Genomic DNA, 72089 nt, shown 5'->3' on the forward strand with positions numbered 1-72089 from the left:
GTGCTGGGAAAACTGGAAATCCATATGCAACAAAATGAAATTAAACCCCTATCACCATGCACAAAACTTAATTCAAGTTTGTATTTCATACTCACTTTCAAATAAAACTGCCAGAGGTTACAAAGTCATTTCCCAGGTGCAGTGTGCTCTTTTCTAATAAAATGTGCCCCCAGTATACCAAGCTTTCCTGTCACAAATTTACTCACAAGGCTTCCTATCCTTTCAAGTGAAAAAAGACTCCTGCCATGGGACACATGTACTCAGAGGCAACGCGTTAACATTCTGAATAAACGTTGAGAAGAGTCAGCTGGAGCTTGCAAACATGCACAGAAGCCACAACTTCCCTTGGATAAGGACATCATGAAAATCCTGAAAGGCTTTTCCCAGCTCCCCAGGCTCCTTTCCCTTCTCCTCCTTCCACCCACCATTCCCTCCTCAGTGGAGGACAGAATGCCTCCCCTTTCCTCCTGATCTTTTGGAATTTGGTCTCTGCAGACCCAGGACACGTTGGCAGCCACAGCAGAGACCTTCCCTAGGACAAAACACACAACTCGGGCACCCGCCTGTCCAGAAGCTGGGGAGCCAGCAGTGAGGAGGTGGCACCAGCGGTACAAATGTGGCTGGGACAAGCAGGGTTTAGCAGCAGTCCTCCTAGTGGTCACTCCAGTGCGGCTTGCTCCCATTGATGTGGGAGAGGTGAGGAAAGGAGAAGACCCAGGCAGCTTGCCAGGCAACCTTAAGCACCTAAGCCTGGGCACCTGAGACCAATTAAGAAATACCTTCTTTGGTTGTTAAGTTCACAGGTAGCTAAGTCCTGCCAAATAGAGTACAATGGGAAAAATTATTAGGGGCTGGTAATCAGTCTGGAGTGTGTCAGATAGTACAGTAGAGAATGTAATAACAGTGTTCCCTGAATAGTAGGCAGAAAGGTTACATGGTAAGAGTCCGCCACACTGAATTTCAATACCCATAGCAATCTTTTAAGTCCACTTTTTTCATTGAACTATAATGTAGACTTTTAAAATTCCAAGAAATAAAATTAGCTTTTTAAAATTTACAACATGAATACACCTGTACATCTGCCACCCAGATATTTGAAAAGAGCTTTAACAATTTGCCCAAAACTTCTCTCCCGCTCCTTCCTAGTTCTTATCCCATCCAAGCGGTGCCACCATTCTGAAATATATATTAGTTTTTGTGTTTTTAATTAGTTATTTATATAATTACTAACTTATGCATGTGAGGGATCACCATTGAGTTATATCTCCAACCTGTGGGAATTTTAATAAATCTTCTCTTTATTCTGAACTCTGTCCTTGGTTTCCCACGAAGCTCCCACCAAATCCCTGGGGATCTTTTCATTGCCATATTCTCCTTTTTTTAAAATATATGACTGAGCTTCCTGATGAGATATTTTACATACATCTCATCTCTGTCTTAAAACTGCTTCATGATCCCACCTGCCCAAACATGTTTTAGTCATAGTCTTTATATGGGTGAATATTGCCATCACCTGCAAGAACATCTCACCCAAAGCTTGAGTGGCATCTGAAACACCTTCCCTTCCCTTTCTTACAACATTGTTCTACCTCTTTAGCACCTATCAAAAGTATCTTTTTTCATATAGCACTTGTTCTCATTTAAGCCCTCATCATTTTTTCCATGAATTATGCATTGTTTTTATTCATGTGACTCTTCAGTATCTTAACTGAAAACATATTTAGGGCCTAAACTTGTGAGGTAAGTGATGTAAAAGAATACAATTGGGGAACAGGGTTACCCTATAGAGAAGACCTGTCAGAAGCCTTAAACAATAAAGGGAAATGTTCTGATGAGTGAGAACTGCATAAATGAGCATCCTGAGGCAGGAAAACATTCAGAACATTCCAGAAGTTGAATTATCAGTTACTGGAAACTGCCATCCAATGAGAATGGAAAGGTAGTCATGGGTCAGATCCTAGATCAGATGGGCTTTCTACAGTGATTACAGAGGGAAGTAGAACTTTAAAGTAGGAGAATGACACAACTTTAAATGTTAAGATGACCACTGAATTCCATGTGGACCACATTGGATAGAAGCCTCTCTCCCTATGCCCAGACTTTTTGGATTGCCAGGAATTACCTCTAGGTGCTCCTGATTCTGAAACCAGAAGAATTAAGATTTATCTCCCATACCACTTCCAAAATAAACTTTAAAATCTTAAGATAATGGACTAGTATTTCACTACATAGCCTTTGCCTACTTGATCAAAACTAACACTCTTGGTCTGGGGTTGTAGTGTTCGCCTAGCAAGTGCAAGGCCCTGGGTTCGATCCTCAGCACCATATAAAAATTAATAAATAAATATTGAGTCCAACTACAACTAAAAATAAATATTAAAAATAAATTTAAAAACGGACGCTCTCTAAAAACATCTGGTACTTTAACCATATCAAACCATTTGTAATTTTTTTTATTTTTTTTTTCTTTTTAGATATACATGACAGCAGAGTGAATTTTGACATATTATACATACATGGAGTAATGAAGCATAACTTATTCTAATTAGGATCCATTCTTATAGTTGAACATGATGTGAAGTTACACCATTCATGTATTCATATATGAACATAGGAAAATTATGTCTAATTTATTCAACTCTCTATCCTATTCCCATTCCTCTTCCCCTCCCTGCATTCCCTTTTCCCCAATACAATGAACTTCTAATCTTCCCTCCCCATTCTACTTATTGTATAATAGCATGGAATGTAAGAGAGAAAATTTGGCCTTTGGTCTTTGGGGACTGACTTATTTCACTTACCATGATAGTCTCCAGTTCCATCCATTTACCAGCAAATGCCATCATCTCATTCTTCTTGTGGCTCAGCAATTTTCCCAGTGTGTGTGTGTGTATTATATTTTCTTTATTCATTCATCTGTTGAACAGCACCTAGGTTGGTTCCATACCTTAACTATTGTGATTTGTGTTGCTATAAACATTAATGTGGCTGTATCAGGGTAGTATGCTGGTAATATACTGATTTTAAGTGCTTTGGGTGTATGCAGAGGAAAGAGATAACTGGGTCAAATGGTGGTCTCTTTCCAAATTTTCTGAGGAATCTCCATACTGCTTTCTAGAGCAGGTGAAACAATTTGAAGTCCCACCAGCACTATATGAGTGTATTTTTCCCCACATCCTCACCAACATTTTTTATTACTCATATTCTTGATAATTGCCATTCTGACTAGAGTGACATATCTCGGTGTAGTTTTAATTTGCATTTGTCTAATTGTTATAGATGTTGAATATATATTTTTATATATTCCTTGACTGGTCATATTTATTCTTTTGCAAAGTGTCTGTTCAGTTCCTTTGCCCATTTATTGACTGGGTTATTTGTTATTTCGTGTTGCTTTATGAGTTATTTACAAATCCTGGAGATTAATTCTCTGAGACTTTTCCCATTCTGTAGTCTCCTCTTCACATTCTTAATTTCTTTATTTGCTGTGAAAAAGCCTTTTAGTTTGATGCCATCCCATTTATTGATTCTTGATTTTACTTCTGGTACTTTAAGAGTCTTGTTCAGGAATTCTGTTCCTAAGCAGACATGATGAAGAGTTGGGCCCATATTTTCTTCTAGTAGGCACAGGGTCTCTGGTCTAATGTCTAGGTCCTTGATTGAGTTTTGTGTGGGGTGAGAGAAAGTGGTTAAATTTCATTCTGCTACATTTGAGTTTCCACATTTCCTGTATGTTTTTTTGAAGAAGCTATGTTTTTCCAATGTATGTTTATGCTGCTTTTGGCTAGTATGAGATACCTGTATCTCTGTGTCTTCTATTCTGTTCCATTAGTCTTCATGTCTGTTTTGGTGCAAATACCATGCCATTTTTGTAACTATGGCTCTTTAAGTTCTGATATTGTGATGCCTCCTGCTTCACTTTTTTCACTGAGAATTGCTTTGGTTATTCTGGGTCTCTTATTTTTCCAAATGAATTTCATAACCACTTTTTCTATTTCTATGAAGAGTGTGATTGGAATTTTAATAGGAATTGCATTAAGTTTATGCAGCACTTTTGGTAGTATGGTCATTTTGACAATATTAATTATCTCTATCCAAGAACATGGGAGATCTTTGCATCTTCTAAGGGCTTATTTAGTTTCTTTCTTTAGTGTTTCATAATTTTCATTGTAGAGATATTTCACTTCTTTCTTTTGTTAGATTGATTCTCAAAGATTTTTTGTTTGTTTTTTAAGGCTGTTGTGAGGGATAGTTTTCTTAATTTCTCTTTTAGTTGATTCATTATTGGTGTATAGACACATGATTGATTTATAGGTGTTAATTTTATATCCTGCTACTTCGCTGAATTTGTTTATGGTGGTGTCCTTTGGGCCTTCTAAATATAGATTTATTTCTTTTGCAAATAGAAATAATTTGAGAGCTTTTATTCCTATTCATATCCCTTTCTTTCTTCTGTATAATTGTTTTGGCTAGAGTTTCTAGGACTATGTTGGACAGAAGTGGTGAAAGAGGATCTTCCTGTCTTTTTCCAGTTTTTAGAGGATATACTTTCAATTTTTCTCTATTTAGAATGATGTTGGCCTTGGGTTTAACATATATAGCTTTTACGATGTTAAGGAATCTTTCTACTATTCCTCGTTTTTATAGTGTTTTGAATGTGAATGAATTCTATATTTTGTCAAATTCATTTTCTTAATCTATTAAGATAATCATGAGATTATTTTCCTTAACTCTACTGATGTGGTGAATTATTGATTTCCACATGCCGAAACAACCTTACATTCCTGGGATGAACTCAACTAGATAAAGGTGCACTACCTTTTAAATATGTTTTTGTATGCAATTTTCCATTATTTTATTAAGACTCTTGCATCTATGTTCATCAGGGATATTGTTCTCAAGTTTTCTTTCCTTGATGCATCTTTGTCTGGTTTTGAATCAGGGATCACCCTGATTCAAAACCAGACAGATACTGGCTTCATAAAATATGTTTGGAAGGGTTCCCTTCTTTTCTATGGAATAATTTGAGGAACATAGGTGTTTGTTCTTCTTTGAAAGTCTGGTAGAACTTGGCTGAGAATCCTTCTGGTCCTGGGCTTTTCTTCCTTGCTAGGTTTTTGATGGCATCTTCAATTTCATTGCTTGAAATTGATCTGTGTAAATTTTCTATGTCCTCCTGATTCAGTTTGGACTCATTCATTTCTATGTCCTCCTGATTCAGTTTAGATCATACAATCTAGAAATTTGACAGTCTTCAAAATTTTTTATTTTATTGGACCATAAATTTTCAAAATTGTTTCTGATTATCATCTATATTTCAGTAGCGTTATGTCTTGTTGATGTAAAATTCCCTAAAGCAGTATGAAATGACCTTCTGGGTCCTTTCTCATTAACTTTGGCTTAAAGTCCATTTTATGTGATATGAGGCTAGAATCTCCTGCTTATTTGTGAGATCCAGATAAATGATATATTTTTTTCCCATCCTTTTAGCTTCAGTTTGTGGATGTCTTTTTTTATAAGGCGAGTCTCTGGAAGACAGCATATTGTTTTGTCTTGTTTTTAATCCATCTGTCAGTCTATGTCTTTTGATTGATGAGTTTAGGCCACTTATATTCAATGTTATTATTGAAAAATTATTTTTATTGCTAGTCATTTTGATTTCTTTCTGGTTTTCACTTTGAATTTGTTTTTCTTTGATTGTCTATTCTTCTAGTGTAGTCCCTCCATTTTCTGATTTTAACTTTTATTTCTCATTTCTTCTTCATGAAATATTTTATTGGGTATGTTTTGTAATGCAGGCTTTATAGTTTTGAATTCTTTTAACTTTTGTTTATCATGGAAGGTTTTTATTTCATCTTCAAATCTGAAGCTTAATTTTTCTGGGTATAGTATTCTTGGCTGGTAAGCATTTTCTATCAGAGTTTGATATATATTATTCCAAGACCTCTTAGCTTTGAGGGTTTTGATTGAGAAATCAGCAGAGGTGCATATTGGTTTCCCTGTACATGTAAACTGTTACTTTTATCTGGCAATATTTAAAAGTCTATCCTTATTCTATATGTTAGACATTATCATAATACTGTAACTTAGTGTGGGTCTGCTTGAATTTTGTATATTTGGGGTCCTATAAGCCTCCTGTATTTGATTTTCTATTTAATTACTAAGGTTTGGAAAATTTTCTGATATTATTTCATTAAATAGATTGTGCATTCCTTTGGTTTGTATCTCCAAGCCTTAATCTATCCTGATAAACCCTATATTTGTTCTTTTCATGTTATCCCATATTTCTTGGAAGTTCTGTTCATGGTCTTTTAAATATTTTCTCCATGATCTACTCTATTTTAAAGATCATTATTTTGTCTCCATTATGTAAAAGTTGGTCTTCCAAGTGGTGTAGTCTGTTCATGATGCTTTTCATTGAATTTTCAATTTGGTTTATTGTTTCATTTTGGGTATCTCTGCTTGGTTTTTAAGAATCTCTGTTTATTAAAATGTTCTTTCACTTCATCTGTGTTATTTCACTCCTATGTCAACCTATACCTTGCAAATCAGTTTAATTATGAACATTCTAAACTATTCTCTGAGATTTCTTCCACCATGGTATTGGAGGACTCTGTTATTGAAGTATCTTGGTTTTTGGAGGGTGATTTTTTTCCCTTGATTTTTCATGTTATTTGTGTTTCTATCCATCTAAAATTATGATTTTAAGGCAGTAGAATTTCTACATTGTGGAATTACAGTGTCCTTTAAGGTTTCCAGTACATCACAATTTAGTGGGAGAAAAATTAAAACACACAATACAAACAATATATAGCATTAAATCAAATAGTTCCTATTATGACATCTACAATATTAATTGTCACAATAAATAGAAATCATGTGGTCAGTTATTGCCCATAGTAATCAGGGTAAGTTTGCAAAAGATTTTATAATTTTAAATGATGGACAGGGAGAAAGCAGACGTGACATAGAATGTGATAATTATGAGGAAGGAAGAGAGAACCTAGAAGTAAAAATTAAAGGAAGAGTGAAAGAGAGAACAATAAAAATTGGTTGTTAGGAGAAGAAAAGGGATAAAGAGAATCAAGGGTAACAGATAAGTGAGAGAAATAATATATAAAATTTTTAAAATAAAAATAAAAGAATACAAAATAAATCAAAATATATTACTCATCCTAGTCCTGAAAAACAGATTCATGAAAAAATCTGGCTTCAAAAATGCTAGAAATGAGAAAAAAATATGAATATGTATATGTGTGTCCATGAACCATTCAGGTCACAATTAAACAGAAAAGAAAAAATAATAAGAATTTAAAATTAAGAAAAAAAACATCTTAATGAAAATTTATAGAATTTTTTCCACTGGAGTTTAAAAGATTCTCAGCTTCCCTACTCCACAGTGTTAGATGGGATGGGCTGCAGTGTGATATCTGCTCCACTCTCAGATTGGGATTGCTGGAGTGTGAGAGGATATCCTGTAGGTAGAGCTTTCAGTGGTGGGGTTTAGGCTTTGGTAGGCTTCAGGTTCTTCATTGAATAGTGATTAGTCTAAAGATTTTAAATCAGCATACTGGCAGGGCCAAGTCCGTACTGGAAGACTACACCCCAGAGATCTCCCCTAGGTTCTACTCATGTGGTGGAAGAGCCAATTTTTAGCCCCCTCCATCACCTGTGGACCCTATGTTTCCTTGTCTATCAGGCTCAGTCTTCAATTCTTCCACCCTTGTGAATTCCTGGCTATGCACATCTCTCTCAGCAAGTAATGCAAGTGGCAGGATTGAAGGGGAAGGGAGAAGTTGGGTGGATTTCCACAATCAGTATACCTGTGTGCAAACCTCTCTCCATTTTTTACTTTCTCCTGGTCACTTACATACACTCTATGTCATGCAGTATAAGTTTGCCAGGAACAAGTTCCCTCAGCTGCCAGCCCCTGCACAATGGCTGCAAAATCATTCCTTCCTCTGGCCTCCAGAAGCAGCAGGAGAGATTCATCTTCTTCCCACAGAAGGAAATTATGTAGCATGCCTTTCAATTTAGTTGGGCAATACCTTTGATCTCTGATCTCTCCATATCAAAACATGCCTCAGGCCTTCTAAAAATAAAATAATTCCCTTATCCCTCCAAGTTGCTCTTGGAGGGACATCTCTGGCTATTGCCTCTGATGTCAGTCACTACAACCCCAGCAATGGCACTGGGGATTTATATCTCATTTTATTATATCCAAACTTCTGAGTCCCTAACCTGTTTTGAATGTCCAATATTAAATCTCAGTAAAGCCCTCCCGCCCCCTTTTTTTTCACTCACCTTGCTGAGAAGCTGCCTATCTGCTTTCTTGATTTCACACCATGGAGCAGTCAGGAAAATGACCTCATGTGTTCTGCTATCTTGAGAAACCTCTACATAAGGTTTTGGAGTTTTTCATACCATATGTATATATACGTGTGTGTGTGTGTGTGTGTGTGTGTGTGTGTGTGTGTGTATTTTATGAAAAAAATAGATGTTTTATGAAAATTAATATATACATATATTTATTTTATGAAATGTTGATTATGGTATTGACTATAGAAAATATTTAATACTATTGGAGAAAAACTAAACCCAAGACTTAGTTAAAAAAATTAACTTTTAATATACAGAACACTATGAAGAAAATGGCATCTCATTGAAATGATAGTATTAGCCAGTGAATCTTTACTTCACCCACAGGATGGAAAAATTGACTATAAGCCTGCTTTCACTATGAATCTGTCAAACAGAATAACCATTGGGAATTCGGGTCACCCAAGAAAATGGAAGGATCCTGCTAAAAGCTGTCTTGAAAGAATGAGCTCAGTGGTAGACCATCACTTGATTCAATCTCCAGTATAACCAAAAATAAAACAAAACAAAATATAAGTAAAAAGATAAATATAATACAAAAGTTGGATAAACATACTAGTATATATTCTTATTAAATTCATATTTTGAAAGTTGGTATTATAATTTTGATAATTTGCCTTGTTCTGATTGGTCTAGTGTGAGGGTAAGTTATAGATGTATGTAATATGAAAGCACGTACACAGTGAGGTAGGAATGGCCAGAACTGTACAAAACACAGTAAAAATTTATTCACCTGATATTCACATAATAACCAGGAAAACTGTATAAGTTTTGAGATGATGCCTTAGTCAAATCATAAGAAGAAAAATATTTTCCTTAAAGTTCAAATATAAAAATACAAACCTTTGTCCAGACACATGTTGTAACAACATTGCAGGCAGCTCTGAAGGGCTAAAATGATATACAAGATCACCATTAACTGGGGATCTCTGTTGGCTCGCCCCCAAATTGCTTGATTCCTGTAAGTATTTTGCTTTTAGGAAGGGTAGCTGGATGGACTGTGACCTCCTGAACTGTAGCCCAGAACAGTGAAACAATGATGGTAGAAAAGTGGTGAAATCTGGACAGAGTGTGCAGTTGAATTAACAGCAATGCATTGATGTAAATTTTTAGCCTCATCACTATACCTTGTTTTATATGAATCATATAAAATATTAATATTAAGTGAATCTGGGTAAAGGGCACATGAGAGCTTCCTACACTATCTTTTCAACTTTTCTATAAATCTTAGATTACTTGAAAATTAAAAGTTTACCAAAAAATGTGGGAAGGAGACTTAACTATGTACCGGTGCACACAAAAACAAACCTGAGCTGTAGTGATGTTCTGATAACAGTAACAGAGATGAATACACAAGTGTCATTTCCAAAACAACCCATGGAGAAAAGAGGAAGTAGTGGTTGGGAAAAGGGCACATGGGCCTCCTGAGTGCTGGCCATGTTTTACCTTCTTGACCTGAACTGGGGTTACACACATCTTAATTTTTGGTAATTCATTGAACTGTACTTTTTATTACATACCCTTCAATCAAAGAAAGGATTAAAAATATTTCAGTATTACTGGCAAATACTTTCCCATTTCTGGTAAAGGTGAGGATGAACACAGAGTATAGAAATAAACGAGGTGTACAAGTGGGGGGGGGGATCCTGTGTGGGCCCAGATACAACAGTCATTAGACTATAAGTTTAAAGTTTTTAAACTTGGAAGGACCTTGGAAATGACCAAATTTAGCCCTGGCAAATTCTTCATGGAGGCAGGTTCATAGGTGCTGCTGTGTTGAGACAGGCAGGGCCAGACATGGGTGTCTTAACAGAGCTCTCAGGAGATTCTGAAGCAACCACATATATGCCACCGAGACATCTGGGGAGTGAAGTGATTTCAGAGCCAGAATATCCCAGAAATTCACAAGAACCATATCCTCGGCCTGGCTTTCTGTATAACTAAATCTCAAACCCATAGTAAAGACTACTAAGATTTGAGACCCCCACTAGAAGTATGTAATATGAAAGCATGTACACAGTGAGGTAGGAATGGCCAGAATCATAGACATGTTTCATTATCATCATGAATTTTTTACCCTAGAAATATCACTGTTTTTTCAATCTAATTTAGATTTCATTCTTCCAATATAGCATTAATATTTTAACATATTTGTTATTTATTAAGTAATGGCAGGTCATAGTTTATAAACTATTAAAATAGAAGGGCTACTAACCTATGTATTGAGGTTGAAAAATGAGAAAACTAATCAGTCGGAGATATTATAACTAGTCAAGAGTTTCTAGAATTCATTTCTCTTTTTTCAGACTGATAAATTCAACTGAATTTCTCCCCATAATTATTGTCTAATAAGAGGAACTTATATATACTAGTTTTGGGCTTGGATTCTTTCATTTATAGTTCTGTTAGCTGTGATTTTTCTGAAAATTTTTTCTATTGAAAACACTTCAACAGTATGTTGGCAATCATACACAACAAAAAAGTCTTCACTGGATACTTAAAATAAATTAAGGTGCTTCTTATTAATGCAAGAGTAACTCATAGTATATTAAGGGTGATTTTAATTACTTCTTTTAAGAAATAACAATTTTAGGTAGGCAATTGTGAGGAAAATTATCATCATAAAAGCCAAAGCCACATGATTCTTCCATAAACTCCAAGGTGAGAGATCGATGCCCTGGTTTGTCAAGAATTCTTCACCAGTACATCTGAAATTCAACACAAAAATATATGATTATATTCCTAACATCTTTCAAATTGTACTAAATATAGTTGCTATTCCTGTTAAAGAAGTCTACAGGTCATCTAAATATTCAGTATCTGTCATTTCATAAGTAATAGCTGACAGTCACTGAGTACTTCAAATTTTGCTAGATATATTAAGCAACCTGTGCCTGACAGCTTAGTTAATTCGTAAAACAATCTAAGGGAATATAAATATTATGCATATTTCAAAAAGGAGATGATGCAGGCTTAACTTACTTGGCCAAGTTTACAGATTCACACTATGAACCAATTTCCTAGGCTTCTCAGATTCATCTGTTTTCAAATCTATAATGCTGCTCTCTTCAAAGGAAATACTGATCAAGTAAATTCATTTTCTCCTCGTGGGAAAACCTCAGTTTTTATGATGACAACTCTGTCCCCTGTTTATATGATCAAAGCTCCTTAAATTCTGCTTACATCACAAGATAGTCATCCAAAAAATAGGCTAAGAATTCTAAAACCAGAACCAGGGGGGAAAAGGGCTTGTGAACAGAATTCTGTTCTGTCAGCTCTCACACCAATACTATAATGAGTATTGCAGATAGTCAGCAATGAGAAGATACCAGCAGGTCTAGGATCAGGCTCAAACCTTAAGTAGCAGCTAGAGGAGAGCAGGATGGAGTGCCTCTGTCAGAGGTGAGAAAAGCACCTGGGCAGGGCTTACCAGTAGCCAATCCAGAGGTTCACAGACTATAAGCCCTTAGTAAACCATGAAAATAGTCTATTACAAATTCAAATGTTCTGAAAAAGAACTCATTTTTTCACATTCGATAATATTTTACTGTTAAGAGAACAAGAGTTACACAACATGTTCACATACATTAGTGCCCAACAACTCACTTTACGAGTTAAAAAACTTAGGCTTAGAAAGTCTTATTGACCTTGAAAGAATCCTTACCAGCTCTAAGGCCAGGGACCTTTCCATATCATACTATGATAGTAAGCAAACCCAACGTGACACTGAATGCAAACTTACATTACATAATTGGAACAGCTACTGATTTCTGTTGTATTGAGTTCTGGACAGTAGTTTCGTCCCAAAAATTCATTGTGTTGCAAAGCCTAAAACACAAGGGGGAGAAGGGTAAGATAAATAGTTTCAAGGGATTATCACAAGGGGGCAGGGTAAATAGTGTCAAGGGATTATCACAATTATGCCCTCAAGTTTAATGTTTATGATTATTTCTAAAAAATATTCTCTTTCTTGCCATGTCTTTGCCACAGCAAAGTACCTAATTTTCCCTGGAAATAAAGTAGGCTAGGGTTGAGATGCTGGCTCCCATTGGATAAGAAAGGAGAACTCTGGTTAGATTAGACTGTGGTTACTTCCTTCTCTCCCAATTTTATAGTTTGAACACTATATTTAAAATGATATAACAGTAAAATGGTTCTGTGATTTGGTTTGGAATCTTTGATGGCTTCATAACTGTGGCATGCTTGGTGGCTAGGAAGTTTCTGTGCAAAGACACAGAATGCCTGGCTGCTAGGAAAATTTCTGTGCAAAGACATAGGATGCCTATCTGCTGTAGGAATGCTCTGCATAAGGAGGATCTGTGCTAGAGTCTTATCAGCCTCAACCTTGACCTCAGGCTCACAGCTCCTGAGAATAAACAAAACTCTCTTGTTAGACAACTACAATGTTTCACAAAGCTCCACTGCAGCTGAACCTGTCCATATAACAGTAAATTTAAACAACGGACACTTGAGAGCTACACAAACCTCTTAACATTACATATTGCAACTGTAGCATGTAAGTGAAGAATAAGCTGCATAATGTTACTTACTCTGTAAGCTGCCTAATGACACAATGAGCGATAATGTACTACTGATGCCAATGATCTAATGAAACTTATTGATATAAATAAATAAAGCTGACAGCTTGGCTATTCTGTTAGTCTGCCTCTGTATCTTGTCTCTGTGTCTCTTTTTATTTTCCTTACATAATAGAGCTCAAAGAATATTGCTGATTTATAATAGCAATCTTCTCTTATTTATTTTTTCCAATCCATTTTAATTATGATAGTCAAAAACGTAATCATTCTATTTTGACACAGGTTATTTTGGAGTTGAATAGCTCATGAAAGACAATATGGTTTTGAGTATTATATGATTTTTGTTCTGTTCTAGTTTTCCTTTTGATATAAACTATAAATTCTAGTCTCTCATCCTCTCATTTACTTCCTTATTTAACTAAAACACTACATGTTTATCATCAACTTTTATTTTCACATTTTACTATGAGATTTATCTATGACTTTCCTCTTCCTCAAACAATGGGGTGACTGGGAAAAACCCCATGTGACTCCAGGGACTTGTGCTAACTGAGGCTAACAGGATAGTCTCATTAATTGCTCTTGAAAGGAGACTCCAAAATCACAGACATTCACAGCTCATGGCTGGGGAAATGAGCTGGTGAGGCTTTATTTTGCTTTTCTCATAGCTTGGAAACACATGTATTGTAAGAGAATAAGACAACTTACCAAATAGCCATAGTGAGGGATACTGAAGTACTCAAGCCATGATAGCCAAGGTGGAAGAGGAGTGAAAGTCAGCAATATACCCAATAAACCCTATAAAAAGCAAAGACCATGAATCAGAACCCAACTTGTGATTTTATGAAGAATTCTAGATAATACCCTTTTCAACTTTCAACTCTACAACTTTCCAAACATTTCCACTAGGATCATCTCTCTTCATATTCCTTCCAGTTACTCTAAAAAAAATCTTCATCGTTTGAATGTGTATACACCTCTGTGTATCTAAGGTTGTTTATTATTTTAAAGGAAGGACCATTTCCTATAATCTGCATAATATATACTATTTGGATGATCTAAAATTATTAAGACTATGTCCTCAACATTCTCTGTAACTGCACACAATGGAAGTTTAAGAAATAGTCATTCCTTGGTACCTGAGGGGGATTGGTTCCAGAACCTCAGTTCACAGATACCAAAATCTTCAGGTATTCAAATACCTTATTTTTAAAATGGTGTAGTATTTGCATGTAAATCATGTACTTCCTTTTTTACTTTAATATTACTTCCTATATATTTCAAATCCTTTCCATATTCCTTAATGATACTATAACACAAATGCTATATAAGTAGTTGACAATACATATTTTATGGCATAATGACTAAAAAATGACATTAAGAATAATTTGAGGTTCAGAATGCAGGATTCAGATTACCCAAAGCCTAGAACTGATAAACACAATAATATGATGAAGTACAGCAGAAAATATGGTCAATACTTCCATTTAAAGCTATCAGAAATTAATATTACAATAGAGATACTAGGAACAACTTCTCAAAATACAAGGAACAGCTATGAGGTTCACATAACACTTGTCCTAAATGGTACAATTTAGGTGGTACTTGGTACCACTAGGATAACAACATAATGACAACGTTGTATGTCTGCCCACATTTAGATTTGACCTAACCAAGTGCTTCATATAACACATACCATCTCTGAGTAATATGTGGTTTCATGACTATGGTTTTAAGGTTCTACCAAGATCCTTTACATAATATTCAGTCAAAATATCCCATAAATCAAACAATTCATCTGTATTTATTAAAGGATATTTTATTTATTACATGAAATATAAACAAGACATCACTTTCTGAATGAGATACATTGTAGTTGACAAATTCAGAAATTCAGAAATGAAAGATTTACACTTTGACAAGAACTTATGCTGATTATGTATCACTGAAAGACATCTATTGTAGCAGAGATGACAAGTGCATTAATTGGTTAAGCACTCCTATTTAGTCCATGTCATGGAACAAAAATGTGAGAACTATGTTGGGGATATAGCTCAGTGGGTAGGGTGTTTGCTTCATGTGCACAAAGCCTTGAGTTCAATCCCCAGCAGCACACATACACACACACAAAAAAAAACAAAACAAAACAGGGGAACTTGTTCTGTTTATCTGTTAATTCATCTATGTGATTACAAACTTTAGGTCCATGTGAGATTAGAATTAAGTAACTATTATAAAGAAAAGATAAGCAGAAATACTTGATATAGAGATTCTTAGGAACACAAAAAGGGAATCACCTAGTACTGTGGACTTTGGAATTTTCCAGTATTCTTAAAACACTCCTTTTCAAAATACAGGACCCAGGTAAGACCCCCCTCCCCATGCCACACACTATTACACTTCTCAAGGAGCTTCACATTCACCTTGGAGTTTCAATGCATCCAATGAAACTGTCTCCACTGGTTAAACAGCTGGGAGTTCTCTAACTCCAGCATGAAAATCAGGTAGAGTCTACTGATCGCATTACTCTGATTTCTAAAGTTCAAGGTCTTATTCAATACTATCAAGAAGTGTCTTTTAAAAGCTCATCACTAAAGACATGTTCATACTAACGACATTAGAACACTAGCAAAATAAGCTTGGATAAAGTTGAGAAGGAAAGCTGGTAAATTCTCTAGAATATACCTCATCTAGGCCTCCTGGAAGCGACCAAATCCCATGTATAGAATACTCAAAGTAGGTTTTAAATGACAGGTAAAGGCACAATAAAGAAAGAAGGGGAAATTTCCTTCTGAGAGAAGTACAGTTTATACTCACCAGCATTAACAGATAATAGGTACTTAAAACTGCTGCTATGAAATAACGTTGATGTGAACCTATAGCCAGTAGCAGGGAAGCAGTTGAATAGTACACCATCAAAACAGTAAGCATCATGATTGAGAAAGCTTCTGCCTCCAGTTTCAATCCTTAGAAAAAAAAGAAGGGTTTATCACGGCTGCCTAGGTCAATATGTATTCAGGATCATTTACCATGCAAATAATGCTAATATTCAGAGCAATTAATACCTGAATGAAGAAAGTTACCCACATCCAACTACCATGGGCCAGCAATTTTAATTTTCACCTATATATAATTGCATGAAGTTACCACACAGATTTCTTTTGTACATTTACTTCCAAAGCACTTTTCCGTATAGCACCTCTGTTTTCCTATGTGGAATTAGGACAAACTTCAGAACTACTTAGATGGAGAGGCACAGGTAACACAACTGGTCAAATTATACTGCCTTCTCCTATACTCAGACATCACCACATTGCTCACTATTTGCTGTCACTGCATTACTGAAGAAACAGGAATCAGGTTTCACAACTTCAGTGGTTTTAATGCCTGGGGGAAAGAAAGGAATCTCCATACCTAAGTCTCCCAGACAAACCATCACATGGCTCTGTGATAGAGAATGGAATAAGATAAGTATACTTTAAAAAGTGTACCAAGCAAACATTCATTATATAGTTTAAAGATTTGGAACAGCTATAAAAACACTGATCAGGAGTCTGGGCCTAGATACCATGATCAATTCCTTATAATACACCTCTTATTTGTATACCGGAAGTTTTTGGTTCTTATACTATAGTGTGTTATCATAAATAGATATTTCCAGTGTATGTGAGAAATAGAGAAACATATAGAAATTCAGAAGCAATGACCCTGGGGTAAAGTCTGAGAACAATGCAACAATGATCAAACCCCAAAGTAACCATCTTTCTCTCATTATTAAGGGTATAGGGAAAGAAGACATGTATACACAGATTCTTTACTTTTCTATATATCTCTGTAGACCTTATCAATAATACATACCAATCTAAATTTTATCTGTATATAGTCACATGTTGAGAGACAAAGAGAAACAATATAGATAGATAGGCAATAACTATCACAGCTCCTCAGCATAGTGTTGAGTTTTTTATAAATCATTTCTATGTTTCTTCATGATACATGGCATCTTGGTAAAATGAAGTTTTGTAAATATTGAAAGTTCTGTTGAGTAGAGCATGGGGCATGTGTGCAATCCCAGTTCTTCAGCGGACTGAAGCAAGATGATCTAAATTTTCAGATAAGTCTGAGAAGCTTAGAAAGACCCTGATCAAGACAAAAATTTTTAAAACAGCTGGGGATGTATCTCAGAGATAGAGCATTTGTCTATCATCCATGAAGCCATTGGATTGATACCCAGCATGGCACCAAAATAAAAAACAAGAAGCTTCACTTGGGAAAGACTTGACAACAATACTCAACTGAATGGCTATTGTTGAGCATGCACAATGGATACACACTTCCCTAGTGGTGAGAAGTGTGTACTTCTAGTTGTAAGAACCATAAACATGCTTGCAAAAGAAATTGGTTTTAACACATAAGCAAAACTAAAGACACATTCTCTTTGTATTGTTACTTACCTATCAAGAAGTATGCTACACAAGTACATATAATTGGCAGCAAACTCCTGGGTAGTAATTCAGATACCAGTTTTCCAAAGAAGTAAGATGACACTTCATACCACCCACTAATAAGCTCTTGTCTACAAAACAAAAACACACACCACACATCCCAGATTAGTCTAAGGCACAGCCCAGTGGAGACACTGCTGTACAGGTTCCTGCTGCCACCAGGTCTGCCACCAGGTCTGCCACCAGCTGCCCACGGGCTCCAGGCTGACCCTCCCACCCTGCCCCCATCCCTTCTCCATTGCAGGTATTGCCTCCCTGGAGGTGGGACACAGAGTCTGCATCTCCTCACTCTTCTCAGATACCCTGCTTCTCCTCTCAGGCTGACCCCTTCTTAGTAGTACCAAAAGGGCTAATCTTAGCAGTAACAGAAGATTTTCTTCACTCCAATTCTGACCCTGTAAAAGATGACACTGTTACTCTCCAAGGCCTCAAAGCAACTTATGATCCCTAAACTTTTTATACTTCTGCTACTCTCATGTTAGAAAAAGAAAATGACTTCTCCCTCCAACGATCACCAAGCAATACACCCATCAGCTACCAAACCCTCATCTTTCTTCTTCCTGATGTCTTTCTCCTGAAATTCAAAACTCTTCCACCAGTATCTTCATTCCTTCCCTTTCTGATAATTCCAGTCCTTGGCATATAAATAGGGTAAAATATCTTCCATTTTTGAAAGCAGAAGAAACAACCCAGTCTGCTTTTTAGTGTAAGACTGCCCTCTTGATCTTTTCATTCCTTCATCCACTAAGGCCAACTGTACTCTCACCTCCAATTGCTAATCCTACAACTTAACTCTCTACTAAGAACTTCAAACTTTTCTTGCAAGGGTCATGTTGGCCTGTTGTTTCCAAAAAACCTAAAGATACTTTTCAGCTCTTTATTGCTGGCTTTCTCTGCAGCACTGCAAACTGATGACCACACCTAATTCTGAAACTTTGTTTTCCTTTGGTGACAGGCCCCACAAGCTCTTGATTTTCTATTTCACTCTTGACTGCTTGTTTTCAATTAATTGTGATAACCTGCATACATATTTCAAAAGCTCATGTTACACAATGATAAATACATACAGTTTATATTTGTCAACTAAACAAACCAAGAAATAAAAGAAAAATACTGGTAATCCTCTGGGTCACACCTTTGACCCAATTTTAGATCCACTCCCGAAATAAAAACCTACTCACCTAAAGAGCTTCTCCAGTTCAACACTCTTTCCTCCTAACAGGCCGGCCAAACTCTGGAAGATAGTCAGTGTACAGAGTGCCCGGGCTCTGCCAGGACAGAAAAACAAACAAACAAAAAAAATCCTCAGTCAATTCAAAGCTATTAGATCAGCTTTCAACTCACAGGATCTCCTTCCACAAATTATATAACATTTTTCTTTAAAATAGAGTCTTTAGTATTTTGTTATGGCAGCCTGAGCTATCTGGTCAAAGAAATACCATCACCTTGAATTCAGTGTTTCTCTGTTTATATTTTAGGAATGAATGCTTGGCACCATTCCTAAAATATAAACAGAGAAACAGCAAATTTAATAAACTTCTCAGATGGTTAAAAATTTAATTAGCCAGTTTGATTTTAAAGTTGAGTCAAGAAAATGGTGAGACATGTGGAAGAAAAATGCCAGATGTTAGAAGGAACCCACACTCCATTCCTTCAGACACACAGACAGCACACACGTCAGCAAAGCCCAACAGTCATCCTTGACCAGGACAGCCACCTTCCTACAAGGTCTTCAAAAATAAATCAAAGAGATATAATTTAAGAAGAAAAAAAAATTCTGTGTACCTTCTCAGTAAAAGAATTGTGTTTTTTTTTAAAAATATATATAATTTTTATGATTATATACCAACCTCCTGGAAATAAGAACAAGCTTCTCTTCAAACCAACTTAACTGATATGAATGATTTTTAATTGAAACATTTTGAAAAAAAAAGATAAGGTAGTACATCAGTTAAGTGACATAAAAAACAAGAGGAAAAAATATTTTAAATATAAATTCAAGTGAACAATTCCAGCTATATTAAAGGAAAAACAGGAGTCCAGAGACACTCCATATATTTTCCTAATGCCTAAAGAATGATGAAATAATAGTACCTGTAAATGTGTAAACATGTAAATGTTAATATGATAATTAAAATAAATAGGAAACAGCCATGCCTAGTAGATAATCAACTACATAACTTTGAGTCCAAAAATTTACCTTATGTAAACTTATAAGTTAATTTGAGATGCATGGGATATAGCAAAGATTCAGTTCAATATAGCTAATGATATTATAGTGTTCATAACTCTGAGAAAGAAGACAATGAAATTCATTCAGATACATAATATGATTTATTTTATATTACTTTTTATTATTACAGAACCAATTCATTCTAATTCTTTATAAGATAGTAACTTACATTTGTCATATCTATTATTTATCTGATTGATTTTAATTTTTAATTTCAAATAAATCAAAATATACTTGTGCATATATGGTACAAAGTAATGATACTATTCATAAATATGTTAAATAATGAAGTCAAGGTAATTCAGGTGATCTCTACCACTTCAAATATTTATCATTTTTCATGGTGAAAACATTTGAAATTTAATCCAAGCAATTTTGAAAGGTATATTATTATTTAGCATCTTCACAGCAATGAGCAATGTATCTCAAAAAAATTTAAAAAAAAATGTGTCTCTTCAATCTGAGACTTTGTACCCTTTGATCATAATCTCCTCATTCTGCCCATCCCTCAGATTCTGGCAACCACCGTTTACTATTCTATTCTATGCTTCTAAGAATTATTTAATTGTTCGGGAATGTATGTATAAGTGAGAATATGTATTATTTGTCTTTCTGAGCCTGGATTAATTTACTTTCCATAATATTCTCCACTTCCATCCATGTTGTCACAAATGACAAAATTTCATTTTTTAGGGCTGAATAGTATTCCATTATGTATACATACTACATTTTTTTCCCCATTCATCTGCTGACAGGCACTTTGATTCCTTAACTTGACTATTGTGAATAGTGCTGCAATGAACATAGGACTGATGACACCTTTTTCACAAACTGATTTCAAATAATTTCCATAAATATCTAGAATTGGGATTAGTGGAATCATTTTAAAATACATTTTTCAAATTTGCTTAGCCATAACTATAAACTTATAAAGCTATTGAATCAAAGGTGCTCACACTCTACATAGAATTCAAAGCCAGTTCTTAGTTATACAGGTTAGAGAAAGTGCAAGGATAGTACTTGATCCCAAAGAAGAACAAAACCTTTGGCCTCCCTAGCAATTTCAAATAATAAAGGACTGATAGTCACTGCTGGAGAGTGCTGTAAGGACATAGTTTCCAAAATGATGCAAAACTACTGTTTTCTAATCAAAAGAATAAATCACTGTTAGGTAAGCCACACACACAGGCTACTTTTACATAACCAAATGCCCACAGAAAATGTGAACAAAGGTAAGTCAAAAGGACAAGTTAAAATAAGGTTGATGTCTAAATTCTTCAAAAATAATCTCAAGAAATTGACCAAGATGCTTAGCATAAACAATGTTTTTTGGAACCGGGGGTTGAATCCAAGGGCTCTTTACCACTCAGCTCCAGCCCCAGTCCTTATTTTTTTGTCTTGAGACAGGATCTTGCTAAGCTGCTGAGGCTGTTCTGACTCCACCTCCCAAGTAAGTGGGATTATAGGCAGTACCTGGCTCTGACATAAACAATTTACAGGGAAAAAATAATTTACACTGATATACAGTTTCAGAGGTTTCATTCCACCCTTGGCTGGCTTCTTTGGTTGGGGTTAAAGCAGAATATTATGGCAGAAGTGATGCTGGAGGAAAGCTGCTCAGCTCATTGCAGCCAGGAAGCAGAGAGAAAGAGAGATGAGGAGGGGCCAGGGAAAAGATCAACCTTCCACCAGGGCATGCCCCCAGTGACCTGCTACCTCCAACTAGGTCCCACACCCACGAGTCTTTCTAACTATCAATTGATGAATCCACTGGGGAGAAATGTGCCTTCATGATTCTATCACTATCCAAAAGCCCCACCTCTGAACACTCCTGCATTGGGGAACCCTTCAACATATGAGAGTTTGGGGGATAGTGTAAATCTAAACAATGCTCATTCTTAGTTTAGAAAATAGCCAGCCTTCTCCATGTATCAAAACAGACTCAACACAAGCTTTTACAATCACCCTCTATAATAAAATGGGGATAAGACCATACAGCCCCTTTGGCTGTTTAGAGGTAACCTTAGGCTCTGGATGACAGGCAGCCATCCCATCAGGTAGCCACATATGGTTCTCCATACATGAACTATGAGGAGGACCCTGGGTCTGGGATGTTGCTGAGCACCTATGTTCAGGACATGACACAGCCAGTTAAATCTCTCATCATGAGAAGAGATTAAAGGACACATTACAGTTGAAACTAGGCAACAATCACAAAAAGTAATATGAGTGCTCCACACAACAGAAAAAACTGAGTTCTGTCCTCTTAACTGACACTCCTATGTTCCCCCCCAAAAAAAATTCAAAGAAATTGACTCACTAGTAACAACAACAACAGACAATCTTGATTACATCAAAAATAGAAACATTTATGTGTCAAACACACTACCAACAGAGTGAATAGATAACCCAAAAGATAGGAGAAACTATTCACAAATTAAGTAACTGATAAAGGATCAGAAATTCATAAATATAAAGAACTCAAAGTCAACAATAATGAAAAATAAAACAATTAAATTTTTGAAAAGGCAAAAGACTTCACAAGATATTCACCAAAAATCCAATAGATCTCTATTATTTACAAAAATAAAAATGAACAAGTTCTGGTGGGGATGTGGAGAAACTGGGACCCTTGCATGCTGCTGGAACAATGGAAAATGGTGCAGCTGCAGTGGAGGACAGCATGGCAGGTCTTGGAAATCTTAACAGAAAGTCCTTATCACCCAGCCATTCAATATACCCCATTGAGGTGAAATCAGAGACTCAGAGATAATTCTACTAATCGCAGTATTACTCACAATACTGAGTAATACGGACCCCAAAAAGGGGTCAATGACACAGACTTTCATGAATGGATGCATAAACAATATAATGGACAATTAGTTGGCCTTAAAAAACAAATTCCAACATATACTACAGTATGGATGAACCTTGAGAACATTATGCTAAGGGAAATAAGCCAGTCATATGCAAAAAAAATATTACATGACTGCAACAGAGAAAGTCAAAGATGGTTGCCAAGGGTTGGGAGAGGTGGGTATGGAGACTTACTATTCAATGGTATGAAGATTGCATTTCAGAATATGAAAGAAAGGTCTGGAGGTGGATAGCAGTGATGGATGCTCAGTATAAATGTATGTGATGCCACTGAACTGTACATATAAAAATGGCTGAAAGGGTAAACTTCAGCTTGCATATAATTTACCACACATATGTATACATGTGTAAAAAGAATACTGACTCTTTCCTGAGTTTTGCATCATACTTATCATAAATTCAAATTCTTGAATGGGTGTCTACAAGCTTGAATAATGTGATGGAATTTTATAAAAATCAAGATCCAAATTTACCTACCTATGGTAGATGTCAGTACAATCATGTTTTAGTGCCAGGAAAAATGCACCTATGACCACTCCCAGAATGACTGCCACAGTTATCTTTTCAAAAAGAAAAATGAACATAAAAAGGGTAAGAATTTCAATTAGAGTTAAGATTTTTCATGTCATTTATTATTATATGATATATATATATATATATATATATATATATATATATATATATATATATATATATATATGATCACATCTCTCCATTTCAATGAACACTTTAATGGTGTGGCCAGAGTCACTAAGCAGTATATGTTATGAAAATGCTATCTAAATTAGATGGCAAATTAAGGTATCTTTTCTTCAGGGAATTGGCAGGACAACAAGTAGACTACTGGACAAGCTAAAATTACTCTCAGTGTCCACCAGGCACTGTCAGTTAAGGGTCCAGTTCAATTCAGGTACTGAACCCACAAATGTTACTAGAGTTAACAGACATGCAGGGATCTGGGGAAGTCATTTGGGAACAAATGAAACTCAATACTATAACAGTATTAAAATGTGAAATAATCAGTGAAGGACATTTATGGCATAAAGGAAAATAAAGTTTAAAAAAATTAAGCATGATCTGTAAAGAATAGTTTGTGAGGACCCTAATCTGGAAAGACTTCCAAATAAATGCTGATGGTTCTACCAATGTGCAATATAAACAGGTAAACAAGAGTCTTTACTTTCATACAGAATAACTTTTAAGAATATTCAATTTTTCAGTTTCAACACTCCATATTCTTAGTTTTTTTTTTTATTCCAACTTGACATCTTATACTACCAATAAGTATTAGGATGTTTCCTATAGTTTTCAAACATTTAACAAAACAAAGAATTGCATGACAATATCATGCACACTATTATGAGGTTACACATATTATTCTGTCTTACATTAAAAAAAAAAAGAAAACTAAGCATTAGTAGTGATAATGTCCACATATCTGAGCTTTGCGCATCTGGTTTGTTTTAAACACAAAGATGAAAAAGCAGTTCTCCCAAAATGTTACTCAGTCTTTGTTCAAATATGTTGAAACAATATTTCTCAAGGATATGTTCTGAGGGATGTCTATAGCTTTTAATAAAAAAATCTATAGATGTTCAATATGTTAATAGAAACAATGATTCTCAGACAGATTGATAACAATGTCTTCCAAATTGATTTAATCAGGAAAACTTTAGCACACTGAATAAATTCTAAATAATTTTATATAGATAATTCATTTATTCTAAGAACTTCCAAATACAACTGCTGGCTAGAGGTCAAGTCTGAACTGTATAAATAACTAGTTTAAATCAAAACATAGTTATCAGGTTACAGATAGGGTCTTATAAGAAGGAAGCCATAAAACAAATCTATCTTAACATTTTAACAAATCTATCTTCAAAACTTAGGCGAAAAGAACACTCCAGTTTAAGAATCCTAAACCACAAGGATCATTAAACTATGCTCCACAGGTCAAATGGGGCCAATTACTGTTTTTTTCTTCTGCCCACAAACTAATAACAGCTTTATAAATTAAAAAAAAATCATAAAAATACTATGCCTTTTGATAGGAGATTTATATGAAATTCATGATCCATGAATCAAAGTTTTAGGAGAACATAGCCAGGTTCATTTTTTTTATTATGACCTAAGGCTGCTTTCACTCTAATGTGAGAGGTAACTACCTGAGACAAGGACTATATGGACCTGAAAAGCCTAAAATATTAACTATTTGGCGCTTTCCACAAAAGAGTTTGCCTCTTCCTACACAAACATTCCAGCATTTACAAAATTGTTGAGATTTGTCCCACTAAACTCAGGGATCTCTAAGAGTTCTCCCCTTATTCTAGAGACTACTATTCTCTGAATATTGCTGGACTTCCTTTTGCAGAACTGAGTTCACTGATGAGACCAGAAGGCTGAACATCAAGCCTGGAGGCACTGGGCTTCTGTTTGCATCTTAAGGACACCTAGGACCAAATGCACAATCCTGGTGTATTTGCAGGTAGCTATGTCCTAATCATACTCTGTCCAGAACTACTACTTTGAGAATCAAGTAAGAAACATGATACATAAATCATATGAAAGAATGAATGGATTACATCACATTGTTCAAAAATATATAATGCAGGTTGATAAATCTAAGTCATCTGACATGCTTCCAAATAACATCAAATTTGCTCTGAAACAGTAAAACTTTACCTTTGATTGGTAGGACATAAAACTGTCCATGGTCTGAGAGAAATGACAGATCAAAAGCACAACAAATGTTTGCAGAAATTGACAATCTGACTCAAATACAGATGCAGGCAATAATTAAATATGAACATTATGATGGTTAACATTAAATAGTCAGTAGTACTTCATTAGAGCCAACAAAGGCCATCTTTCAATACTTAACTGAAAATCAATGATTGACAATGTGCATTTCGTCCTAGGCCTCCTTAAGATGCAGACAGAGGCCTAGTGTCTTTAGGCTTGGTGTTCAACCCCAAACAATCAGCTAAACTGATTTCCTTACAAATGACAGAAAATGAACTGGAAGTTAGAAAAGCTTTGTATGACACAGGGGATAAAAACAACAGAAAAACCTTGAGAAGTGATAATCAACAATGACCACAGAGCTAGCCAAAGAAGAAAATTACATTATATCATCCTAGTTAAGAGGGTTAACCTGACAGTGAATAGACTTGTTAAGTCTGGTTACTATCTGTGCATTAAATGCAAACCCTTTGAGGTATCTAGTGCTTTCTAAAGTTTAAAATCTCTCAATAAGGAAGGTGAATTATAAGGAACAGCACTTTGCATACAGGATCCTCCACCAGACAGTGGGCAGCCCAGACAATGGTCAGCCTAGACAACTCTCAACTGTATTCATTAACATCATGTTCCCTCACTGCCACATTTCAAGGGCAAAACAACCCTCTTGCCCCTACTACCTTTTGTCTCCCATCCCTCTTCTCCCTCCGTTGGTGATTAAATTTTCTGTATAGACCTTTCTGCAATCTAATATATTAATTATCATGTCTCTGCCCTCATAACAAATGAATTGCATGAGACCAGAAATGTTTATTTTTACTCATTTTGTGTACTGCTTTGTGAGTTCCCAAAATGCAACACATGATCCTGTGAATGACTCTGCAAATGAAAGTGGACAGCTATGCAATACCCATACATATCTGAGACACATTGTCTTTATTTTTTTTGAGGAAAATTTTTTTCTACTCAATATTACCCATTATAATTTGTCTAAATCAACAAAAATTCTGGTGAGGTAATCCCAGAATCACTAAGAAAATTTCCCATAAGTAAAACTTGTGATTTTTTTTTGTTGTTGTTGTTCTATTGGCCATGATTACATACCAAATGAAGCAAGAATAATAAGTGAATGGAAGAGGATAAACCAATTCCTGAAGTAGATCATAGCAAAACCATGTTAATTCTACAGGGGTATTTCACAGCATAATTAAAAGAGTCTCAGGTCACCTGAAATATGTTTTCTTCAGGATCACTCAGCAAGTTCTTGAAAAAACGCCAGACAATCCATCTGAGCTGATGATAGAAGGAGGTGATATAGGTGGTCTCCTTGAAGGCCGAGCTCCTCTTCTTCTGACCACCTGAGAGTTGGTCTAACTCAGCTTTCGTTTCTCTGTAGATGGAGGAGTTGAGGTAAAACTCAGCTAATGTTTCTATGACTGGTATTTTCCCCTTGGAAAGCTCTTCAGTCTCGCTGACTTTCAAAGAAAAAATGAATAAAGAACAAAATCACTACTATCAGACAACAAGTTATTTAATCCACTTTTCTATGACTCCTTTCTTCAATAACAATTTGATTTTAGAGCTTGAATATAAAAATTACTAGCTTTATTGCCACATTTCACATTAGGAATACACAGGTAAATGAGCTGGCTACTACTATGATTGTAATTACGGATACAGGAAACTCACTGACCTTTTCCTCCCAACTTGGAACATAACTATGAAAATAAATATCTTCATACAGAGTGATAATGTTAATATAAAAATCTGGTCCTTTAATTCTACATGTTAATGCATAAAAAACTGTTTCTCATTTATAAGTACTATAACAATGAACATATTTATTTTTAAATGGAAACCCCCCCATAAAATCAAAAGTAGCATATAAATGCTCACTCTTAAAACAAACAAACAAACAAACAAAAAACCATAGCACTGACAGGTAGCAAAGTCTATCTGCTGACTGGTATCAGAACACAACATTAATGCAAATTCACAAAGCCCTGTTAGAATATGTTTCCATATCACAAAACCTCAGCCAAATTGATTAGGCAAAAACTGTAAATCTGAGACTGATGTACCTTCACGCCCTTCTTCCTCTCTGTTTAATACCATAGCAGAAAATTCTCCATTAATGATCTCCAGAAAGAAGACTGCAGGGCTGTTGTACAGCTCACAGGGATAACCTGCAAAAGAAGGCACTCCAAAAACTCAACCCAATAGTCTTCGAAAGTAAAGAGGACTCACACAGTGTGAGACGGGTGAGACTAGGGAAGGCAGAATTATCATCTTCTCCCTCATTTTCATATATATATATATATATATATATATATATATATATACACACACACACACACACACACACACACACACACACACATACATACATACATACATATCCAACCAAATCTGGACTCTTTAGAACACATTACATTAGTTATTATCTACAATAAGTAGTAAAATTCAATAAGCTATCTAAATTTCCTGGAGTTTATCAATACTCCTGCATAAGACTAAGGCTAAGTACAGGAAGGAAGTTTTGAAGGCCCCGATGCATTGTATTCTGAGTTGATCCAGGAAATACTGGAATGGCAGTACTAATGACAACAAGATAGCTTTTCTACCTATTAAATTAATATTTCAAATTTATCATCTGTCAATCTGTCATAATTCCAAAGAGGAACAAATCTTTCAGAGTAGCATTCTGGAAAGAAATTGACCAGTACAGTACACATGAACTCTTTCCTTCACTTGTAGTGGCTTAAATCATCTAAACTTTGCCTGTGGTCTGATTCTTATCTCCTCTGGACTCCCCAGACCTATACATGCTTGGGTACTTTTTAAAAATTTTTTTTTAAAGAGAGAGAGAGAGATAGTTTTTTTTCTTTAAAGAGAGAGTATGAGGAGAGAGAGAGAGAGAGAGAGAGAGAGAGAGAGAGAGAGAGAGAGAATTTTTTAATATTTTATTTTATTTTTTTTTTAGTTTTTGTACATCTTTGTTTGTATGTGGTGCTGAGGATCGAACCCAGGCCGCAAGCACACCAGTGGAGCACGCTACTCCTTGAGCCACATCCCCAACCCCCATGCTTGATTATTTTTAAAGGAGAGATATTAAACAAAAACAAATTTAAAAAGACAACTGCTTGGGGTCATAGAGAAGCATCTATGATCATACCCAAATATCTCTGAAGCAGATTGTATGAGCTGTTAAAAAAATCACATAATTTAATAAAAAAATTCAAAGAATCAGTCATCCCTGAAATATTGGTCTAATCAGATTTGGGATTAGCCATTCCATTGACTAATAGATCACTCACACCCACTTAAGTCCTAAATCTTGAGTCTAATGTTTCTAGAAAGTTAAGTAGTATCTCCATGAGCTCTCGTGAAGGCAGAGCAAGATTACATGTCACAATAAAAACTAAAAAAGCAATATGTTATAGGTCTCAAAATAATAATATTGGGCCATTCCATAAATATTTAACTGACAGAATAACTAGATATAAATCCAAGTAGTTAAATTTTGAACTTTCAGGGAAAGATCACTGTTATGGTTTGGATATGAATTTCCCCAAATATTCATGTTGTTTTAATCAACTGTGACCAAAAGACCTGAAAATAAAAACATAGAGGAGGAAAAGATTATTTTGGCTCATGATTTCAGAGGTTCAGTCCACCATCAGTCAACTCTGTAGTGGTGGGCCCAGGCGAGATAGAACATCATGGTAGAAGGGCATGGAGTAGGAAAGCATCTCAGGACATAATAATTAGGAATTAGGGAGAGAGGTTCACTCACCAGGAACAAAATATAAGCCCAAAATATATGTCCTCAGTGACCTACTTCCTCTAGCCACCCCCTATTTGCCTATAGTTATGATCCAGTTAATATATACCAGTGGATTAATCCATTGATCAGGTTATACCTCTCGTAGTCTGATCAATTTACCTCTGAACATTGTTATGCCATCTCACACATGACCTCTTGGGGAAAACCTCATATCTAAACCACAACACATGTGTTTAAGGCATGGTACACAATATAGCAATCTCATAAATTAATAACTTCAATGGACTACTGTGTGGTGGGAGGAATTAAGTCACTGGAAGTATGCCCTGGAAGAATTTATCATGCTCCTAATCTCCTCTCCCCTCCCTCCCTCCCTCCCTCCCTCTCTCTCTCTGTCTCTGTCTCTCTGTCTCTCTCTCTCCCTCCATCTCTCCCTCCCTCCCTCCTCGCTGGCAAGAGTTGCACAGTTTTCACCACTACACCTTTCTGCCATGATGTTTCTCACCAAAGGTCCAAAGAAATGAAGCTTAGTTCTCACCTAAGGCCAAAAGCAATGCATATAGCTGTAATGGAGTGAAACCTCCAAAACCATGAGCCAAAATAAATCTTTCCTCCTCTAAGTTACTGTTCTCAATTATTGATCACAACAGTGAAGAGTTAGTTAACAAGAAGTGTGGTCATTGCTGTGACTATACCTGACCATGTGCTTCAGAAGCCTTTGAAAATGATTTGTGGGAGGAATTTGGAAAAATGTGGAGATACAAGATAAAGAAGCTTTGGAATGTTGTAAGCAGAGGCTAATGGACAATTATGGTGTGATCTCAGGAGACCAGAATGTCAACAAGAATGTGGACAGTAAAGATTGTGTTCATGAGATTTCAGATTGTAATGAGGACTGTTTTGGGAACTGGACTAAAGTCCATAAGTGGTATATTCTGACAAGGAAGTTGTTTCCATTTTGTTCGACACTCTCTGAGGCTGAATTTAAAGATGATGAACTAACTAATCTACTGGAGGAAATTTCAAGGCAACAAATCATTGGGACTGTGGCATAGTTATTGCTAGTAGCTTTTAGCCATATTTTTAGTGAGAAATGGCAACAAGAAGCAGATAAGAAACATTTAAAATTGTCTGTTTGGCCAGAAAAACACTTGTAAAACTGCAAATAAGGAAGGTGTGGTTGCTGAAGAAATCAGAGCCTTTAAAGAGAAACCAATGTTTCATGGAGAAAAAAGGAAATATGTTTAAAGGAGTAAAAATGATAACTAGTTTGAAAGACTCTGCTTTGAGAGACCTGGGTTACATTGCAGGCACAGGGCCACCTAGAAACTTGTCCTGCCAGGACTCATTTTACTGTCCAAGCACTCAGTAGCTGCTACAGCTATTGTTTGAGCAGACCCAGCTACTGTTCCTACAGGCTGTGGGCCTTGGTGTCATTTGTGTTGTGCCAGTTTTAAATAATGCAGAATTCTGAAGTAGGGGGTTCATGAAAGTTTTTACCCAGATTTCAAAGGAAGGCCTGGGAGATAGGAATTTATGTCAAGGTTGCAGTCTCTGCAGACAACCCCTGAGAGGGTGATGTGAGATTCTGTGAGAGGAAGCTAAATCAGTAATGGAGTTGCCAGGACTAAGAGATGCCATGAACCATGGAATGTCTGCTGAGGAAGGATATATGCAAAGAACAAGGCTTTTTTGGAGACTGTTTATTCCCTTTTGGAATGGAAATGTCTACTCTGTTCCATTGTATATTAGAAACATGTAACTTACCTATTATTATCTATATGGGCACACAGCTAAGGTGTTACCTTGAGTCTCACAGAATACTTTGGATTTAGAGTTTTGAGAAATGTTGGAATTGTTAAAGACTAGTAGGACTGAATGCATTTTACATTATGAGATGAACATGAGCCTTTTGGGGTTGGGGCAGAATATTATGGTTTGGATATAAAGTATACACTTTAAATACTTAAATACTAAAGAATTTAAGACTCAGTCTCCAATGTACAGAGATGGAGCTTTTAAGAAATTATTTGATTATGAGGGCTCTAACTTCCTCAGGAAACTAATTCATTTTATGGGATAATAATGACAATAGATTACTTAGAAGTGGGACCTAATTTGAAAAAGTAGGTCACTGGGTTCATGCCCTGGAAGGATTTATTTTGTCCCCAACCCATTTCCTCGCCTTTCCTCTCCCCTCCCCACCTTTCCTTCTCATTCTCTCCCTCCTCTTTCTCCTCTTCTTCTTTTTCTTCTCTCTCTCTCCCCCTCCTCCTTCCCTCCCTCCCTCCCTCCCTCTCTCTCTCTCTCTCTCTCTCTCTCTCTCTCTCTCTCTCTCTCTCCTCTCATCTCTCTTTCTCTTTCCTGGTTGCCATGAGCTGAACAGCTCTCCTCCACCTTTTTTCTGCCTCACCTCAGGCCCAAAGCAATGAAGCCAGTAGACTGTGGACTGAAACATCTGAAACTTGAAGCCAAAAACCATCATACTTTTTGTAATTAGTTTTTCTCAGATATGTGTTATAGGAATGAAGAGCTAACCCACACAGTCACTGGGAAGCAGAACAGCCACAGGACCAGTACAAACACTCTCACACACATATGCTGCCATATGAAGAAATTGTTTGGCAACAAAGTGACCAAGGATGTTTTAGAGTGGCAGAACCTGAGGTAAATTTATACAAAGATCAAACAGCACTCCCATCAACACCTCTGTTCTCTCCCAGAATTCCAAGAATGAAGGATCTAGTGCATGAAAAAGTCAACCAAACCTGCTGATGCAAAGTATTCCAAAGCCTTCTGTGCAGGACCTTGATACAATAGTTTTCCTGAGGCCAATAAGGTGAGGCTGTCAAACAGCTTGAAGATGGAATACCGAGGATGATTAATGGTAAAGATGATTGTTGGTCCCTGCTCAGAAATCCTAAGTCAAAAGAGGGAAGATAATGAATCATTACACATCAGAACCTTGCCCTTCCTAATAAAACAGTTTATTCTTACTACTAAAACGAGAGTTCGAAGTTCAACTTCATTTTCTCTTATAGTCTTATCACCTAATCTTATGTTACCTACATGACATAATCTAAATTCAACATTTTTTAAAAATATTTTTCTACTTGTAGTTGGACACCATACCTTAATTTATGTATCTTTTGGGTTTCTTTTTTTTTAGTTGTTGATAGACCTTTATTTTTTAATACATGGTGCTGATGATTTAACCCAGTGTCTCATTTATGCCAGGCAAGTGGGCTATTGCTGAACCACAGCCTCACTCCTAATTCAATGTTTTTATTAGTACTAAATTGTTAGAAATTCACTTTAATATGCAATTTAAAAATTAAACATGGTATCATTCTTTATTATTTCAACAACACTGCAACTCAAAAAAAATTCATGATGGGCTGGAGATATAGCTCATCAAAAGTGCTTTCCTGGCATATGTAAGACCCTGGGTTTCATACCCAGATATGCAAAAAAAAAATCAAGATTTTTGTGCACTTTAGTAATTATTATGAAAAAGTAGTAATTATTATGGGCTTTGTATCTTTAATAATAACAACTAAGGGAATTTTTTTATTTGCTTGTTTTGAAAGAATTTTTCATATACATTATTAATATTCTTTGTGTTCTAAACAGGATTTAACTTGGCAGCATTTAGAGTCAGTTTTTTCCTTGGAAGAATTTTGCAGTGTTTATAAGTACCATAAGAGCAATTAAAATACATAATCAAGATAAATAAAAAAGATGATTCTTACCAAGAAAAATAAAAACTAAAAACATTAGGCTTCTGAAAAGATGGTACATCGACTGTCTAGAATGTACTATAGGACTTGTTAAAAATACAGATGCCTGGACAGTGCTCCTAGACACTGAATTAGAATTTCTGAGGATGATACAGGGAGTCCATATTATTAACAAGCTGTCCAGGCAACCTACAAGTATAATCAAGTTTGAGAAGTAGTAATAGAGTAAATAGTAAGACAACAGTCTGGGCTGGGGATGTGGCTCAAGCAGTAGGTAACACGCTTGCCTGGCATGCGCGGGGCTCTGGGTTCGATCCTCAGCACCATATAAAAACAAAATAAAGATGTTGTGTTCACCGGAAACTGAAAAATAAATACTAAAAAATACTCTCTTTCTCTTCTCTCTCTCTTTAAAAAAAAAGACAATAGTCATACAAATAATTCTCATTGATGATTTGTCTTCTATCACTTTAGGATTAGTTTTTCTTTTTTCTACCTTGATAAAACAATGAACATTCTGAAGTATGTACTATGAGATTGCTAAACGCTTTAGAAATTACTTCATTTTAATTTTCACACTATTGTAATAAGGTAGTTTCAATATTATAATTTCATAACTTTTAACAGGAAAAGCTTAAAAGTTAATACTAAGTCACAATTATGAAGAAGTAAGGCTATGATTCTATCTCTGGTTTAATTTTGGTAGAAATAGTGTTAAAAGGCCATTTCACATGAGTTATTACTATGGATGCAAAAAATAAAGGTGAAAATGTTCAAAGTAGATATTTAAAATGTTTATGAGCCAGGTGTGGTGGTATGTGACTATAATCTCAGCTAGGCAGGAGGTTGAGGCAGGAAGATTTCAAGTCTGAAGTTAGCCTAAGCCACTTGGTGTACCTCTGTCCCAAAATAAGAAGTAAGAAGGTCACAGGATCAATGGTAGAGCACACTGAGGTTCAATCCTGAGAGCAACAACAACAACAACAAAAAAAAAAAAACTTTAGAAGACCCACTTCAATCTACAAATTTGATTAGTTCCTAGTATAGTTTAGTGCCCAAGGGTGCTCTGCCCCAAAGAGATTTGGGCAAGAAGACCAAAAATTTCAATAGAATGTGGAATAGATATAGCTAAGGGTTCCTTGTAAATGCTAACAACCTAGGCTAAAGATGATACAAGTGGAACATCAAAAGGACCAACAGGACTCAGCTAAGAAAAGGATACTCCTGGTCAAAGAAACTCAGTGTTACAAAGCAAGAGGTGTGTTTATATGTGTTTGAGAGACAGTGACTTGGTATTAAATGAATAAGGTAACTAAAGAGTCTACAAAAAGAGAATGACAAGCCTAAGATTGGCCCTTCTCTCAGAAACTGGAACTGTATTCAGTAGACATCATTGAGCTGGTAGACAACTAGAAGCAGGAAGCAGAATTGTAGGAGAGCCCTGCTACCCAAAGTGTGATTGGATGGGCAGTGGCATTAGTATCAGTATTTCCTCTTAAAGTCCTCTAGGGGAAATCCTGGGCTCCACCTCAGACTTAAAGAAACAGAATCTACAATTTAATCAGACTCCAAGTGATGACTTTGCATAGCAGGGCTTGATCTCTGCAAGAGGCAGGATGCTTGAATGCTACTCAGTAAGAAACATAAAGGAAATAGTTACAATATTCTGTATCAATTCATCATTGTCTAATGAACACTGCCAGCAGAGCTGTAGATAATAAAAAATTTCCTGGGTATGTTCTATAAAGGTACCCGAACTCCAGGCCCATAACCTGGCATCTTCATTTATATGTATGTTGACATCTAGAGCATAAGATATTTAAACAAACAGCCATCTTTGCATCGTCTTGTTTTTTCTCTCCTATCAGAAACTTTCTCATGGGTGCATGGCCATCAGAGAAAGCAAGGTAAGTACTAGGGGAAGCCATGAAGGTGGTGTGTCAGGCACCTTACAGTATGAAGTAGAGGGGTTTCCAGAGGTAGGAGACAAAGATATAGCCCAGAGAAAGTGGCAGACTGGTTGCATTAAACAATTAAATCATAGACAGACCAAGTAAGTGAATATATTAAAATAAAAGGAGTCACATCTCTCATGGTCTGAAGTGACTTGCAAAGGCTGAAAGGGAAAGAACTAAAAATGACACAGAGGTATTGGACTGGAAATAAAAATAAAAATATGAACTCATGGGTTTCTAAATATATACTCTTATTTAAACAGCAATTATTACAGAAATATTTTTACATATTTTTATAATATACATACATATATACACAGAGAGAGAGACAGAGAGAGAGAGAGAGACAGAGAGAGAGAGAGAGAAAGAAGGACTGAAAATATTGCTCAGGTGTAGAGTAAGTGCTTAGCAAATATGAGGCCATGGGTAGGAACCCTGCCACACACACAATAAAAACCCCACTACACACACACACACACACACACACACACACACACACACACCACATCTGTATACACACATATAAAATTCATGCAGGGCCAATGTTTCCAAATAAAATAGAATATATTTCCATATTTTATATAAACACATACAGTAGGCCTAGGTATGCCTACTGAAGATCTAAAAGCAATGCCACTCCAATAGCAGTGAGCACAATAGCAACCATATTTTGGTTTCTTAATATTAATTAAACCAGAACAAACCACATCCATCCACAAATAGCTAACTCAGGAAAAGTGCAACATAAACATGGAACATCACAGTGACTACAAAGTAATGATGGAAGAATGATCAGGGAGAGGTCAAAAGAACACACAGACCATTGAAAAGCCATCCCCTAGTCAAATAAGGATCAATTTAATCATTAAAACAGTGAAGAAAAGCAGATTCCAACCCATTGCATCACACAGAAAATGAACAGGGGAAAAACTCTTCTTTAGATAAAATGTCAACAATTACCTCTTAGGCAACTACCACAAGAACAGAAGTTATTAGCTTACGCTAAAATTGGTAGGTGAGACTTGAGGAGGAACACAATCTTGGTATAATAGGAAATTATCTTCCCAGAAAAAAAATACTAATCTACTCTAAAGAAGTAAAGTACTTTCCCAGCAGAGAAGCCCAGCAGACCCCAACATGATCAAATGAGGGAGGTTCACACCACCTATGAGACCGGAATCTGCTCATGGAACATAGGGATGGACCCAGTAGAGGGTCACCCCATGAAATCCACCAAAACTTGCAAGGGCATGACAGACAGGAAAGGACTGTGGTACTCACACAGATTATCAAACTAACCAAAACAGGAAAGCCAGAAAAGATATGTTTCAGTGAAGAATCCCAAGGCACTGCAGGAAACAGACACTGCAAGGGAAGCTGGTGACATGTGACTAGAGTCTAAGCACTGGATGGTTGTGAAGCCACCACTATCAACTTCCTTATCTGAAGGCTGGTGTAGTGGAATGTCCTTGCCTCTTGGAATTTACACTGGGGAGAATTTACCAGAGATGGAGAATGAGGTCAGAAAAAAACTTACACAGGTGGAACATAGATGGAGGAAGAGGGGAGCAAATGCAGTAAAATAGAAGTTAGGGAATCCAGGTGAGGAAACTGGGAATTTTTTTTTTTCATTAAACTTTTCTTAGAATTTTCCTGTCAGTTTGAAATAATTTTTTATAATTTTAAAGAAGATGTTTAAAAATTAATCTTAAAAATTTCTCCTATTACATTCCTGCCAGTCTCCTTTCTTGTTAGAAATGAATGAATTTTTTCCCATTGTTCTACTTTTCCAGGCCCCCACTTAGGATTCATAACAGGCCAAGTCCATTTCCTAAGCTCATCCAGTTGGTTCCACCTTCAAAAAAGACCCAGAACCCATGCTTTTCTTACCACCTGACCACCAGCATCCTAGTAGGACGGGGCCTACTTCTGCAGCTATTTCTTGGTGTCCTTCATTCACCTTGGCCTCATTGTGCAGTCAATGCTGACACTCTCAAAATGTCCCTGGACCTTAGCAGCAGAAAATATGTCTCACAGGGGCCAATGAGGTCTATGTATTCTGTCCCAAGCCCAACTTTACTTTACATAATTTCTAATTGCCTGAATTGTGGCCTCTCCAAAACTGATATGTTAAAGTCCTAACACTCAGCACCTCAGAATGTGGCTACCTCTGGAGAGTCTTTAAAGAAGTCACTAAGATTAAAGAAGGTCATTAAGTGGTGACTCATCTGACTGTGTCTATTGAAGGATCCAAGAAGATACAACTTGTAGACACCTTGATCTCAACTTCCAGCTTTCAGAGCTGGAAGAAAAGTAGTATCTGTTATTCAGCCCCCCAGTCTGTGGTCTTGTTATAAGAGTCTAGCAGCCAACCTGCACTGGGTTCTGTCCCTCTGACCTCTCTGATGCTCCACACACATCAAGCATCAAGCGTCAAGCATGCTATGCCTCAGGGCCACTGGCTGCTCCTTCCAACCAGAACTCTCTGCTGACAGAAAGAGCAGGACTCACTCTGTCACAGGTCTCTCGTCACATACTTGTGGCCCTCCTTGACTATGCTGTTTTTTAAAACAATTCCTCACTCCCTTCATGGCCTTTCTTCCCCAAGTTGTTCATTAATTTTTCTTAATAACACTTCTTTGCTCCTTGACTATTTCTCTTTAAGAAGAAAGGAAAGAATTTTGCTCTTCACTTCTGAAACCCTGGCACACTGAACCCCTGGTACATAGAAGTGATCCAATTGTAAATAAATAAAAGAACAATGTTCCTACAGTATTTACCTTTTCAGGAGCAAAAGTACAGTATTTGCTGTGCTTATATGTAAACCAGTTGTTGGTCGATCCAAGAATAAGATGGGAGGATCAGCAATCAGCTCCATTGCTACACTGGTCCTTTTTTTCTCTCCTCTAGATAAAACCTAAAACACAGATTATTACATTATCAACAAGAACTACTATGGTCACCACCATAGTGAATTAACTTCATTTGGTGGATTAACTTGATTCCTACAAGATACTTTTTCTCTATTACCCTCATTATTCTGAACAACAAATAAATGGACACCTGAAAGAAGAAGGAGGTCTCTATTTGAGGAGATAAGTACCTGGAGGCTAAGGGCAGAGGATCCAAGTGGCTGGACCTGAAGCTCATACTTTAACATTCTGTATATTCCTCACCAAGTGAAAGGTTTAAAGACAGTGAGTAACAAAACTAAAAGATATGGACCTGACACAGTGAAACCACAGTCTAAAACAGGAGATAAAGCTAGGAGATGAAAAAGGAAAACACCTTAAGTATTCTATTAGTCTTCTAACAACAACCCCCCTTCCCCCACACACACACACTTCATTGCTACTGACAAAAGTCCCTGAGTGGACTTATGAAAAGGGTACACTTGAAGCCAGGAGAGCTCTCGTTCTACTATATCACATAAGCACTTTTTAATTCCCATCAGATTTCCTAAATTGATACCATCTACACCCTAACCCAATACAGAATTCCCAATTAATCATTTCAGATAAAATCAGGAGGTGGGATAGTCCACAGGTATCTGGTTCAAACTTTTCAACCAGTCAATATCATTGTGTGTGCTAAGAGGACTAGAATACTTCTGGGGAGAAAGGCAGTAGGGAACAATTCTCAAATGAAGAGTCTCCAAAAAAAAAAAATAATCAAATGCAACTCATAGCCCTTGATTGGGAACTTTTAATAACTGAGCTTTAAAAAGACATCTGAAGACAATTTGGGAAATGTGGATGAATATGGTTTGACATATTTGGTGATATGAGGACATGATGTTACTCTTCATTTTGTTAGTTGGTAATAGCTTTGTGGTAAGGTAGGCAAATGTCCTTTTTTCCCAATGCATATAAGTATTTTGTGGTGAAATATCATACAAATTTGTATAAAATAGTTCAGTAAGACAGAGTTATGATAATTATGAGAGATGTTAACAATTGAGAAATCAAGGTGAAGAGTACTAGTAATTATATTAATTTCCATATAATTAACATAATAATAGATACATACTAAACATAATGTATAATATATAAATAATACAATGTACATATAATATATAACTATTATATTAATTACCCCAAATCACATCATTATAATAATCAGATCATCTTGTCTAGATTTCTGTTATGTTCAAAATATCATAAGAACTAAAACTATATAAAATTATTTGATACTATTAGAGTATGTTAATTATAAGAAACCAAAAACAGCCTTTACATATGTTCCCCAGAAATCCAAGAAAGTAACTAAGGACAATGAATAAAATGGTAAAGAACAGAGTTTAAAAAAAAAAAGTACCAAACTAGAATGAGAAGATCAAATAAATAAAGAGAGCCAAGGAAAAGAAAATCAATACTCAGTAATAAAAAATAAGTAGCATCACAGGACATTTTTCTAAATAAAACACTTCACATAAAGCCTATCAGCAAGTATAATAGGAAGCAGCAGCCAATAGGATGCTCCACCCACATTCTTCATTTTTTTTAGGAGGGAAGATCAGGGGCTTCATTCAAAGACACTACATTCTAAAAAACTCATCATCACATAAGCTCCAAATATCTGCTCAGCAAACCCTCCACATGGAGTGGTAAACTGTAAAGTTCATTCATTCTCTCCATGATCATGCAAACCCACAAAAGGTTGAGTTACTTAGTCCATTCTATTACTCTTGCCCACAAATGTACTTCTCAAACCTAAGAGCCTGGTAGATGAGTCTGGAAATAAATATTGGCAGAAAAAAATGGGAATGAGGAGAGGATGAGGAAAAAAAACTGCCAAAGATAAGGTATAGAAAAAATTAGTAGCAACGCAAATTAGAAGTCAGTCCTACTGTGATCAAATATAATTCTGGAAGTCAAATTACAGACAAGTTATATATACAAAGAAATAATACCTGGAACTTGTCATTTATCAATTCCAGAAATATGCCTCAAAAAAGCCATGAAACAAAGGTCCCAGGAAGAAGAGAAAGAAAAGAGCAGTGAAAGTCAGGAAGAGAAAAACAGGAAGAAGAAAAGTTAGAGCAAAGACATCAAATGAGCCCTGACTACAGCAATGAGAGCACACTCCACTCCAGGGATTCCACCATCTTTAAGATTGTTTCTCCAGCTTCATTTCCACCTTCACAATAGTTATGTAGTCATTTTTCTCATCATTACAGAAAACAGCCACACATGTCATAAGAAACTTCTGATTAAGGTCACACTGTCCATACAGGGAGGTCCGCTTTCCTGGCTAGAATTCTACCAGTTTTTTTCACATTACCTTGGAATCAGCCACTTCACTTAGATCTAAATCCTCAATGATCTTGTTGATCCTCTCATTTTTTTCATGATTTGTCATAGTTGTTGGAAGCCGAAGAGCTGCTGAGAACTGCAAATTTTCTCTCACTGTCAGGGTGTTGATCAGGACATTATTCTGAAGGAAAATACAATTTTCATGAGACATACTGAATCTTTTCTTAGACTATTCCTCTAGTATATGTAACTCAATAGATGAAAATAACAAACCCAAGAAAATGCTGTAGTTAATGTTGTGTTTTCAACTCTGCTAACTACAGAGACTCCATATACAGACAGCTGCAGAGCCCAGGGAGGAATTTCAACACCCATCTGAACATCCAAGTGGAGCACAGGGAAGTATGATATGACTACTGGCAGACACATTCAAGTATGTTCTCAGGAAGGAAAAGAGGCAGGGAGCGCAAAAACAGATATCAGCAGACCCTTCTGAAAATGATACAAGTAGAAGTGATATCCATGCCCTACATAGGTCATATTCCAGGTCCTCTACCTTTCCATTTAACTCCACCCTCTTTCTAATAGGAAATTATGAGAAGCAGATGTAAGAAAAGTTGATTCTATGAGTATGTCACAAAATCAACTAGAAGCACAATAAACTGCATACCAAGGCACTTCCCTATATAGAAACATATGAAACCTAAAAGTAAACCAACTAATACTTACTTGAACCACAAAACCTGAATAATATTTGAAATTGGCAGGTCGAGGTCCTCCATTGATCAAGACATCTCCGGATAATCCACTTAGATCTTTCCTTGCAGCTAAAATGTTTAGCAACCTACAAAAGGACAAATATGGTACAGCTTTTTTTCCCCTTCAATACAGGCCACCTCTCTCAGCTACTGTTAGTTCAAATTCTGTACAAGCTATAAAATTAACTAATTAAGAGATATATGACTTAACTAAAACTTTGTTCATATGTGTGTTTGTGTGTTTCTGTGTGTTTGTGTATGTGTATGTGTGTTTACATTCAAATTCTCACCTTCCTTTTCATTTGTGCCATAAGAAAGCACAGAAATGTAAAAGCAAGGCAAATTTGGCTTATCCTGCATAGACCTCCAAAAGGATCCAGCCCAGGAAATGTGCTCTTTAATCTAAATGTGTCTTCAATTATTCCTATGTTCCATCTCCCCACATTTAATATTATTCCCTTCTTATTCTTCCTCATTAGCTCATAGTAGGTTCAACAGGTGTACCTCAACCACTTTATGATGCTGTATTAGTGAGACTGATAAAAGTTATTTCTAAAAGCACACTGAAACTACAAAAATAAACCTGACTTATAATTTCTGTTATACTCACAAAGACTTGTTTTGACCTTTGGGTACCATAATGGCGTTGAGACCAGGTTTCATGATTCCACTGAAACACAAAAGCAAAAATGAGTAATGATTCCATTTTAAACAAAGTTCTATTAAATTAGGATCTATGTCAAATACACTTAAAGAAATTTCATGAAATTGCATCAGATTCTCATTAACATCTCTTAATTATTTTTTTAAAAAAAGCAGGAAATTACTTACTGAAAATAGGTATATTCTGACTGAACAGAAGTTAGTCACATTCCTATCTGTGACTTTATGCTCACATAGTGTGTCAGTCATTTATATTAGACTTGCCCTTCCCCTTCCTTTCTTAATAGGAATACGATGGATGTCCTGTGAGTAGGGCAACAGACACCAGAATCTGGGAATACAGGATGGGAAGCAGTGAGAGAGTAGAGGGGAAAAGTTGTAGGCTGTGAAGAAGCTTATATGAGAAAATAAAAGAACTGAACAAATCAGTAATTATATTAAGACTATGAAGAGGCATTTTTTCACTGTTTTTAAATAGACTTTTTTAAAAATACATTTTTAAACATGGAAGAATCTACAGTGCTAGATTGGAATTGGTGCATTAATTAGAAGAAATAGGTTTTAATCTACACAATAGTTATAGAAGAGTATAGATGGAAGGGTGCGGAGGAACCATCTGCCATCCACCACTCAACTTACCCCTCCTGGACAGAACCACAACCTCATGCATTTGCATAAGGGATTCAGTTTTATTTTTTTAAACAAAGTTTTATATATATATATATATATATATATATACACACACACACACACACACACATATATGTGTGTGTGTGTGTGTGTATGTGTATGTGTGTGTACGCATGTTCATGCATATATATATATTCTCTAGGCATGTCCACTGAAGTGGTTTAATTCTAAAGACACATAAATAGCAATGAGCATTTTAAACACTCAGATGATGGTTTATAAATACCATTCTCCACAATTCCACAGAATGAACATCAGCTGATTCTGGCCTAGGGTCAGTGCACAGTTTGGATTTTTTTTTGCAATAGGATTAAACATAGGGACTCATACATGATAAACAAGCACTCTATAATTGAGCTACAGCTTCAGCCTTTTTAAAATTTTACTTTGATACAGGGTCTTTCTAAATTGTCCAGTCTGGACTTGAATTGTGATTCTCCTGTTTTGGTGTCCTGAATAACTAGGATTACAGGTATATGCCTCAACATTAAAAGTGTATGGAACTTCTAGCTATAACAAGAAAATACTCAAAGAATGAAAGAATAAGTCAAAACAGTGAAGGAGGAAGGGAACTCAAATTGAACGGTCTCCCACTGACTAAGTTCAGACCAACAGAAGTATCAAGATATTAAATAACAATAATAATACATTACTACTAAGTGTTATTGAAAGAGGAATCCTTGACTATTGTCAATAGAGTAAATTAAAGAGGAAATTGTAAACTGAAGCTTTTTCCTATTAGTTTCATGCAAATTATGAGATAATGGAAATAAATCACCCTTTTGTAACTATCATATTTTCTGATCCAGACAGGAGTCATGAATGGGAGCTGAAGCTGATGAGTTGGAATATAATAAGGAGCAAGATTCTGGATTAATGTCAGAGCACCACCCTTCACAATAGTAATGAAGTGCAAAGAGGAAAATGGTGACACTGTGGTGAAATTTGGCAGACAGATGCATGACCAGGTGATCAATTTTAACATCACCTGGAGTGGGATGGAATTAGAAGGTACCAGTCTGGATGAGCCTGAAGAAACATGATGTGGTGAGGAGCACAGTGATGGACAGCCCTCAGAACCACTCCTGCCTTCATTCTGAGGATACATGTCTCCTCAGCTGCTGCCAGACAACAAATGAGTGATTACACAGGAGAGGGTCCTTCTTTCTAGAAAGTAAGGCTGAAAGAGATAGGAATAGAAAATGATCATGTGAACGGTCTGCTCTCAAATGATTCCCAAAATACACTAGTAAAGATGCATGAAAAAGGAGACACAGTAGGGCCAGGCTCAGTGGCATGCGCCTGTTATCCCAGTGGCTTGGGGAGGTGGAGGCTGGAGGATGTCAAGTTCAAAGCCAGTTTCAGCAATTTACTGAGGCACTAAGCAATTCAGTGAGATTCTGTCTCTAATAAAATACAATATAAGTCTAGGGATGTGGCTCAATGGTCAAGTGCCCCTGAGTTCATTCCCCAGTACCCCACCCCCAAAGAAAGAGACACAATGATGGGAGTAAACAGTGGAATGTAAACATGTAAGGAGTCTAGTGAAAGGATTATGTTCATTCAGGTTTATGTTTGAAATAATTTAAAAAATAATCATTAATCTGAAAATTTCTGAAAGAGAAGAATGAATTTTCCTCACCATTATAGAATATTCATAAATCTTCAGGAATTGATAATTTTTTCCCATAGTTATTAAACATTGGTAAGGAAAAGTTCAAGCACTGTGTATGAAGACAAACTAAGCTTAAGGGAAAGTTTTTCATGAGGTATGAAAATCTTTTCAATTCTCAAGGTCAAATTTGGTTTAACTTCTTCTTACAAAAGGAAAGCAAAAAAGTATCCAAAGGAAAATCGAGATTCTCACCACATTTCTTGGAATATACTTACTGTTTTGAACGGTGATTTGTGCTATCAAATACAAATAAAAAATAATATGAGTAACTCTTCCTCCATCCAATAGCCTACTAACCTGAAGTGAGCAGACAGGAGAAAGATCTGAAACACAACAACCCAAAATGGGTGTCCTTTCCCACAGATACTTACACCAGAAACACGAGAAACAACAGTCCCCAAAATTGTTAAAATTGAAAGAACTTGAAGATTTGACTGCACTTTTATTAGCCTAAGAGAACAAAACCATGACCCCTGTCCTTTGCTGAGAGGCACAACACTGAGCCTTAAGCACAACAAGAAGTCTTGAGAAGATGCGACACATAGGGTATCCCATCACTAGTCTACTTGGAGGAAAAGATAATCTAGAGGTGTTTGGGAGTGTGGCTCAGTGGTAGCAAGATGGCTCACTGTGCACAAGGCCAAGGGCTTGATTCCCAAAACCAAAGTGGGCAGGGGCAGGTAAATGTACCCTCACATGAAGAATGCACTTTATATGTATTTAGCCTACACATATTCAAATCAAATTACCTTTTACCTCTTTCAACACAAAATCTGAAAGTACCAATATTGTCTTGATTATCTCACAAAACTCTTGTCAGCTTTTCATAAGTCAATTCTATCTAATCATTAACAAAGGATAAAAGCTTTAGATCCACTATTCTTCTTCTTATTCACCTGGTCAGGAATTCTTAACCAACACAAGAGAGACAAGAAGCAGGCATGACAGCAGGTATTTCCAGAGAAGAGTTACAATCCTGCACAGAGCCCCTGAGCTCAGCCCATGAACCCTCAGATCCTCACCATTTTTCTCTCAGGCACACCTCAATACTGTCTACCCAACCCTGTCACTTCCTTGTCTTCTGAAAGATGTTAGGCACTAATGACAGTAAAGACCACAAATGCATACAAAATGTCAAGAAAACATGTCAAACACCTGATTTTATATAGAGCTACAACCATACCAGGACTCTTATAACCACTTTCCCAGCCTTGAAGAGTCAGAAAAAGTTGCTTTCTTACACTAGGAGTAGTTATTTCCTCTAGTGAAAAACAAAACAAAACAAACAAAAAAAAAAACCCAAAAAAACAAGAAACAAGTGTTGTTTCAAATCAAAATTCATTTCCCCTCATGATTATCTCACAAAACTCTTGTCAGCTTTTTATTAGTCAATTCTATCTAATCATTAGAGGGAAGCGCAGTTCTCTAGCAATCAGACAAACATTAACAACCCAAATGGCCAGCATCTGTGAGCTCATATAGATACAAGTAGCGAGAGGTTCCAAACTCACTGCCACTTTAATAATTAAATGACACATTAATTGCACAGTCATAAAACAAACACAACACGATGCAGTTCATAAATTCTCTTCAAAGTTTAAACTACCTGATAACTGATTCAATCATATCAGTCCTTGTTTAGCCTAAAGGAAAGAAAGCATGCATCTATATATCTCTACAAAACTTGTACTCAAATGCTCACAGCAGTCTATTGGTAGTAAGCAAAGCCTATAGGTCAATAAAGTGAACTTTTAAAAAATTCATGCACATACCTGACATTTGATAGTATTTCTTTCTCAACCATTCTTCGTTGGAGCAGAGAGCCACTCTTCACTTGTACTCGATAGCAGATATTATGAAAACTCAACACTGCTCCTTGGGTAATTGTCTCCTGGTCACCAGCAATCATCTCAGGGAGGTCATTGGTGTGTCTTTGTAGCATTGGGATAACAACCTGGTCATTACTGGAAGACATCTTCAGAGGTTTTGCCTTTCTGTGGAGGGAAAAGTAATAGTAAGTTGATATTCCATATAAATGAGATTGTAAACTCTAGATACCAATTCATTGAAAACAAGATGGTTTTAAACTGTGCTGCAGTGAGTAAATTCTTTTCCAATGAACAAACAGCCTGCATCATTATGATAAGAATAACCTTAGAACCTAAAATGAGAGACAGATGAAACTTTAAATGCTTGTACTCAAATTAGATGTCAGATAAATTCCAATAAGCAAAATAGTTGAGTAAGAAAATTACCTATAACTCATAAAGGAGAAAAAAGACAAGTGAGCCAGGTACATTGGCACATGCACACCTGTAAGCCCAGTGAATCTGAAGTCTGAGGCAGGAGGATTGCAATCTCAGCGGTCAACCTGGGCAACTTAGCAATACCCTGTCTCAAAAGAAATATACATGTACCTCAGTGGTACAGAACCCTTGGGTTCAATTCCCAGTACTTTAAAAAAAAAAAAGGTAAGAACTGCTCCTGACTTCAAAAAGCATATTATGATACAGCTTCAGTTCTGGGACAGCCTACATGAGCATCATAATATCCCCTGTACTTTTTTTAATGTTGGAAGTGTTCATAGTGTTGTTACCAAAAAGGGCTTAGACAAGCAGAGACAGGAGAATTCTCTGTATTTAGAGTCCAGACTTCACATATCTGGTTATTGTGTACTTTCAGTCAAGTAAGAAGGTAATCTACAATATTGTTTACAATGCAACAGATTTCATTACTAGGAAAACATTTAAATTCTAGGAAGATATCAAATTAAGTATAAAAAATGATTAAGTTAATTAAACCAATAGTTAAGCAGATCAAGACTTGAAAACAAAAACTGAAAAAAGAAATCAAAATTAAGAATTCAAGCCATAAGTGGTTGTGCATACCTACAGTCCTAGCTATATGATTAGGCCGAGGCAGGATCATCATGAATTCCAGGTAGCATTGGTAGTACAGTGAGACTCTTATAAAAAAAAATAAGGGACTGTGGGAGTGTAGCATAGTGGTAGAGTGCATATTTGAGACCATGAATTTGACCCCAGTACAGGGGAAAAACATTAAGCATTCAATAGTTGAGTTTAGCTACAGTTTAAACAATGACAATGGAAGAAAATTAGTAGAGTTTACTGAATTGAAGAGAATTAATAAACTTTAGTTTTCTGAATTGAAGAGAATTACATAAAAGAGGATAAGGAACACAGGGCATAATAGGAAGAGCCTGGTCTACATGTAACTAGAGATGTGGGAGAGGAGGGACAAATGAAGCAGCATCAGTCATTAAAAAAATACTGGCCATAGTTTGGAGGTTGAAGCAGGCAGACTGCATGTAAGGGCAAAACCACAATTTTAAAGTTTAATATGTTGGAGGCAACAGCAACTTCAGCATCCATATGAAAGATCTTTGTCATTCCCATCCCTTGACCTTCTCTCCTCTAATGATCTTGTCCTCCCTACTCTGCTTCACTATGCCTATTTCTGGTCCCCCTTGTCTAAACAATATCACATCAGTACCACTAAACAAAGAAATGGTAACTCTGGTCCCCTTTGTTTTCCAGTATAGTTATATTGATTAAAATTCCTTTACTGCTTTTTGACATTACCTTTTCTGCCAGTTTTTAGAGACTAGTGGCTGGACCTAAGTTTCTGGGACTCCACCACATTGGACCTCTGGCCTAGGACTTCAGAAACAATACTTAAAGCAAGCAAAATTATAACTATGACATTTACAACTACGACAAGCCATTTCAAGAAGTACACTTAGAACATGCACTGCTGCATGTATTATGGAAACACTGAGAGGGCTCTTCCATTGCCAATCCTCAGTCTCCTCTGCATCCTTGTGTGACACACACGAAAGACACAGCCCTCAAAAGTAAACGCCAGATAAAGCTTCTCTGAAGAGACACAATGTTATCCCCTTTATTATCACTAAACTGTGTGACAGACCATTCTGTATTCATTATGGCCTCCTTGGTGTAACATAATTATTAAGTGCAGAGGGCCCTTGGGTCAGCCCATGTCCATTGTAATGTGCTCCCTCATGGCAGCTTTCTACTCTAGGTTGTATATGATTTTGTAAACATCATATTTATGCTCACTTCAAATGCTTCAAGGATGCTTAATGACAATAAATGCAGAAACATATTTTGCATGCTTGTGTAATTTAATACACCTTGTTTCAAAAAGAATGTGTTTCCTAAGAGAATTCCTGTATAGTACCCAGGACCTGGAATAAAGATGCCCAATATACATTTGTTACTATGAATCTCTATACATTTCTGAAAAAAATAATCAGCAATTACATTTCCATTATTAGGTAAGAAAATAAAACAAGGTACTATTATAGATACACACACAAGCTGATATATTTACAACTTAATTTTTTTGGTCATATATTTGAACATTTTTAGCATTATTTTTATATGTATTATAAAAGGCTGGTTAATTTTTAAAGTTAATTATTAAAACTTAACCACTCACAGAAAAATTACAAAAGGAAATTCAATAATTCTTCAACAAACCACCCAAACTTGGAGTTAAACTTCATTTCCTGTGAATTAAAAAAAGACCCAATATATTAGTCAATGCCTTTAAAATATGTATGTGAACAAAATTCTCCTACTCCTTTAGGAACTCCTAAGCTCAGTAAATTTATGTCCATTCAATATCAATTCCATTTATCTTCACACACTTGGAGACACATAAGGATTTTACTTTAACCAACCTGCAAAAACCCACTATAATCAACTGCTCCACCACATCATTTTCTGAAAATCCATTCTGAATTGTCAGTTTGTATTTCATAGTCATTTTCAAATGAAACTGCCAGATTCTGCACATATAATAAGGACTTAAGACTCTCCACTTGAGCCTACGAATATCCAGTTAGCAAGTAAAAGAAGGATTAAAATCTTGGAATCTCTGGATCCATGTTACATCTGTCTCCTTTACTTTCAGTCACCTTGGATTCTGGAAATGACAGACCTGACCAATAAACCCCTTGTGATGAGTGGAAACTATCCCTGCACACACCATACAAAACACACATACACATGCAACTAGGAAATACCAGCTTTCTTGTCTCCACCAGGTTCCCACCAGACCAACTGTGAGAATGATCACTCATGCCATAGTTTGACAAAAGCTGCCTAACTATGGATACTTCTATGTAGTTCCCCTTGTCTTAATAATCTAGAAGTTCATATCAATGCCCCCAATTACAGGGTCTGGAAACACTGGTCTACTTCCCAGTATACCTATACTGATTAAACTTCCTTTCAGCTTTTCACCATTACTCTTTCATTTGATTTTGAGACAAGGGACAGAACTGATTGCTAACTCCTCCCCACCCCACCCCCATTTCATCAGGCCTCTGGACTATGACTCTGGTTAACAAAAACTCCCATCATCTCACTTGAGCAGCATGCTTGCTATTTTTTAACAAATCACAATATAAACCAACTTTCCTGCCAAACAAATTTGCCCAAGTTGTGTGTGCTCAGAGGCAGGGCAGTTAACAGGTCTTCACTCAAACATTGAGAGGAGTCAGCTGGATCTTTCAAACAGGTCCAAAGAAACAGCTTCCTCTTAATATGATGCCAATCATTTTCTGCTGTGCTGCTGAATTCCTGAAGAGCTTTCCCCAAATACCTCTGGCTCCTTTCCAGGCTGCCTCCTTCCTGCAGTCTGGGACCACCTTGAAAAATATGACCCCTTAAAATTAAGAGCATAGAAATTCTGAGTGGGGAAATGAGACTGGCCCACCTCCCCTTAAAAGAGGGTCAAATGCTCCTCAGCAACAGGTACAAGTGAATAAACACAAAGACCCTTACATTTTTTCAAGGAACCAGCCTAACACTTTATCAGAGCCATGTCTCCCTCTGACTCCCCAGACAGCCTCCCAACGTATTCACTTGGGGTTTTACCCACAAGCCAAGTCCAGTGGGGGGTTTCGGGGCTCACCATCCCCCAGAGTTCTGGGGACGTGGTCTGTGCAGATCCTGGACCACGCCCACAGCCACCGCAGAAACCTTCACAGGACCCAGAGGTCCCCAGTGAATCTGCTGTCTTGGGGTCAGCCACTCACCATTGGAGGCGCCTGGGAAGGTGCGGGCGGCCCAGCTCAGTGCTTGTGGGTGGGGAGGAAGTGGTGTTGATGAGGCTTCGCCATACTGGGATCCGGCTTCAGGGCTGGGGCGCCGGTGGCTGCCTCCCAAGAGCTGGCTCCCCAAAGCCCAGACAGTAAAACGAAAGAGGAAGGGGTGGTGCTGCTACCAGGAAGCAGTAAGTAAGCATCAGGGGGCCCAAGAGCCCAGGTTCGGGGAGGGTGTCCCAAGATAAGAAGAGGAAGCCCTGCTGGTTGAAATAAGCCCTCACAGGGAGGGAGGAAGGGGTGCTGTCATGCACGCTGCAGGGCTGACACTTGCTGTTGGCAACATGGAACACCCCCTCTTCTTCACCAATACTTCTCATTGACTAATGTATAGAACTTTTCCTGAAAGTTGGTGAGGAATACATCCAATTATTAGTTTAAACCTACTAATCCTTTGATTTATGTGTGGAACTTCAGTTTTACAGAATTCCTGCTAATATTTGTCCTATTTTCTTTATTTTTTCCTTTGAGGCAATGAGGATCGAACTCGGGGCTTTGAGAATCCTAGGCAAGCTGTCTAGCTCTGAGCAACATTTTCAGCCCTCTTTAAATTATTTTTGAGATAGGAACTTGCTAAGTTGCCTAAACTGGCCTAGAATTACAATCCTACCTCAGCCTCCTGGCTAGTTGTGATCATTGGTAAGGGCCATGGTGGCCAGCTCAATGTGTCCTTATTTTATGTCCACCATAGACTTGTTAGAATACATTCCAGCACAGAGCAAGCAAGGAATTTATATTTCCTGTGCAAAGTGACAGCTTCATTAAAGCCTGATACTTGAGCCAAAGACATCTTGGTTCTACTATCTACATCTGGTTTAGTGACATGTTATAGCAATTTCATCTCCTTATTGGCCCATGGGTAATCATGGGAAAAAAGTTGATTTCTAATGGCTTAAGTTTATATGTTATGCTTGTTTATCCTTTTGTTAATTAATTTTCAGAATTTATGGTTTTAAAATGCTTCTTGGTTATGTTATTTGTGGTTTGTTTTCTATTTGGGGGGGTATGCTCAATTTTTTTTTCTTTTTCTTTCATTCTTATTTTTGTTTGTTTTAAATTTAGAGCAACAGAAATTCATTGTCTTGAAGTTCTGGAACTAGAAGTCCAAATAAAGTGAAGGTAGGGTTATGTTCTCTCTAAAACTGTAGGGATCCTTCCTTGCCTCCATGTCACTCCCAGTGATTGCTAGCAACTCTTGGTTTCTTTGGCATGGAACTGTATCACTCAAATTCTCTGTCTTCATGTAGAACTCTTCCTGTTTCTGTCTTCACTAGGTGCTCTCCCTGCCTCTGTCTTTAAGTGGACAACCTATTATAAGCACACCTGTCCAGCTAATTTTTAATTTTATGGATACACTGTTTTTCTGTTCTTGGCTTAGCATAGTACCAAGTTTTGTAAATATTCCAGAGATGCCTAAAAAAGAAACTAAGTGATCTCTTTTGATAGTAGAGACTGAATATCCCTTATTAGAAATACCTGAGACTAGAAGTTTTTCAGAGTTTGGACTTTTTTAGATGTTGGTCTGTTTGCATACATATCCTGTGATATTTTGGGGATGTGATCAAAGTTCACATAATCTTTGCATGGATGTAATTTATACAATATCAATGTACAACATTTTAATAATTTCATGGATAAAACAAAATTATATTGCTTGGAAATTTTCATTTGTAGTATTATACCTACCCCTCAAAGAGTTTCAGATTTTGGAACAATTTCAGATTTAGGGACATGCATCTTGTATGAAGTTAGATGTGTACATAGTATGTCACATATTCATTTCAAACCCTTCATATGTATAGGTCATTTTTGTCTACTTTCTCTGTCAAAGATTGAGATATGTAGGGTTAAGTTTCCAATTACAATGTAATTTTCCTATTACTCTTCCTATACAATCTGATATTGTTTTATATATCTTAAAGCTCTGTTACTCCATATATAAAATTCATGATAATTAAATCATGTGTGTGAACCATTTATCCATATTAAATAACTTTTGTTAGATTCCATAGTCAACCTATTGAGTATAAGACTCCTTTACCCCTTTTAAGAAGCATTTCCTTCTCATATATTTTCTCAAAATTCCATTTGTCTTTAATTTTACTTTGAGGGATCTTATACAAATTCTAAGGTGATTTTTAAATTTTTAACCAATATTTGGAAACTCTGTCATCAGTAAAAGTTTAAATCATTTTTATTTATACTTTAGCCAGATTTCTATCACCTTAGTTCTTTTTTTATACTTTTACATAATTTTTATTAATTTCTTTTCTTAATTTTAATTCTTTTATTAATTTCTTTTCTTTGTTCTTTCATTCATGCCATGCAATTTACACAGAGATATGAATTTATTTGTTTTTAATATTTGTATCACCATTTCCCCAACAATATTAAGAATACAATAGTATCTATTAACTATTTTGAAATAATACACCATGTTTTAAAGGCAGCTTTTGGTAGTTTACATGCTGATAGTTTGATGCTCTGTGTCTTATGTTTTGTTCTGGCTTAATTTTTGGAAAATTAGGGGTTGGTACAGGATTGCAATAACAGAAGAAAATATGTGCACATGGATACATATGTGTCCTTTAGCTGATGTATTGTAATATTCACTTTTCCTTTCTGGTCCTCACTTCAGGTTCTCTGTTCCATGTGGCAGCTGTGTCCTTCACAATTCATTTCATTTAGTGAGAGTGAGTGCCACCTTCCAAGTCTTTTGAATATGCTGATTTCTCCATTGGTAATGAAAGGAGAAGTGATGCAACTGTCACATCCCAGTTGCATTTTAAAGTGTACAAATACTTTCATATACATTTCTTTAGCTGGGCTTCACAAAACCTCTAGATAATATTATGCTCATTTTCTTGAAAATAGAAATCAAACCCAGGATAGTTAATAGCTGTCCAAAATCCCAAGACACGAAGCCTCAGAATCATGAATCTCAGAGTCAGACAGAATGGAGCAAAGATGAAACACTGACTCAAATTTTCTGACACTAAATCCAGGGGTCATTTACATTCCAGTTACATAGAATTATGATGTAGCTGACTTCTGAAGTGTGTATAATTGGCACTCAAATACAGCTGAGACAGCCCAGGATTTAGGGAAGGTGAGAAACTAAGTTTATGTTTGCTCATTAAAGATGTTTCAATAATCATTGAAAGCTGAAAGGCTTTGTTTCTCTGGCTGTCCAGCAGGGGGTGCTTTACAACCAAGGAGATCTGTTGCTTATCTCTTACTGTACAAAACCAATATAAAGTTTCCAAGAATTTCAAAAGTGAAAGTCAATATTGGGTTTGGAACACAACAGGAAAATAAAGGAGGTACATTTTTTAAATTAGTAGCTAAGATACCTATATTTACTTATTATGCATAACTATACCATTATTTAGAATTCAAATATTTTAAGTAATTTTTCAAAATTCCTAAAGATAAACTGCAAACCCACAGGTGAGAAAATAGCATAATGCTCTATATTAATCTATCCAAAGCACCTTCTACTTTTATATTAGTTGAAAGAAATTAACTTGTTTAGGTGTTTTAGGAAACTTCACTCCCTATACTTTCATGTCAGCTTTGTCCCATCAATTGGCTCAGAATCCACAGAAGGCCTCTGCAGACTGTATCATATCTGTGTCCATCTCTATATTGGAAATGCTCAGACAGCTTGTTCCCTGGGGAAATTATGAGCTCCTTTTCTGGAAGGATAAGTAGTAGGCTCTTGTTAATCTTCATGTTCAATACCTGTTCCATGAATATGAATGTTAGAATTCTACACCCTTAATTAGGGCCCAATACAGTTCTAGGTATGGCAGGTCATGTAGCTCTAGAAGATGACTGTTTTTGTCCTACCAACTTTGATTTATAGCATAACGGGTGAGGGCATCTTACTAGGGTATCTGAAAATTATTTCTAATCCTTCTGATATATTACACAAGTGGCATATAAGATAGATAGATAGATAGATATTTATTGCTATTAACAAATGTGGGTTTTGAATGTCTTGGTCATGAAGAAAAGGATCTATGTGACCTGACATCATAATTTCAGCAAAGCTTAGAAGGTGATTCTCTCTTCCGTGCCCTACCAGAGTCAACAATATCAGGAGGACCACCTTGAGACTTATCGAGAGCTTGTTTTACTATACTTATATATCATGTTTTCACCCTCCATGAATCAGTTGATGCACTGTGGTTGATACTATATTTTGGCTATTTTGAATAGTGCTGCAATAATGGGAGTGCAGAGATCTTTTGAATATACTGATTTCATTTCCTTATACATTTTAGTGAGGTTGCTAGCACATATGGTATTTCCACTTTTAGTTTGTTAGGGAATATCCAAATAAAGTATAGTTATATAAAGTTTGAATTGGAGAGGCAAAATTTTTCTGGTTTAAAATCCCTATTTCTCAAATGTATATTTGTGATTTTAAATTTATATTGACACATATGCGTATTTGAAGGATTTCTCTGTTTTTTTTTTTTTTTTTGTGTGTGTGTGTGTGCTCTTTGGTAAATATACTTCCAATGTCTATTATATTAAGAAAGAATTATTATCCAAAGTACATGTATGAAGACACAAATTGGTGTGAATATATTTGTATACAACCAGAGATGTGAAAAATTGTGCTCTATATGTGCAATAAAAATTGTAATTCATTCTGCTGTCGCATATAAATTTTTAAAATCAATAAAACAAAATAAAGAATGCTTGTTCCTTTTTAGATTGTGACAGTAGCACCAGGGCACTGAAGCAGGGAAGGATAACACAAATGGAGCAAGAGAGAAACACAGTGGACCAATTGGCATGGGAACACCTGTAGAACAGAAAGGCAGTCTGAGCTTAGATGATTTAGAGGTGGCACAGTGAGCAGTATGTGAAATGTTGTCCATGTTTCTCAACTTGTGAGCAGAAAGCTGAAGCAGGGAGCAGGCTCATGCTGTATCATGCTGTGGGAAACCTGGGAGATCATAGCAAATATTGTCTCATTGTGCCAGCTAGCACATACTATGTGGCCTAAATGTGATTAAAACAGAGATGATTGCAAACAGGGGAATTCAGGTCAGGGATTCAGAGGGGAGTGAAACTCTCTTTCCCTTTATGGCTGGTGCTTGCACGACCATCTGGAAAGTGTTGGGAACTGAACAGGTGGATTTGACTACATTCAAGGAGACTTGGATATTTATGGGTGGTAAAATGTACAAGACCTGCCTTTCCTCTTTCAATCAAGGCAATTGGTTAGCCCACAGTATGTGTTGAAATTTTGGGAAGCCCCCGAGGTTCAGATAACCAGCAGAAATCAACCTGTGCCCACCCCTAGAGATGTGTTGATCTAATCTCTATGCAGTAGAAAACAGCCAACAATTTCCACAGATCCTAGATGTCAGTCATTGGAACTTCCTATTTAGGTCTAACTCTGCATCAACCCTGCCCTACAATTGTAATCAATCTAATATGTCCAGACAGAACTGCAATAGAGAGTACTTCCCATTGTATCCTACCTCATGTTGGTAAACAATGAATCTGACAGCCATTTCAGTAAATTTCTGTTCCCAACACTCCTGCCAGCCACTTGGTAAGCAACACAAAAGAAGGAAGGGTTTAATATCCCAAGCACTTGCCAACTCTAAGGGGTGAATAGCCCAAGAAGAAATAGATCATATCAGAATCTCTGGGACACTATGAAGACAATTCTAATAGGAAAGTTTATAGCCATGTGTGTCCACATAAAATAATCATAAATGTCCCAAATAAACAACCTAATAATGCATCACAAGATATAGAAAACCAAGAATAAACAAATTATAAAATGAGAAGAATTGATAACATAATTAACATCAGATTCAAAATTAATACAATACAGAATAAAGAAGATACAAAGAATCAATGAAATGAATGGTTAGTTTTCTGAAAAGATAATCCAGACTAATAAATGCTTAATCAAACTAACCAAAAGAAAGACAAGACCCAAATTTATAAAATGAAAGAAAAGGGATATCACTTAGACATCTTGGAAATCCAGAAGATTATTAAGCAATATTTTGAAAATCTTTAAATCAATAAATTGGAAAATGTAGGAAAAAATAGATATATTTGTAGATGTATGCTTCCCTCCCCCCCAAAAAACTGCACTTAGAGGATATAAAAAATGCAGATAGAACAAAAGCAAGTAATGTAATTGAAACAGTAACATAAAGACTTCCAACACAGAGAAGGCCATGATGACAGGAATTCTCTGAAAATTCTACCAGTATTTTAAGTAAGTACTACTGCCAATACTCCTCAAACTATTACATGAAATAGAAGGGGTGCAACACTTCCAAATTCATTCTAGTATCACCCTGATTTATAAACCACAGGACATATTCAGGAAGGAAATCTACAAACCAATGTCCTTGGAGAAAAAAAACTGATATAAAATCTAATCAAATAATATAAATTGCATTCAACAGCACATTAAGAAGATTTTACATCAAGACAAAGTTGATTTTATTCCAATGATTCAAAGATGGTTTAACTTATGCAAATCAATAAATTTATTTCATCACAAAAACTTAATTAAGCAGCTGGAATTGTGCTTCAGTGGTAGAAGGCTTGCCTGGCTGATGTGAGGCTCTGGGTTTGATCCTCAGCACTGCATATAAATAAATAGATAGAAAAAAAGCATTTATAAAGAAAAATATTTTTAAATATGTATATAATTAAGGACACAATCACATAATCATCTCAATATGTGCTTTGGGTTTCTCATACACGTTTTATAATGTTGAGCTAAGTTATTTCTATCCCTAGTTTCTTCAGATTTCTTAACATAAATGCATAACTACATTTAGTTAGTCTTTTTATACATTTATTGAGATTATCATATTACTTTTGTCCTTAATTCTATTTATTTGATAAATTGTATTTATTGATTTTTGCATGTTGAACAATACTTGCATCCCTACAGTGAAACCCACTTGATTATGGTGTAGTATCTTCTGAATATGTTTCTGAAAACAGTTTACTAATATTGTATTAAATTAGGTTTCTGGTATCAATGTTCAATAGGGATATTAATCTGTACTTTCCTTGTAACATCTTTACCTATTTTTGGCATCAGGTGATATGGCTTCAAAGAGTGAATTTGGGGGTCTTCTTTATCTTTCTATTTTATGGAATCATTCAAGAAGAATTGACATGAGTTCTTTAAAACACTGGTACAATTCAGCTCAGAATTCATCTGGTCCTGGGCTTTTCTATTACTACTTCAATAGTTTTGCTTGAGATTGGTCTGTTTAGGTTTTTTTATATCCTCCTAGTAGGATACAAAAATTGTGGTAGGTCCTTTGTGTCTAGTAATTTATCAATATTTTCTAGATTCTCCAATTTAGTGGAGTATGTGTTTCCAAAATACTACTTAATAATCCTCTGAATTTCAGAGATACCTGTGGTAATATCTCAGTTTTCTTGTCTCATTTTATTAATTTGGATATTCTCTTTCCTTGTTTTGATTAATTTTGCTAATCAAAACAAGGAAACAGATAACCAGGTTGCCAACTAGAGCAGCCTGGAACTGAAGCTATTTGAAATAGTTCTTAGCTTCCCTTTTCTGCAGTATAAATCAGAATAGAATGTGAAGTACTGTCCACAGGGGTTTAGTCCAGACAGACTAGATTGATGTACACCTAGGGTGGAGCTGATGCAAATTTCTATGTGGGAATTTCCAATTTTCAGAGTTAAGCTCTGATCAGACCTTTGAAATTTTGTCAGGTGCTATCTCCTAGGAGCAAGCAGATTTCTATCTCTGCTGAGTGTCTCAATCTCAGAGGCCTCTTGAGAACTCCACTCACAGGATGAGATAACCAAATTTCTACAACTCTTACAGACTTCACCACCCATGAACATGGCCTTCCCAGGCTCAGTTCCTATTGTAATCATGCCTGCCTGTTTAGCTTCCCAACTCTGTTCAGCTGGTTACATAAACCAGCCGGATTCAGAGGGAAAATGAGCCACATTCCCCTCCATATCCCTAACCTTAGTCCCCTTGGGAACAATCTTCTCTAGGCCTGTTTCAATCCCACTCTAATGGACCCACCCTAGGCCACACTGTAGGTCCTTGCCAGCACAGTATTGCAATATTTGCTATGACCTGGGTTCCTGTTCCATGCTGCAACAGGACATCTTCAAGATGGCTGCCTGCCTCAGCTCTTCCAGTTGAGAAACACAGAGCACTTTTAAACACCAGCTCTGGGAGTTTGGCTAAGTTCAGACTGCTTTTGTGTTCCACAGGTTTTCTCATGCTGAATTTGTGTGCCTCACTTCTGTCTTTCTGTTTGTGTTTTCCCTCCATTCTGTGGGGAACTCGTGCTGCTGCCACCACTGCTTTGGCTCTAATGCATGCTTTCTTGTCCTCTGTTACAAGAAACCAAATTTCTGGATTTTTATGATTCTATGACTTTCCAGTATCAAATGTCAGTGAATTCCTTTTGTCACAGAGCTTTTTGAGGAGCAGAACTCCTGCTTCTTGAATCCCAAGCTATGGAGCAACTAAAAAGTGCAACTCTCTTCTAATCCACCATCTTTGATCTCTCTCTGGCATGATTCCAGACTCATTCTTATATTAAAATTTCACTCCTTTTTATGGCTGAAAAATATGCCATTATATGTCTATACCACTGGGTTTTTCCAATCTTTTTTTTTATGTCTTCCCTCTTTACAGTTCTTCAAATCCAAATTTTAACATGACCATGAGTCTGCCATGACTGTCTAGAGGTGGCAAAGTTATTTCCAGTTAATATTCCACACCTTCTATGCTCAGGTTGCTGACTTCAGTGTTTATATAATTAAGAAGAAAATATTTAATGTGAGATCATGTCCTTTTCAAGGATGAGGAAATATTCATGATTGCCACTTGGTGGCAATTTTTAACTATGAAATGTTAAAAATTATCACTCAAAATGGGACCCACAAACGCAAAGAAGTCAATCCATTATTAAATGTTGATGTCTATGCAACCTGCCCTTGCACATTGAGATATAATGAAACAGCTATAGAAAACCAGCACTATTCCATAGACCAAGGTCTTTTTAGCACCTAGTTTGGACTGGAGTCTCTGAAAAGACATCCCTGTATAGTTTCATTTCTGTTGAAAATTGTTGTCATATACTTAGAAATTGAACTTATTTAATAAGAGAAAAGATGTTTCTAATATTTTAGACAAAACTTAGAACTCCTTTTATCTTTTTTCTAAGTTCTCATACATGCAAAAAAACAAAACAAAACAAAAGAAAACTAGCCAGCATCAGACTTCTGTCCCTTGTATGAAGGAGTGAGTAATTAGTAAAGGAGAGGACTCCTGTGATAATTGATTGATAGGGTTTTTTGTGTATGTGGGCAGAGTTATCTCTAGTTAATTGCTGTTTGATAAAAGACAGAAATTGAAATGATTTATGAAAACCTGACCCTGGAAATACAAATTCACTTTTATCTCACTTTGAGTGAATGAAAATATTAGATTTTTGAACATATGCAATTCTGGCAATTCTTTAAAAATTTTTGTTTTTCTTTTAAGAAATTTAAATTTTCAGATCCAGAGTAACCACTGTAAAAAATTGAGTTATCATGGTTTACCCAGATTGTACATGGATTCACAGAGCCACATCAATTAATAATAGTTATTTTTCATATTAATCGAAGAGAAATAACAGGTAGAATGAAAACATATTATCCTTCCAGAAGACTTCAATTGCTGACATAAGTAGCAAGACTTTTTCAATGATATTGACATTTTTATTATTTGGCAGCTCTCCACAACTGCCACAACTGCCTGAAATGTGAAACCGTCTTTAAGAAATGTTACATTAACAGCTGGGTGTTCTTTAGTATTGTATTCTGATGTTTTGCTTTGTTTTTATATCTTCTCTCAGTTCTGCATCATTTTGGTATATCAACTTGGCAGAGTTTAGGAAGTTAATAAAGTTTCAGAACCACTGTATTTTACTACATTTGTACTTCATTCTTTAGTATGTACACTATTGTTTATAGTGTGGTGATATAGGCTCCATGTTTATAAATGAGCATCTTTTTTTCCCACACTTTACTTCCCATCATGGCAAAGAGCAGACAAAATTGATTTTAGAAAATTCATGTTATTTTTCATTGCAGACCTTGATCAAATATCATCTTTATGGTCTTTAATTTATCCATTTAAGTGTGTTTAATCAAAAAAAATAAGAGCAAGTACAAATTTATAATTACCCCAAATAGTACTTTATCTCAATAATAGAATATTCTAACATGCTTTTTTTTTAACTTTAACGTCAGCACCTTCACAGTCACTCACTAGCATAAAACTTTGTGTATTTTCTCTGTACTGGGGATTGGACCCTTAGGCATTCTACCTCCAAGCCACAACCCCTACCTTATTTATTTATTTGTTTGACAGGATCTTGCTAAATTTCTCATACTTTCCTCAAACTTTTGATTCTCCTTCCTTAGCTTCCTGAGTAACTGGGATTATATGCATGTGCCAACAAGCCTATCTATAGCTAATTTTTAACCCTCTGAAATGTCCTCTCCCTTTTACATTTTAAAGAAACACATAGGGGAAGTTCTTTGTTTGTAGTATTAGGACTTGGGGAAACTGGAATGTATCCTAAAGAGCCACAATCCAGGAACTGAGAGTCCTTCAGTGGATCCTTCAGTTGACCCTGGCCTTCTAGTTTTCAGTTTATCAGTCACCTACCTGAGGAACATAACTGTGGTGATTTGAACTGCTCAAATGAGGTCTCATTTGAATGTTGTGCCTTAATAGGAAGAACCTTCCAGGTTATTCAATTCATTTTATCAGATCAAAGATCACAACAAGAAAATAAAACCTTGGGCTGGGGATGTGGCTCAAGCAGTAGTGCGCTCGCCTGGCATGCGTGCGGCCCGGGTTCGATCCTCAGCACCACATACCAACAAAGATGTTGTGTCCGCTGAGAACTAAAAAATAAATATTAAAAATTCTCTCTCTCTTTCTCCTCTCTCACTCTCTCTTAAAAAAAAGAAAAGAAAACCTTGTTTTTTATATTAAAATATTTTTATACTAGTACACAAGAAGAGATTGCTTTTTTTGAAGTCTTCACATAAAGATAGATGATAGATATATAATTGATAGATGGATAGATGAATGATAGATAATAGATATGATATAGAGGCTACTTTCAATACAAAATCATTTTTTTAGCCAATGAGAAGCAAATTGTAGGGTGCATTCATCCCATCCTCCATTTAAAAATAACCTACAGGGGTGTGAAATGCCTGAGATAGAAATAACTACCACCACACACAGAGGGAGAGACCTCCTAGTACAGAGACACTTATGTGACACTTTCATTATTGAATGGGGAGTAAGTAGGCAAGCTTCATCTTGCTACCATTTTGAAATCCTGTCTCAGCCCTTGTCTGCTATTAAAAGCCTGCTCAGATGACCCACCCTTTAACCATTTCAGCAGAGACATGGGTATGCATCAATTAGCAATTTGGAAGCCAATATAGAATGTTAGATGCCTCTGTTGGGAAAGAGAAGTTGGACAACATTCCAACTGAAATTATCAGTCCTGAAAATGGAGCCTTTGGCCAGGAACTTATATGTATATTCTATGTTCTGTTCTATATCTGCTATACAATATTAAGATTCTCTCTTAATTGATAAAGATTTATTAGTCCTTCAGAATAAGATAGCCCTAATGTTCAAATAGATATTCCACCATTATATCTCCATAAATATTTTATATTGTGTATACTATAGATTATAATATATAATGTATACTATACTTATATCATACAGTGTGAGATGTGGTAGATGCTGAGGATACCATGGCAAATAAAGCAGATCCTAACCCCACTGTGATGATGATTCTGTGAACTTGTGGAGAAATGTCACTAAATACACTGCTCTATAATTATAAGGCACAATTATATGTCATTGGGGTAATTATTGGTCAGTGCCTAGGAAGGCTTGTTGTTCATGATGGTGAGATAAAAAGAGCTTCAAAGAATGTGGTTATTTGGGTAAAGGGGTCTGAAACTGGCCACTTCCCTTGTCTCCAATCTGTAGGTGGGAATCTTCATTATATAGTAAAGAAATGTACTCATAAAACATCTGAAGAAATTCATCTGCCACATAGTGGGAATGCAGTCTCTCATATATATCACACAAATGATAGCTAATCTAGGAGAGATAGAAAGATTGTAGCAGAAAATGGAGTCCCATAAAATCCATCTAATATTGGGAAGGACTACTTCAGTAATCCTGTGAACAGATGTGGGTAGAATTAATACAAACAAGAGTGGAGGAAAAGAAAATAGATAAGCAACCTAATGCCACTATGGTACAATTTAGAAGCAACTACCCTTATCTTCCAAGAAGGAAAAGAAAGAGGAGATAGTAATGAATAATAAATTAACTCCTGCTCCCAAAAGAGGCAAAGACAAATTCCTGCTATTAAGAGGTATAATAGGGGCTAGGGATGTGGCTGAAGCAGTAGCACGCTCACCTGGCATGTGTGGGGCTCTGGGTTCAATTCTCAGCACCACATATAGATAAAGATGTTATGTCCGCAGCAAACTAAAAAATAAATATTAAAAAATTCTCTCTCTCTTTAAAAAATAATAAAATTTAAAAAGAGGTATAATAAAAGCACCATGAACTTGCCTGATGAATTTTTGGCTGTTTGCTTAAAGGATGAGAAAGTTGGGGGTCAAGGTTCAGGCATCTGAATTGTATATCTGGACTGGAGGCCATATATAAAATTAGCAGTATATTGGTCTTCAAAAATATTGAAATTAACAGTATTGGTGGATATGGAAGCTGAATATGCATTGATATATTGTATTCCTGACAAAGTCTTGGGCAAGTTAACTGCTATTGATGGGTGTGATGGGAAAAACAGTAAGGGTTCAAGCTGTCCACACTTATGCTTCAGTTTAGACATCTGCTGCCTATCCACTACCTAGTGTTCATAGCTCCCATTTTTAATATGTAATTGATATCCTTATCTAATGGGGTAGATTTCCATAAAACATAGTAAGGGAGTTTCATTTTATTGTCAAAAGATTAAGCATATGAGCTGTAAAGCCAATATTAAGGAGGGATGCTAAACACTCAACCATTGATTTTCCTGAGCTTCTCTGTATAGTCACCACTAAACAGTGCCAGCTTCCAAATTGTTATCAAGAGATAAGGGACACCAAACATGAATTGACTAAAATAAACTGCTCAACCCACAGTCCTTTTAACTACCCTATGTGGCCAATAAGAAATCTGGACAGGACTTGGTGCATCTCAATTGGTCTCTAAAAGGAAAACAAATCCTCTGATTAAAACAGAATGTATTTTGCCAGTGTAATAAGTCAAAATGGCATCAATTTTGCAATTCCTAAAGGATTGTTATATGAATCATCTATAGGTTTTTTCTTTTATGAACTGATTTTTTTTAATGATTCTTGGGATTTAACCCAGGTCCTTGAGCATCCTGTGTAAATACTCTACAACTAAGCTTCATTCCCAGCTCAACTGCTGGTTCTTGTACTAACTAAAGGATATATTAACATTATTGGGGCACAGATACACCCAAGATGTAATTAAGGTGACTATTAGAATGTTATTACACAATATTAGCATTACAAAGACAAGGGCATTTCATTGAAATATTGGTATTAGCCACTTGTGCTATATGCATTCAGAGGATGAAAAAAAAAGAATATATGCCACTTTTCACTATGAACCAACAGATGCCATAGTGATTGGGACTCAGTAAGTTAGTTACCCAGAAAATTAAAAGATTATGGTTAAGAGTTGTTATCAAAAATAAGCTATGTACCCTTTGTAAGTTACACTTAAAAGCTCTCAAGTGGATTAGAAAACAAAAAAGCTTGGAGAAATGCAATGTACATTAACCATTGGAGGCAGTAAGTGTTCCCAGAAAATCTAATGCCTATGAACTTCATCTCTAAAGAGATGTAGTGAATGAATTAATGCTATGAATATAAATTTACTACTAATCCTAGTCACTCTTGTAGTTAAATATAAGCATACTGCAGAATATAATGTGCAACTGCAAATAAAGTTGTTACTTTTGTCTATTATCTTAGTCCAGACTTTTTTAGAAAAAAATAATTTAGAAAGACATTTGAAATAACATGTTCTAATGGCTCTTCTTTACCTGAAGAAAACACATTTGTTTTCCACTAGATCAAAGTATAAGATTATAAAGGTTTGAAAAGCAAATTTCCATCTCTCAATTTGAATCCCAACTAAAAATATTTTTAGTAAAGCCGTGATAAATGACCTATTTTATCTTGATAGTTTATTTGCATATGACGAAGCAAATTTGTCCAAAGTCTTTAAGTATACTAAACAGTTTCTTGGTCAATTACTTTGTTTTCTACCTCTAAGATTTCTAGTAAAATGCATCCTGTGCATTAACAAAAAAAATTCTCTACTGGATATTGAACCCTCATTTAGTCTAGGAAAGTGCTCTACAATTGAGTTCATCCTCAGCCTTTTTTTAAGACAGGTTTAAGATAGATTTCCCAGCTGGCCCTGGAAATTGTAATCCTCTTGCTTGTCTTCCCAATAACTGTGATTACAGTTGTGCACCCCATGCCTGGCTAATGATTTCGATTTTTGTTGGATGTTGTGTCATGTGTTTCTCATATCAACCCCAATGAATATTTTAGCCATTTTATCTTATGCACCGCTATTATATGCTATTATATTTTCCTCTCCATTTGTATACTGTTCCATTACTGTCATTTCTCCCAAAATGGGCCCTTCTGATGATTTTGGATATGTAGAAAAAAGGTTTGTTCATATGTTATAATTAAAGAGGTTTTACTAGTATAAGTAAGTGAATTTATACTATAATATAGGATCTAGTCTTTCTTTATACATTACTAATGTAGTATTTATGTCTTAATTATTATAGTATATTTCTTCTGTATTATGTAAATCCAGTAAGTTCTGATATTTGTGTAGTATTTACTAGTATGAAGCCACCATATTTTACTTATGCATTCCTATAGTGAATGTTTGGTTCTATTGACATCATTTCAAAATCTTTGCATGAACATAATTCCCTTGGTAACTTTTCGTGTATTCCTCTCTGGATGTATGATAAGGGTTCGAGTGATAAGAGTGAAGTGAATAAATTTTACCTAGGTCTATCAGGCTGCCCACCAGAATGACTGCCCAGGATAATCTAATTATGTGCACTAGGACTCCAGTTTAAGCCATAACCTCACCAGCACTGGTATCATATTCTTCCTGATAGAATGAGCTGATATTGAGCCCTTTTTTTCCTGATTCCTGGTAAGAATGAATATATACTCTAGAGTTGTTACATAATTGAGTTTCCCTTTCTGTATATTTCTGATTCAAACATTTAAAATTTTATATTTTGACTTAATGGGAAACGAGTATGTTTTGTTCATTGCCTGTTTTTTCAGTTAGGTTGATTACAGTTTTGCACCCCATGCCTGGCTAAAAGATGTATTTGAATGAATTAATGCTATGAATATAAATTTTATTATTAATCCTAGTCAGTCTTGTACTTAAATAAAAGCATACTGCAAGCTCTATTGGTTTAATGTAGATATTTGCAAAGTTATATAAAGGAATAGATAGTGTTATGTTTTGTATGAGAGGTGTCCCCCCCCAACCAAGCTCACATTTGAGACAATGCAAGAAGTTTCAGAGGAGAAAGGATTGGGTTGTAAGACTCTTAAGCCAATCGGTAATTTAATCCACTGATAGGGAGAAACTGAGTGGTAACTGAAGTGGTAGGAGTGTGGCTGGAGGAGGTGGGAATTGGGGTGTGGCTTTGTATCTTGTGAGTAGAGTCTTTTTCTCTGCCTCCTGGTCACTTTGATGTGAGCTGCCTTCCTCCACTATCCTTTCTCATCATGATGTTCAGGCTTAGGTTGAGCCTTGAGGAATGGAGCCAGTCTTCTATGGACTAAGAGCTCTAAAAGTGTGAGCCCTCAAATAAACTTTTTCTCCTCCACAATTGTTCTAGTCAAATCCTTTAGTCATAGCAGCAGAAAAATTTTACTGAAACAGATAGTAAATACTTAGGCTTTGTTGGTGACACCCATTTGCTGACTCATCTGCTCTCCTACAATGTCATAAACATACCAAGAGCCCAACATCAGCTCCTGTTGCTGACAGCTCTAGCACCAGCAGTGCTGTCAGTACCTCAGCCTTTGTGACAGCCCCAGCTGCTTTAGGACCAGTTGAGAGCTCCATTCCTGCCACCTTGAAGATTTTCTTCTAACGCCTACTGAGCAAGCACTGGAATAGTGAAAAACATTTCATAAATGAGTAATCCCACTTTTCCAATGTATATTTGCTATGGATGTTAATAAAATTCGAATTTAAATATATATAGGATGACTTCAAAGGCAGAAGAAGAAGAATATATTCTTCTTTAACATCTCTCTCCAAACTACTCACTTTTTCTCCCTTTTTTCCTCCCTCCCCAACTTACCAAGTAGCCTTCCATAGCCACAGGCTTTTTATAATCTTGGTTGACTGTCTTAAAAAGTAATTGGAGTATAAATAGAAACAGAAATTCATTTATTTCCGTGGTTCCTTTTAGTTTAAACCAAATTAATTGGCCCTATCCATTATAGATTAATTCTGACATCCAAGAACAAAAAAACATTTTATTAAGATTATAGTCATATTCTTAAATATCTAAAACTAACATTTTTCTTTCTACTTCATAGAAAAATAAATTCATAATTTAAAATTGCACCTTAATTAAAATATAGAGATGATAAATTTTATGTTATATGTTTATTATCACAATGAAACACTATACAAAAAGTCAATAATAATGCAAAAGGGTGATAAACATAATAATTTATTTGTAGATGCTATTAAATTCTTATTAACATGTATGTGTTAGTAATTTTGACTGTTGTCTTTCTTCTGGCAGGTATATTTTGAGCACAAAGTATAGATATGCATTTCTCTGCATAATAGGGATGTCTGTACTTAGTAAAACATAGTTATATAAAAAGCTGGAATTGTATTCAACACCCCAAAAAATTATTGGCCTTGATGTTCACATAGTAACAAGAATATGACATTATTGGTAGAATGAAGATGTTATGTGGAAATCAATGAGGTATATAGGTGAATCCTGTGTAGGCCCAGATATAACAGTCATTGAATCATAATTCCAAAGTTTTCTGAGCTGAAAGGACCTTAAAAATGACCAAATCCAGCCCTGGTGTTTTTCAAGGAGTTGACTCTGCATGTGTTGCTGTGGAGGGACAAGCAGGGTCAGGCATTTGTGTCTTAACAAAGGCTCTCAGGAGAATCTGATGCATATACAACTGACTCAACCAGGGAAGTAAAGTGACTTCTGAGTAGAGTGTCTCAGAAATGGCACAGGAGTTACATCCCCAAACCTTTGGTCTCTATTCTAACTATGATCGAAAGCCCCCAGCTGAGACTCCTGAGGTTTTACAATTTCACTAGAGAAGTATCACTAACTTCTAACATCATCAATAACCTCATCAAGATGTCTTTTTATATCATCATAGATTTTTGTCCCCTAGAAATAACACAGGTTATTACAACACATTTTAGATTTCATATTTTAATACAGCATTTATATATATATATAATTTATTATAGAATGGCAGATCATGGACTCATCATCTATTAAAACTAGAGGTCTACTAACCTCCCATGCATTTTGAAGGTAAGAAAACTCATACTAGAGATATTATTAACTTTCTAAGCATTTCAGTAATTTAATTCTCCTTTTCAGATCAATAAATTAGACTGGACTTCTTTACTGTTTGATAAGATGAGCTAATATAACAGGTCAGTTGTTTTGGCTTGGGTTCTTTCATGTGTAATTCAGTTTGTTGTGATTTTTGTGAATATTTTCTATTAAAAAATATTTTTTCTGAATAACAGTATGCAGGCTATTGAGCAAAGGTAAAAACATCTGCATTGGTGAAATAAATTACGATGTTCCTTTTTAATATTAGGGTAATTCATAGTAAATTAAAGGGGATTTTAAGAATCTATTTTTTAAGAAGTAACAATTTTAGGTAGGTAATTGCGAGAAGGATAGTAGTTATACAAGCCAAAGCCAGGTGATTCTTCCACAAGCTCCACGGAGATGGATCAATGCCTTGGACTGTCAAGTATTCTTCACCAGTACATCTAAAATTCAACACAAAATTTCTGATTACATTTGTAGCATCTGTCAAGGTTTACTCAATATATTCACTATTTCTTTCTTAGAAGCCAATAAGTAACCAAATCGTATGAAATCATCACTTCATATATAATACCTATCATGGAGTGCTTAAAATTTTTCTAAATACTGTGCTGCTTGCACCTAGTAAGTTAAGGAATTTTCCTAAAATAACCCAAGGGGGTATAGGTATTACACACATTTCAAAGAGGAGGATTCATTAATAAGGATTAATGAATTTGGCCAAGTTTACAGTCACACAATGAACCAAGTTCTAGTCTCCTCAGATTTATTCCATTTCAAATTTATAATGCTACTCTTCTCAAAGGAAGTATTGATGAAGGAGCTTTTCACCACTCCTAGTGGGTAAAAGCTCAGCTTTAACTGATGACACCTATAGACCTTACTGAGAGCATCAAAAGTTCCTTCTGGTTTGGCTCACCCACAGAATAGTTATCCAAAAAACACAGGCAAGAATTCCACATCTACAAATAGAGGAAACAAATGCTTCCAGACAGTCAGGATCTGTCAGCTCTTGTACCATGATGGTAATAATCATCACAGACACTCCACTACAGAAAGATACCCAGGAATCAGACTTAGGTAGCACCTGGAACACAGCAAGATGGAGCATTCCTGCCACAAGGTAGAAAAGTGGCTCTTAATAAAAACACCTTGTGCAGTCACAATTATTGCCTGCTGCCATTCTTGTGCAACTCTTGGAATTCAGCCATTTTAAAAATACCCTTGACCTCTCTGTGCTATTAGAGGAGCTTCTTATTTTCTCTTATGTGAAGGAGCCTTCTGTGAGCATGAAGCCTGTGGTAGCTTCTCCTTATGTGGTCTAATGTTTCCCATCCATTTCATTCTGACTAATAGCCTGGCACTAACTTTTTGTCACAAAGAGTATGCCCAGCTCAAAACAAAGAGAGTGGGTAAGGAAAACTCCTCTTAGTAGAGGCGTTATCAATCATTAACAATAGGGTTTGTGTTTTTACAAAGACTTAATTCTATACATTTGAAAAATCTAGGAGAGATTGAACACGCCAGATTCTCTTTTCCCTTGGTAATTTATCTGTTAACAGCAATCATAGAAAATGAAAGTAGTATTAAAAATTAAAAATGAGATCTTCTAAATTGATTGAAATTTGCACTTCAGTTTTAATGACATTATTCAAAAATAGATTTTTTTGTAAACTAACTGAAATATGTATTTCTTTCTCTAGAGGATATAGCCTTTAATAAGGAGTATACTGAGTCAATGTAAAGACATATACACACACCAACACACACACAACTACACAGGCTTTGATTTCCCATAAGTGTGAACAAAGAGAAGGGCGGGGATATCAGCAAAGCAACGTTAACCACTTTTATGCTACTGCTGCTCTTTGAGCTATTACTAATCTCCAAGGGATGGGCTCACTGGTAGCACAGAATCCAAGTGATCAGAGACTATGATCCTTCACTAAACTGTCAAAACAATTAAGTTCAAAATCAATAGTTCTGAAAAAATAAGAACTTAATCCCACAACTAAAACATCAGAAAAATTTCTCAAAAGGGTCTAAACAATTATGTCTCCACATTAAACTTAAACACAATTTTATGTTCAATACAGGAATTGTATGGGTGTTCATATATATTACTGTACAAGGACTCATATTTCAAGCGATAAAACTTAGAATCAGGAAGTTTTGTTAGCCTTGAAATGAATCAAATCAGCTTTAATCCTGGGGGCCTTTCTTAATCACATCATGGGAGTAATCAAACCCTTTGTGACATTGAACACAAACTTACATCACATAGGTGGAACAGCCACTGCTTTTTGTTGTATTGAGTCTTGGACAGAAGTTTTGTCCCCAAAATTTGTTATACTGCAAAGCCTACAGCAAGGAAGAACAGAAGTGAAGCAGACTTGGATTCCAAAAGTTTCCCAGAAATTATCCCAATAATGTCAAATCTAATCTTAATTTTGTATTTACAGCATGCCAAAGTCTCATATTCATAGTCTATTTCCCACAAAATACCTTATTTTTCCTGGAAATCAAGAGGCCTAAGCTTGGGATGTTGCTTCCCATTGGCCAAGAAGTCATTCCTTCATCTCTTCCCAATTTTATAGTCCCGTAAACACTACAACTAAAATAATACAGTGGTTATCAAAGGTAATGTTGATTTATGATAATTATGATTTCCTGAAAACTAGTTGTAATTATGTGAGTTAAAAATTTGGTTATACATGGATGGACAGTCATTTTGGAATTGATTGGCTTGCTAAAGCTGATACAGTTAAAAGTGTATTATGGTCTTATTTTTGCTTCTTCTATTTTCCCTAATTTCTCTACAACCTTCATCTTCCTCAAACAATGAGGTGATTGGGGAAAATCCATGTTAATCCTGGAGTTTGTACTAACTGAGGCTAATAGGAGATTTTCAGTCATAAAAGGTAACTCCTGGATAGGACTCCTTCACTTTTCATGGTCAAAGCAATATGGATAGGCATTGTTTTTGTTGCATCCAGCTTGAGAATACATTTCCTATGACAGATGAGGTCAACTTAACATATAACCATAGTGAGGGATACTTAAGTACTGAATCCATGACAGCCAAGGGGCAAAGTTTCCAAAAATTCAGTGAAAAACTTATCAAAATCTAAAAAAAAAAAAAAGCAAAAACCATGAATCGAAACTAGTCCAGTGATTTTATGAGAAATTCTAGATAAGTCTCTCCAAGAACTCTAGAATTTTCTATACACTTCTGCTACGACCAACACTTTCTGAAAATTTCTTCAACTTATTCTAGACAGGAAGCATATTTATACCTCCACACAGCTAAGATAGTTATTTAGGAGATTCATGACAATATTATCTATATTATATTTTCCACTTATTTGGAAGATTTATAATTATCAAGACTAAGTCCTCTAATTTCTCTGTGACTGCACATAAAAGAATACCAAGAAGTACAGTTATCCTTTGGTAGCCCAACGGTATTGGTTCCAGGATATCTAGTCCACAGATACCAAAAATCTGCAGATGCTCAAGTCCCTTATTTTTAAAATGGCATAATATTTTCATGTAACCCACATACATTCTTTATGCATAAATGAAAACATAGTGTTTTAAAAATCATTTTAATATTTCTTGATGCCTAATACAACATAAATATTATGCAAAGAGTTCATACGAATAGAGCAAAATGACAAAGAAATAAGCACACATACTAGTTGTAGACATAATTTTTGCTTTGCATAGTTTTAATCTGCAGTTGGTTGGATCTTTGAATGTGGATCCCATGGACATGAAGAGCTGATTTTACTGACTATTCAAATTATACTAAATTATATGTACCCAGTAAGGAACCTGACAGTCTAAGAACAATCCTAAGCATCACATGCCCCTTTTTACTTTCATACAACATGTAATTTGTTATTCACAAGGGTCGACACTATATATCCATTACGTTAGGAATCATCTGGAGTTCAGAAAGGAGGCCTTAGAAAACTCAAACCCTAGACCTGATAAACAACATAGTGTGGTGAAATACAGCAGGAAACATAGTCAATCCCTCCATTTAAAGCTACCAGAAAGCAGTGTGGCAATGAAGGTGCCAGGAAAGACTGCTGGAGACACACAACAGACGCTGTGAGGTGCACATAATGCTTGTCCTAACTGGCGTGAGGTACCCTGGGATATTCAGAGCAATGACAATGCTGTGGTTGTGTCTGCATGTGTTAAAACTGGACCTAACCAACTTCTTAGTATATAAGTCAGCATCTCTGAGTAAAATGCGATTCTGGGACTTATTTTTAAATTTCTACATAGAAAACCTTACATAATAATTAATCATATATTTTATTTTATGACAGTGTAGAAACTATAAACAAGAC

At 36.0% G+C, this 72089-nt stretch overlaps 1 protein-coding gene and 1 long non-coding RNA gene across 3 annotated transcripts; both read right to left on the reverse strand.

Moving 5' to 3' along the window:
• Positions 1 to 10930: 10930 nt before the first annotated feature.
• On the reverse strand, positions 10931 to 17614 carry LOC144366788 (uncharacterized). Its single transcript, XR_013425929.1, has 5 exons — positions 17372 to 17614; positions 15735 to 15883; positions 13626 to 13715; positions 12122 to 12207; positions 10931 to 11087 (listed from the first exon to the last, which is right to left on the reverse strand). It is a non-coding gene; the product is annotated as an uncharacterized LOC144366788 (long non-coding RNA).
• Positions 17615 to 17630: 16 nt separating this feature from the next.
• On the reverse strand, positions 17631 to 50024 carry LOC144366787 (broad substrate specificity ATP-binding cassette transporter ABCG2-like). 2 transcript variants are annotated; one of them, XM_078021602.1, is made up of 12 exons: positions 49883 to 50024; positions 45567 to 45788; positions 41377 to 41436; positions 40738 to 40852; positions 40037 to 40189; positions 37534 to 37670; positions 31827 to 31978; positions 27353 to 27457; positions 26499 to 26746; positions 23010 to 23092; positions 18604 to 18690; positions 17631 to 17817 (listed from the first exon to the last, which is right to left on the reverse strand). In XM_078021602.1, exons 2-12 carry the CDS (start codon positions 45767 to 45769, stop codon positions 17778 to 17780), a joined length of 1383 nt encoding a protein of 460 aa, XP_077877728.1. In that variant the 5' UTR covers positions 45770 to 45788; positions 49883 to 50024; the 3' UTR covers positions 17631 to 17777. The 2 variants fall into 2 exon arrangements, with proteins under 2 accessions (XP_077877728.1, XP_077877729.1); XM_078021603.1 differs by lacking the exon at positions 23010 to 23092.
• Positions 50025 to 72089: the final 22065 nt, after the last annotated feature.

This window comes from Ictidomys tridecemlineatus, chromosome 9 (assembly GCF_052094955.1).
Source record: "Ictidomys tridecemlineatus isolate mIctTri1 chromosome 9, mIctTri1.hap1, whole genome shotgun sequence".
Lineage (NCBI taxonomy): Eukaryota > Metazoa > Chordata > Mammalia > Rodentia > Sciuridae > Ictidomys > Ictidomys tridecemlineatus.

Coding starts and splice junctions, on each gene's coding strand:
- LOC144366787 (XM_078021602.1), bottom strand. CDS start 45,769: ATGTCTTCCAGTAATGACCAGGTTGTTATCCCAATGCTACAAAGACAC. Junction 40,190..40,737: donor ATTCAGGTTTTGTGGTTCAA/GTAAGTATTAGT, acceptor ATTTTCCTTCAG/AATAATGTCCTGATCAACAC. Junction 17,818..18,603: donor GAACTGGAGAAGCTCTTTAG/GTGAGTAGGTTT, acceptor CATCTTTTACAG/GGTCAGAATTGGAGTGAAGA.